The sequence below is a fragment of the Embiotoca jacksoni genome, unplaced genomic scaffold (assembly GCF_022577435.1).
Source record: "Embiotoca jacksoni isolate LCO1_2020_lvr unplaced genomic scaffold, fEmbJac1.0.p SCAF_7, whole genome shotgun sequence".
NCBI classification, from domain to species: Eukaryota; Metazoa; Chordata; class Actinopteri; family Embiotocidae; genus Embiotoca; species Embiotoca jacksoni.
Genome location: NW_027185425.1, coordinates 9,349,696 through 9,410,944, shown reverse-complemented (window position 1 = coordinate 9,410,944; position 61,249 = coordinate 9,349,696). Strand labels below are relative to the sequence as shown.

Genomic DNA, 61,249 nt, shown 5'->3' with positions numbered 1-61,249 from the left:
AAGCATCTCCTTGATGTTGCTACCGTTTTGTTTTTTGCCATAATGGTGATTTTTCAATAGCTTTAATCATAATATCTTGTGCTTGTATAGGTGGAAGAGATCATTTTTAAAACATTAGCACTAAAGAAATGTTGTCACTGAACTTAATCTGAGGTTTTTTTTTTAAGGTTAAGGAAGGTCCAACATCTTACATTTGTGCTGGCTGCTATAATATAATGTGTTGTAATATACATTTACAAGTTTTCTTGTCACTAAATCAAATTCAAAATACAAAAAGTAGCCAAACACAGACTTCAAAGGAAAGTAAATTCATCAACTTGAACTTACAAGTTTGCTGCTTTAAACTGTGGTACTGAGAGTTGACTAAAATTGTGCCGACATGAGCGGAATTCTTCGCTGCCTTTAAGTTAGGAAAAATGCATTTGTCGCCAAGCAAAACATCACTTTGCTTTAGAAAATGGTTAGAGGTAATGGTCACAATTAGCACTTAATGGCCTAAAACATGAACACACAGAAAACACTGTTGTAGCTCCTTGAGGTGGTGTGGAGCTACTGGAGGCGGATGTCTCTACTGCACCTAGAAAAAAACTCTGAAAATGTGTGCAGCCACATCGAGAGCCGAGCGCTGAGGGCTGTGGCACAGATTGTACCTCCAAATGCCCCCTGTCACAGCGTGTGACATGGGAACGACCAGAGTTGTTTTAAATCATGGGCCTAACCACTGGCCTGCTCAGCCGGGGGTGGAGGGGGGTTCCTGGATACTTAGCATTCCTACAGCGACTGAGGACTGTGAGAACCAAAAGACACGGACAGAAATATTCTTAGGTCTTAAACGGCTGGAAAGAACGATCCTGTGTGTGTGTGTGTGTGTGTGTGTGTGTGTGTGTGTGTGTGTGCTCTAATTAGAGAACATATTACTATCTTGTTTATTGTTGACTGGAGTTGATGATGTGTAAACATCCCCAAAGCCAATAAAGAGCATTACAGAGCTGCTAACATCAGCCTAAACTCTGAAAGCCTCCCAGACAGTTTTCCTCACATTGGGCAAATAATACCAAGCGGATAATATAATGCTGAACTGCCCTTTTTGTCCCGTTACGTTGTAGAAAATTACAGTTGCTAGGCAACGATTGGTCCATAACTGTTCAGGGGGACGGGCTTTTAACAAACATTCAATTAGACTAATGAGTAGAGTTGTTTTTTTTTTAAATTCTTTTCCCTTTCGTCATGTTAAATGTTAACTCATCATTACAGCGGCGGTCAGGACAATGATCTGATGAAACGAGTGAACATATGTGTGTGTGTTTGTCTTTGTGCCCGTGTGCGCATCAAATGCTCAGATGTTTCTTTTATGAACGGTACGTTTGTGTAATCTTTTTTGTGCGTTGAGCGTTGTGGGTGTCTTCCCATTGACGTCTCATCATCATTTAACTATTACCTAAGGGGTAACTGACCTACCGTGGTCTGGACAGCTGAGTGCACCCACTTTCCCATGCTGTCAGGGGTTAAAGGTCGCCATGCAGCACCTGCCGCAGTTGTTCCAACCCCTCGCACACAAGGCCTACGCTGTTAGTGGTTGCATGTGGTTTAGGGAGAAGAAGCATCGAGCGGGCCTTGGCATTTTGGCGTGTGTGTGTGCCCGCGTGCGTGTGTGTGTGTGTGTGTGAATGTGAATGTAATACAACAATGACTCTCTCAAAGTGGGTTTTGCAATCTCTTGAACATCTATGTGTGTGTGCAAGGCAACTGGTAGCCTCAGTAAGCATGAAAATGGCCTTGTGAGGCCTCCTGTTTGTTTGAATTGAATGAATGTGTATAAGTGTGCATGTGTGTGTACACGTACCCTCCCAACGTTCACTGCAGAGCTTTGAACTGTTGGCATTCGGCATTCAAAGCTTCCTCCTTTTCTTCCAGAAGAAAAATACGCCGACCTTCATTTGTTTTTCTTACCAGCCTTGTTTTAGGTGGCCACATCTGCACTCCTGGGGCGAAAAAATTATTTCAAACCCCCAGAGTTCAAAAACACGGCAAACTTGGTCTTGACACGGAGCTCTTGAACTCTTTTCACTTCTTTTCCTGTTCCGTTGGGGACGATTTTTTAATCGGCGCAGGTGCAGGTGAGGTTTCGTTACAGGCGCTGTGTTTCCTGCCAGGTGGACGGCAGCATGTTGGTGCTGCACAAGGTGAGCTTTAAGCTCGTCTGTGTGCTTTGTTAAGCGGCTTTGGCACCCGGGAAACTGTGGAGCTTTTGATGTTGCCACTCCACCCAAAGGGCAAACTATCGCGCCTCGGTAGCTCTCACCTTGACTACATTGTACCTGCATGTAGAATCTTGAAAGAGGCTGAAATTGTTTTCTTTGAAACTGCCAATACGCTGAAAGTCAGAGCTTTGATGAAAAACCATGTATCGCTGCAGGCTGTATTTAGATCATTAAATCAACTATGGTTTATTACCCAAGGATACAACACCCTTTGATAAAATATTAAATAATAAATCTTGGGCGTGAATGGTAAAATGGATGCTTTATCACATTATCAAAAGCTGACTTTGAACGACAGGTGGCTTTTGCAACTAAGCCACACCGCACGTCAAATCGAACGAGTGCAGAAGGACTTGATTGTTAAGTTGTTGGAAGGCAGCTTCAGACAGGCATTCATGCCTGAATCTCAATGCTTCAGCGTTAAACTGTGTTGTAATCCCACAGCGTTTAACTCTGATCCGGCTGGATTTACTCTGCTAAAGCTGAGCAGCAGCGCAGGTGCTGGCTGATAAGACCTGGGATTCACACAGATGATGAGAACGTGAAGGGGTCGGAGGGCCGGGGTAATTATGCCAAACCACTTTTCCTTTCTTCTTCTGTTTTGCAGTTATCAGGACACAAATAGATGTGGCTTTCATTCTGTTTTGCAATTAATTTAGGATTACTGTAGCACCAAATCATGGTTCCTCTGATGTACCACGTTGTTGTAAACAGATATTGGTACATTTTTCACATTTATTATTGTCGTTGTTAATTCATAAATGGTATGTAAACCTTTTATACCACAGTTTAAAACCTAAAAGGGGATGAAGGAGTTAAATATATAGTTACTTATAAAATCAAGTTTTTATGGAGTGAAAAGTATTTTAGTCATAGATATGGGCTATATATTTGTCGAAAAGAATCAAGCACATGGTAGACACAGAGAAAGCCCTCGTTTCTGACCGTGACTTCTGTTCTGTGATTATTCATGTGATCACTGAGTTGCTTTTAAAGATTATTGTTACACCTCACTGTAAGTATGTACTGTACCGTAGCTACAGGTACCTTAATCAAATGCGAGCTAGCTGAAGGTATTTGTAATAGCAGAAACCCAAAGCAGGGTCTCAGTGAGATTTTAGAACATCACTGTGTGCAAAGTTCAACATTACACATCACAAAGAGAGCTCAAAACAGTCATAAACTCTTTGAGTTAGTGACCTAATCTGAACACGCCATAAAATTCCTGCAGAGAATTCGAAGACAGTATGATTTTGTCTTTCAGTGTTATTAACAGCTGTAATATTTTCCAGTTGTTAAATGCAATGAGAGGGAAAGTTGGATGAAAAACTGAGAGGGCATTCTTCTTTTTTGTGATTCAGGGAAAGAAATCTTCTTGGTTTAAACTGTGTAAAGTTAAAGGTTTCCCTCAGAATACATTTCCAAAGATACAAGTTGACTTGACATCACACGGTTTGGGTGATATTACTTGTTTATGCTAAAAAGATTTCAGAATAAACTTCAATTCCATTGTGTATAATTTAGACCATGAAATGTTCTGGAAATCAACGGAGAACACGGGAGACGGAGAAAACGAATAAGAGACAATAAGTGATAAACAAAAAGTGCAATCTTGAGAAAAGTGAAAGGACAAAGGCAGAAGAGGAGACAGAAACTCCAGGGCATCTTTCCCATCCCTTTGAGAAAGTGTACTGCAGACAGTAAGCCCATGTTATGACAGTGACATAGTCCGTCCCTCCCTCCTTCCCACAGGTTGGAGGGATGAGTCAGACAGGGAGGAAAACAAAGTAGCAGGCAGGAACCTGCAAGGATTACACTCTCATCATGTGGAAACTAGACACTGCCACCGGAGCTACTGCAGCCCGCTCACTGACAACATGTCCTGAACTACTGTCTGGCTCAATCTGAGTGTCTCTGTGGATGTGTGTGTGTGTGTGTGTGTGTGTGTAGTGTGTAGTGTGTGTGTGTGTGTAAATGAGTGGCACAGATTATTTGACTGCCAGACGTGCATTTCTCTCCTTTTAATGTGCTTATAAAGTAAGGGAACCTAATGCAACCTGCTGTATTTTAGTACATGTGAACACTCTTCTACCTTTCACATGCAGTAAAGGCTGAACTTTGAATCCTTCCAAACGCTGAAAGTTTTTTCATTATTGCAAACATGGAGGCTGCAGTTTATTTTGAATCAATCGCCCAGACTGCAACTGACTGTTGTAAATACTCAATAGAGCCCCATGTGTATTCATCAGCTGCTAAAAATAGTTCTTCAAAACTACATTACGTTTTCCTTGAAGAGAAAACCAAAGGTTCCACTTTCCTAATCAGAGTCATTAAAGGCCGCGTTGCACGGACCGATTTTAGGCTGTCTGAGACAATCAAGAGAGAAATGCTGTAAAATCTTTGATCATCAGTCCAAAACTGCAGTCCTAGATCACACTGTGAGAGATGCCAGCCTGCGTCAGTGTCACAAATTTAGGATCAAATTTTCACTGTGACTTGTGCTCAGACCCACCAGCCAATTTCATAAGTGCTGTTTTTGAATGACGTTTGAGATTTTCCGCTGAATACAAGTGTTTTTTCTGGCTGCTGGTACTAGATTTTTTTTTTAGGACTGTAGGTAAAAGTCATTCCCACATTATTGAACATTTGAAAATGTTTGTTTTCATTTTTGACTATTATTATTACTATTATTGTTTTATCTCAAACAATGACACACAGTTCTCTCTCAGATATCTGTTATTATATTTTATCAAAGTAACTGACATAATTGATGCCTTTTTCTCTGTCCAAATTTTGGGTTCATGATCTTGGTCTCTATAGCAGACAACAGTACCAAAAACACCAACATCCAATTTTCCTGAACCTCCCTGTGAGAGAATAAACCACCACACAAACTCTCTCAGGTTTCTTTCTTTCTGAAATATTCTGGGCTCCCAGAAATAACTGAATAAACTATGAGACAGCAGCTCTGCAGGGCTTGCAGACCCACATGGCTTTTAAGGAGCGGGGCTTTCCAAGGTGGTTTGCAAAGTGGACACACACACATACACATTCTCCATGGTGCATTAGGGTCACGCTTGTCTTATGTAAAACACAGCTACCCGCAGAGAACTTCATGGCCTGAGGCCAACTTGCTCTGATGTTCACATGTGCTGCAGTAGTGTTTTGTGTGTGTTTTCAGATGTTTTTGTAACAGCTATAAAGTGTGTGTTGCTTTGTGAGTGTCTGTTTTGTTTTGGTATAATGTGCTTGGCCAGTGAGAGATGTGGCGACAGTAATTAGACGGTGACGGTTTATCGAGGTTTCCACATCACCTCAGTCCAAAACTCTCCTCGTGTCTTCCTGGAGTCCTTCACAGTGTGGACCGTCTCTGCGGTCGGTGTGTGTGTGTTGGAGAGAGACTACACGCACTCCTCTGTCCCCCTGTCTCCTCCTCTCAGCCAGTGAGTCTGGGACCCGAAGGAAAAGGCCAATTATAAAAAAAAAAAAAAAAAAAAAAAAAAAAAAACCCTCTCTCCATCTTTGTTCTGTGGGCACAAACCACTTCTTTGCTTTTTTGTTTTCATTCTTTCCCCTTCTTTGGCTTTCTGACATTCCTCGTCCATTCCCACCGTCCCCGAAACCCCCACTCCACCCTGTTACTCACGCTCACGCACACATGCAAGCTCACTCTTTTGGCCCACGCCAACATTTCTTCTTTTCTTTTTTTACTTCGCAAGCGACAGTTCCCAACGTCTTAAAATAGCCACCATGCTTCCTGGTCCTTCATCAGCACCATATCTTATCATATTTGAAAGAAAAGCTGGGTGGGGCTGCTCGTTAAACTGGCTGTTGTTATGGTAACAGCTTTATCCCATGGTTAATTTGATGTTGACGTGATGTTATTTTTGTTTCAAAATAAATATTGCTCTCGTGTTTTTAAGTACTCCTGCCTGGAAAGCTCATAGGACAGTAAAAGTGTAGGATGGTTACAATCATATGTTGTTTTTCAGTTGTTAGATACAATTGAGATATTACAAAGTAACACAGGAAAACAGAGTTAATTTGACAAACTTTCCTGAGCAACTGGTGGCATTTTTTTTTTTTTAATTTTTACATTTAATTGTCCATTTGAAAACTTATGTGTCACTAAAAAACAACATTTTAACACATTGTTCAGTTTTGGTGATTTTTGCAAATTGCTTAAGTCAAGCTATGTTCATGCTATTGACTTCTGAGAAAACAAAAAGATCCCAAACTTATTCATGAAATAAAACAAAAAGTAAAAGCTAAATGTGCACAACACCAAGTTAGAACAATAAATTACAATCAGGTAACACCAATTAATTCCAATAGATGGAACAAAACAGGGCCTTCATCAATTTACTCCAACTTTAGACTAAAAACCTGCGACAAAAAAGGCTGTTGTCAAATACTGTTTCAAGTCAGTGAGCCAAGAAAAACAAGGGATAGAGATCAGTGTGATTAATATCTCTCAATGCTTCTTAAGCATCAATGGCAGATTTTTCTTCACAAATAGAAGCATCTCTGGATTTCTGGCAGACAGCTTGTTTCTCTTCTCATCTACAATATTCCCAGCTGTACTAAAAAGTCACTCGCTATCTACACTTGTGTACGTCGCAGAGGAAGGCTCGTGCAGCTTGTACTAATATTGTCTTACTAAAAAATACAAAAAACAAAAAAAACATGTCCGCTTTGTGGGATAACTGGCTCGGATAGGTGGAGGTTCATCTACGATGATGCTGGGCTGCTGATGTCGCCGCCGCAATGTTCCCCATCTGCATCTAACAATCCGGCACACATGGCATGCAAGCAGCCATGTGCTGGCACTTTCTCTGTGGTTCGCCACTGCTTGCTGCCAAACTTGCCTCACTATTCTGTTGCTCCGGTTCAGTGGACAGGAAATCAGGAAGCAGCCCATGTAAATGGGGCTTGATTATTTCGTGGAAATGTCTTCATCCCTTTTCTAATAACAAGATAAAAAAAAACAAAAAAATGTGCTAGACACGCGGTCGAGCTCCCAGAACAGTGAAGCCACTATAGCTGCGCGTCGAGAAATCGTCTTGGGAGTTATGCTTCTTCTGATCGGCCTTCATAGAGACCATAATCAAACTAGAATGAACATCGGATGATAACGATTGGTGACTGATGGTTTGGCCAACCCTTGGCGGAGACAGAAGTTGATTTAAATGTGTCATTTGAATAAAATGCGTAGACTTCTCCGATTAACAACAAAACCAATGTGCTTGCTTAGTCACAGTTGACTCTTGGCTAACACACAGTTAAGCTAAAGTTTGATAGTTCAGAGAGCTTTTGCCCCCATTTAAGTCTTTTTTTGAATGAAATGATGCACTGAAAACGTGCCAGAATGAGGGAGTCAAGAATACAAAGAAATAGAAAGCAGCTTGAAGAGCGACCAGTGCCAGCTCCCAGCAAGTTAGCAGCGAGCTCACAAACTACAGTATTTTGTCAACTAGCCTGGAAAACAGCCCCTTTCTCACCGAGCCTCTAGAAATACATATTTCAGGAAGACACCCAGCTGAGCTGCGGTGCTGCACTTTCTGGTGCGTTTGGATGATAACGCTGAGCTCGCACTGATGACACCCTAAAGAGAAAAATTGTGGGCCACTCTGATGTTGTCCTTCCGGCTGCTCTCTCACCTTCACGGACAGACTTTCACACACACCCTTCTCTCTGTGTTATGTGTGAGGACACGCTCTCTCTTTCTCCCACACTCTGACTCACTCCTTGTCTCTCACTCTCATAAACACACACACACACACACACACACACACACACACACACACACAAACACACACAGAAAGCTAGAATCGCTGCTCAGTGTCCAGCTCTGGGCGGTGTTCCCATCCCCATGGCCTTTCCCAGCACAGACAATGCTTTGTGTCCCACAAAGGAAGCTCTCATCCAGGCTCTGGGGCCCCGTTTGGCCCTTAGTGGCCCCCCAGACCTCAAAAAGGCCCCGTGAGCCACCCCACCACAACCTGCTGAGGTGCCAAGAGGAACATCTGTGTGACTCGGCTGAAGCGACCTCGCTGAAGTTCTCACACTGAGAGGAAGAGTGTTGCTTATATTCCTCTGTGTGTGAGTTTCTGTCTCAGCCTGTGTGTGCGTGTGCGTGTGCGTGTGTGTGTGTGTGTGTGTGCGCGTACGCACGCACGCATCAGTGTTCATGTGAGCACCAGTTCCTGGGTCCTGGGACTCTCCCGGTGCAGATAATAAATGGTGTGAGAGGAAAGACAGAGTGTGTTGCCAGACCTTTCCAGTCAATGAACCACGTGTCCCAGCCGCCGCGCTGCCAACCATAGACTCTGAAATGGGGTCACACAACAAGAACGAATAGATGAGGGGAGAAGTGGAGCAAAGGTACACGAGAACAGTGATTGGAGGGACGGATGGATCGATGGAGTGATTGTAAACATGTAGAGGTGATGATTAACAATGAAGGCTTGGCAGGAAATATATAAAGAATAAATGAACCACAGCGTCATGTGAAACAAATTGCCAAAGGTAGCCAACGTACTGTGCCGGCCTTCTTCGTCTAAAGACGCCTGTGTTTTTTGTACTTTTAAAAACTTTACACAGCAAATTGTTCTATCGGGGTCTGATGCTTAACTGAGACTTAAGACGAAAGTTTTCACACCATTTTCTTGAAAAATCCTAATTATAATTTTGGAAATTCTCAGAGAATTACTGTGACACATATTTCATAACATTTGGAGTCCAATTTGTTATGCTTATTTATTTGATCAAGGCCTAGCTTAAGTGAACGATGCAAGGAAAATAAAGTGCACCAATCATAGATAGTGAGCAGCTAATAACTATAGTAATATTTGTTTATTATACAGAAAATAAAGCCATCTAAATTCAGCTGAGAGGGAGGAGAGTCTTGTATTTGTCGTAAATTTGACAATTGATTACCAATTCGCCTCAGAATACTTTTGCGTAATATTATGTGTTTAACTTTGAGTTGTTATGAATATTTGAATGCCTGCTGGAAGATTTTAAACTCTGCAGTTTTAGTGTCATTATGGGAAATAACAAAGAATTTTAACAAAAGATGTAACAAAAGTCTTTTCAGCTGAATGTAGTTATGGTTTACCAGATTCGGTGGCCTTTATAATTGTTGTTTTGATTTCTTTCAGGAATCAGCTGATTGAGTACGAATTACAGGTTTTATGTTTGTATCTCTAGAAAACTGACATGTAACTACTTAAGGAAACATTGAACTTCCACTGATCTGTATACTCGATCTATGTGCAGTGACTTCTTGGTGCGCTGCTATAATTCCTCTCAGATGCACATCCTATGTACCTCCACATTTTCTTTGCAACAACCTTCAAAATATATATTTCTAATTTAACATATTGTACAGATGATGTAAACTTGTAAGGACGGACAAGTCATAATCTGACAGTGACTTCCATCTTTTTTGATTTCAACCATATTGTGGTTGTCAAGCAAAGATGTTTTTCTTGTGGCCTTTATTAGCTTCTGCTGTCTTTAACTACGAATATTTAAAACAGGGAGATGTTTCTGTCAATGCCGCATACAAGTTATTAAAAATGTTTTCTCAGGCTGAAAAAACAGACTCAGTGCGTAAAAAATTTACCTTCAGACATATTCATATTTCTGTAATGATGCCTTGTCTTTTGTTTGCGTTATTTAAATTGATTGGGACACACAGACAGTCCGGTGCAGCTGGTTTCCAGGACGGCCCACGCCCTCCAATGCACAAGCGCATACACTATCCAGCACAGGAAGTGACATCATACACTCCTGGCCAAAATACAGGAAGCATGACGACAGCTTCAGAAGGACATGAGGGACACATCAGATCTGTATAATCCACCAGCTGCTGCTGCAGATCCCACACCCATGAATACACACACACACATAAATGCCCACACACTTAGAGGAATTACTGTAAATCAGTGTGAGAACTCAGACCACTTTGTTAAAATAACATATTCTGTAAATCAAGCAAAATTTCTTTCAATAGCTTAAAATGGTCATTCAGGGCCAGGTGTCAGCATGAGAACAAGCTTGTTGGTTTTATATCATCCGAAATGTGGGAAAATATGTGCTTACTGACTCATGGTGTGAGCAGGGACATGTGTATGGGCTAATCTATTTTTTTTATATACACTCATATTGCTTTATATTATTTGAAATTTCACTTAAGTCATCGACTAGTTTTGCATTTAATGAAGTTTTGTTGCCATGTGGCCCAAAGTAAACTGGAATGTGTGAGTGGTTTCCATCGCATCTCTCTCGCATAGCCAAACCCTCTGTATCTCTATCCCGCTGTGCCAACGCCGGAGAATAGTTTGGATGTGCATATGTAATTCTGGCTTATTTGTATTTCTTTAAATCAATCTCAATCAACTTGGGTGGCACTAAACCCAAGATGAAGTAACACTTCCCTTGCAAAATAGTGTCAGGGGGAAGCTTTTCACATGGGAAAAGATTGAAAAGAACCAAGCAGGCCTGCCCTCAAAACATAACATTTTAAGCATATAGATCACAAGCCTGGAGGTTGTTGTTGTTGTTGTTGTTGTTGTTTTTGTTGTTTTCAGTTACAATGAGAATTTTGAAAACACAAACATAGAGTTTAGTAGTATAGCATCAAGACTGTTTGTTACATATTTCCACCCTTATCAACCCCATCTCTGAGACATTACATTTGTATGTCTTTTCTTAATCATGAGGATAAATGTGTTTGAAATATGCTCACATGCAATGTTTATTTGAAGAGATAGATGTACTAATCTCACAGAGTTTAGTTTTTTGAGATATAAGTTTCTGAGTCCTGTCTGCAGTCATGTTTTGGCAGCAAAAACACTTTGGTTAAGGTTTTAGTCTTTTTTTTTTTTGCTGCCATCGTAGAACCATGAAAAAGTTTAATAATGCTGTGGTTTGGCCTGTCACAATTATTACATAATCATAATACAATTATTTGAGCTGATTGCCGTCATTTTGCATGGCCTTTACAATTGTTCCCATTCATCTTTATAAAAACAGCTTAACAGAGATGTTATATGTCCATCACTGTTTCCACATGTTTTTTCTTGTCATCTTGTTGTGCCTGCTTCTTCTTCTGGGATTTAATGGCACGAGTACAGAATTTGCGCCACCAACGGTTTAACTTGAGGCATTGAACTCGTATTTAACTGACATTAACATTATGGATTTAGTTGCGATGCCAAACACCAGACCATAATGGCTCTTACAGTATGATAGTGGCATTAAATGAACAGAAAAAGACAATTAAATCGTTAATCACGATTATTTGAATGACAATTAAATTGTCAACTAAAAGAACCCTAGCTGTAGTTGCTTATTGTATTGCAAGATCTCATGGTTTGGCAGAAAACCGATGAAATACACTGCCAGTGAATATTTTACTGATGCGTTCAGTATCAACAAACAGATAATCCTGGTAGCATCACGTTCCCTCAAAAACATATTTGATATTGCGATTCAGCTGTATCCAGCATAAACATAATTTCTAGGAGAAAATGATACCAAGTGATGATCACGTGTAACAATGGATGTATACACTAAATATATATATATATGTATCTTAGATATCTTAGTTACACTTATGTATGTGTTATCAGATCAGAACGGTTTTAGTTCAGACCATGATTGTGCTCAGGCTTTCCTGTTGTGTTTATGGCTCCGTGCGGCCCATGTTCACCCCACGTTCCCACTGGATCAGGTTGCCACTGTATCACACGTACACACATGCTCTTCTCGCTTTTATCCCTACTTTCACAAACATTTGAGGGCCCCCCTTTCCCTCTTAATCACACTCATTCTCACTCTGTTTATCGTTTCTGTTCCCCTTTTAATGTTGCTCTGTGCATTTCTTGCTTCCTTCTTTTCCTTCTGTGTCAGTGTATTTGTCTCTCCTCTGTCTCGCTCCCACACTCCCAACACACACAACAAACACACCACCACCCTCTCAACTTCTGCCCAGCTCATAATGTTGAAGAATGCATCAATAACCACAATAGTACTCACGCACACCACACACACGCAAACATACACTGAGTGGAGCCCGCTGTCGCCTAAACAACATGCTCCCAAATATTCATGAGAATTGCTAAAAAGCTACAAAGCAAATATGTGCGGTGAACACCAAGCTTTAAATCTGGGGTCTGGAATCATTGCAGGGATGTCACAACTTTGATTTTCCTCATCCTCTCAAGTCAATTTAATTCTTTTTCTCTGTCTTTCTTTTTTTTTCTTTGTTTCCTACAGTAGTCTTTCATTAAAACCCACATGGAAACATACAATACCTCTTCACTGAACTTGATCACCATCAAGGCAACAGTATATCAGTGGAGATTTCCAGAGCCTAACGCCTGCAGTGACAGCGCTGAGGCTCTGGTTGCCAACAAAGCCTTTCCTGTGCCTGTGAAACTCCAACGTCTGTCTATTTCCATCAGCAGGGATAACAAACACAGTGTAAAGCGCCTGATAGAAACATAAACATGGGGTATATTCCTGAGTCCACTGCATGTTTTCACATGGCACGTCCAAAATACCACAGAGCCTTCAACAAATAACTAAAATAGCACAGTTTCTTCAATCAAAACATTTCCAGAAGTGAAACCTACACTCTCAGAACGGACGTGAGCATTTATGTAACAAATCTGTTTGTGTGTTTTAGTACACATTTTTGAATGAAAGTACATTTAACACGGCACAATGTGGCCGTTTGATACGCCTCTATAGCTGTTAAAAAAGTGTAAAATTGACACCTCTGTTTGATCCATAAGCACTCGAGAGGTTTGGTTTCACCGTAGTGGCTGCCCATTGCTTCCTGTTGAGACTGTGGTCCTGTTTCCTGTTAACTATGAACAATTTCCTAGTGACAGAGTGGAGATCCCCCTCACACTCTGACCTGACATGTACTGCGCTGTTATTGAAGTTTTATGGTATTTATGAGGAAATGTTTTCCTTCAGCGATATTAGCCTCGACCACTAGTGGTTAACTCAACATGGATAACCAATTACAGGCATGGCTGACCTCGTGTCTATGATAGCTGCTGTTGTGAGGTTGAATTTTACTACTATTACTAGTTACTACTTCCTACAGGATAATATTCTAGTGACAATTGTGGTGTCCAGCTGCTTAATCAGCCCTGCATGGAGTGCCGGTGTTGCACCTGATTTGGTGACCAACCAGATTCAGTGTGTGTACTTGGCATACTCAGTGTACGTGAACGATCATGTGATATATATTTTCAGGCATGTTAGTCTGGACTGAGATGAGCTCTGAAATGGTGCAAAATGATTGAGTGGCTGAAGATAGTTTTTATTTTTAAGTGAAAATATAATAGTGTATAGAGATAACTTCAGCGATAGGAGAAGCTAGTTGAAGGATTATCATGTTAGTAGTTCTCCTGATCAGATCTTTATGCGAGAGTGGCCAGTGGTTAGAATATTTTGGGCAAGAGGAATTTCTGGTCTGATGAGTCCACACACCAGTCATTGGTCATCACCTGCTGAAGCGTGGTAGTGCTTTGGAGATGCTTCTCAGATGCAAACACAGAGAGCCTGGTTAGAACTGAGTCAAGGATGAATACAAACAAATACAGAGAGGTCCAGAGTGCAGAGGCCCGAGACTGGAATTCAACTCCCAGAGCGACAGTGACCCAAAGCACACAGCCAAGACAATGACTGTCCTTCAGCCCAGACTCAAACCCCAGCAAACATCTGTGGAGAGAGCTAAAGATGGAAGGTCACAGACACTTCCCGTCCAGTCTGACAGAGTTTAAGAAGATCTGCCAGGAAGAGCAGGATAAACTCTCCAAATCCAGGTGTGCAAAGTTTGTACTCTTACTCAAGAAGACTTAAAGCTGTAATTGCAGCCAAAGGGTCTTCCTGAATGTATTCATTTCTTCTTGAATTAGCAACTGAATACTTTCTGAGTTTACTGCATATGCATAATATTTGGTTGTCGGTGGGCAAGTGTGGGATTATGTGTGTAATCCTTTCCAGCCGTTTCCCCTCCTTTCCTCTCTCTCAGTCACAGGCCTGGGAAGCAGTCGTGGGGGGGATCTCTCACAGCCGCTCAGTGTGTGTGCGTGCGTTTGTGTGTGAGTGTGTTTAGCAGACAGCTGTGTGGACGGCCGGGAGCAGCCGTTACAGCAGGGACACACACTCACGCAGCCGTCTCATCTCGGCATCCTGCCCCACCCTCTCCTCCCTAGTACTCTATACTTCTTTTCAGTAAAAGAAGATGTCAGCTGGACCAAGGGAGATCTGTGTGGTGTGTGTGTGTGTGTGTGTGTGTGTGTGTGTGTGTGTGTGTGTGTGCGCGCGCGCGTGTGTGTGTGTGTGTGTTTGTGTGTGTGTCAGTGTTACAGGGTCAGTGATTAGGTTGGGTAAAGAGAAACGGTTGTGCAGGTTATTATACCATTATGTGTGTGTGTGTGTGTGTGTGTGTGTGTGTGTGTGTGTGTGTGTGTGTGTGTAGTGGGGACATGACCAGCAGACGGCAAAGCGGTGACCTCTTTACAAGTGTGTGTGTGTGTGTGTGTGTGTGTGTGTGTGTGTGTGTGTGTGTGTGTGAGTGCGTTGGCTGAGACAAGGTCACATTACATGGTTGACTAAGTGTTCATGTAGCATATACCATCTTGTGCATGTCCGCATGTGTGTGTGCGTTTATCTTGCATCTGTGTGGGCAGGAGTTCGACCATGAAACATCATGACCCGCAGGAGGTCCGGTTAGAAAATCCAGTAACTGGTTGGCTCAATTCAATTATTTGAAAAACTTAGTGTTAAAGGAAAATTAATTTCTGTTTTAATCTGAGTTTCTGCCATTTTTTATATTGGTTGTAGTTCAACAGTTTATGTTGGCTGGCAACACAATTACAAAAATTGTGTAAGAAGTAAGAATTGAACACTTTGAACACTTGATTCTTTGCTTATTATTTAAAATATGTACCCTTGTAATAAATACATGTGCCTATGTTGTATGCTACATATGGAAAGTTGAATCATTTAAGTTGCCCAGCAAAATCAACTATTTGACCAACCAATCAACTATTAAAAGATAGTTTGAGTATAATCACTTAAGTTTTGCCTGTATTGTCTTCTTCCAGAAATCTGAAATGATGTCAGATCTGAGTAAACATGTAAAGAAAATATAGATAGAAACAACTTGAAATGTTGCCCAAAACTCTGAAAGACTTTAAGATACAGCTCATAGAAAAGAAAAGATAAAAGTTATCAATTTAACTAATGAAAATGATGTAGGAACTGTCAGTCTGTTTAAAATATTTTTAAAGGAATAGTTCAACTGTTATGATAAATGCTCGTTTATTTTCCCACAGTTTAATAAGATGGCCAATGTCAGATCCAAGATACTTAAAAAGAGTCTTAAAATGTCAGACTGTGCCATGACTAAGTGTTGTAGACTCTTTCATAGACAGATATACAACAATGATACCTCACATTCAAAATCCGGCACACAATCATGCAACTGTGACTCAGTTGTATATCCTTTTGAAAGTAACATTTTTTTTTAATGTCTCTTTTTCTCATCTACAATTTAGAAAATATCTTGTTGCAATCATAAGGATTTACTGTATGTTTTTTCGAAACACAGACAGGAAGCTCGGTGTGGGATTCTTCGGGTGTGGGGGACAGAGGGAAGAGCGCGACCCCAGTGTTAGTGTTGCTGCTGCCACAGGGACCCAATGAAAACAGAGCTGTCAGTGGTGCTCCTGACTGCTAGGCTCTGTGTCAACCCACAGACCAAATAAACAGCAATCAGCGGTGCGCTAACCACTCTGTGACAAACACACACACACACACAAACACACACTCACACACACTCACACACAGAGCAAGCCCTAAAGCTTGGAGAGTAAACCCGTGCTTAAGTCGCAGCCACCGCACACAATGCACAGAAGTACATGCATGTGTGCGCACAGACAGATACACACTCACGCACACACGTCACTCACAAGTCCAAAAGCAAACAAGCCGGGGAAGTCTGTCTAATTAATGTTTTGAATCTCCTCTCTGAGTGATGTCATGACAACACGTAAGTCATGCAGACTCTTAGCCGGGTTAGTGTGTGACTTCTCAAAAACCTGGAGTTGAGTACAAAGCACCAGCGTCTCACCTGCACATTTCACAGCATTTTATGTCACACTGTTTTATGTCATCATATCATGCAGTACAGCATTTTGGATTGGATTGTTTCATAAAGCAATGCCGTTCAGTTACTGGGGGCTGAGAGATGAATTATGGTTTTAATAGCAATTCCAAGTGCACAAATGGAACCTAAGAAATTGAGGTGTCTTTTGAAAAAGGTGTCTTTTTTCCTTCCTTGTACTTTCCTGTAATCTTCTGCAGATGCATACAAATGTATAGCATTCCCTGCATCCACGAGGGATCTCTGGTCGTGTGGTCGGTTGTTATAAATGTTCCACCTCTGTAAGGACAAGAAGAGGAGGGAAGGGAGCGTGAGGTGGAAGAAAACGTGACACCATGATGAAATGTGCTGTAAACCAGTCTGATCCGAGGAAAACATTACATCATGACATTCAATTACAAAATATGCTCATACCCGCCCCCTTTCCTAACATGGCACAGATCCTTTGTAGAGGTCATCAAGAAATGGGCCGAGTGAGGAATTGATGCATTTTGTTTGACTAAGTTGTAGTCTAATTTGCAGCAATTTTGGTTAAGGTTTTATATTTGTATGAAAAACAATCAAACGTGATCCACAGTCTGGTTCATAATAACTTTTATTGTGATGATTGTGTGATGCGTCTGAAAAAGGTGAACTCCGTATTTAGAAATGTGTGTTATCAGTTGTAAAAAAAAACTGTACAGATTTGTTTTCCCTTTTACCAATAGAATGGATTATACTGACTAATAATTCTTCTGCCTCTTTGCATACTACCAGATTGTATTGTCTAGTTCATTGTGTACAGTATATTATTTTATATAGTACATTAGAAATTAACTGCGCTTATTTAGCACTTCTTTAACAGTGTAAAAAACCTTTTACAATTTTTTTAAGAGGTTGTATTATTTATGAATTTGTCCTCCATTTCATTGGTTCTTTTTAAAGAATGTGTACAAATCTTTTAGTGTTAGCTTGGTTGATGCGTAACCTACCATCACCATCACTTACATCACAATACAGTTGATATCAATTCATAAAGACATTCATGGCATTACTTCAAGGGTATGGTAAATTTCGGTTGGACTCTTGACAAACGTTCTTTTAAGCAGACTTCAAGGAATTTGTGAACGGGGTGTGCCACATTTTCACGCAGGCCCCATGTACAGTAAAAGGATCAGACATCACAAGTCCCAACTAATAGATGTGATTGTTTCAAAATGTCTGTACAAAGCCTCTGAGAGGGAGCAGACAGACAAAAGAGCTCCCGAGATCCCTCTGTGATTGAATAAGCACAAGGAGGGATTGGTTTTGTAGCTGCTATAACAAGCCTGCAGATATGACTGAAGTGGTCGCATCTAAATAGGCAGAGCAGACAGACAGTGGAGGCTCGGCCTGAGAGAGAGCTCTAAGAAGAATAGCAGATGCTGTAGATGAAAGAGTGGCCGGGCCCTCACTGGAGGGTTCTGTCTCACAGACACACACATATATGCAAAAACAACCTCTCTTCATGTGTCTTTCTCCCTTTGACATACACTAAATGTACGACACTGGTGTGTGTGGATTCGACAATGTGTTAACACTGCTCAAACACGAGTATTTTTCTGAACTTTTTCTTTGGCAATTTTGGCTAAAAACTTGAGACTGAAAAAAGAATTCTTGCAAATAAACCAAAATGCTGAAGACATGAATGTTGTTAAGGTGAAAATATGTAAATACCAATGGAAAAATATATTAAAATCCACTCCCATACCATTCACTAATAGCCAGTCAATATTTTGACATTGTAGGCTATTATTACCTCTGTGTAGGAGTATTCCTTGGTGGTGGTAAGTCTGCTTTTCCCATGCTGGATTTTAATTATGAACAACAACAACAACCAGGAAAGCATGTATAAAGCTGATAAGAGCCTCAATGCTCACTGTGAATAGATCTTTGCCAACTGAACATTTTATCATGTTATCCTGTTAGACATTTCTTGAATTATGGACACAAATGTATTTTGGGATTTCAGTTACCTTGTCCTTTGACAAAAACACCAAAATCTAAATTCAAGTGGTCATTTGTGCCAAATGAAAAAAAAAAAAAAAAAAACTAAAATAACCCAATGGAGGGTTTCCAGACCCATATATTGTGGGTCCTACCAGCCTAAGGATAACTATGGTCCATTGAAATTAACCAAGCCTCCAATCTTAAGGATTACTACTTTAAAGTATTAACAAAAACGTTTTTATATCCAGAAATGCCTCTCTCAAAGATGCACATTTCCCTAATCCATATAATATTGATTTATATGTTTGATCTGCAAGACCACGTCACGTTGACGAATCCTGTTGCGATGTGTTTGCTTTAGGAAGTCGATGTCCCTGCACTACATAAAAATACTGTAATTCAGCTCAGAGAAATGCTCAATTGCGGGTATTGTATGTGTCTCCTTTTTATCTTAAGAGGACGGTAAAGTCATCGCAGCTGAATCTTTTCCCTCCACAGTCTCCTGCTGTTGACAGGCAGGCAGACAGGGGACCCTGGTCACAGCACAAAGGGCCAACCACTGGGCTCTACCATTTCCGCTGGTGTGTCTCCTGTCGCGGTCGCTCACCCCCTCACAGACACACACAGACACGCACAGACACACACAGACACACACACACACACACACACACTCAACCACCACACATAAATATAAATACACACCACTGCTCTCCTCTGGAGAGATCAATTTCACAGGATCACACGGCGAGCTTTGGTTCCCAGGCGCTCCTCACGCGCTCTGCAGACGTAGACGGTTCCTTCACACACCCTGACTCTTGACCCTCCATCATTACCAGGGTCAAAGAACCAGCAACCCCTCGCTGCAGCAGCAGGGGGGGGCTACACTCTTACCCGAGACTGCACGGATACTGAGGGGAGGCTCGTTTCGTTCTCCCTCTTTTTCTTCTGGAGGCCAAATGTCAAACGTTAAAACATGTTTCAACTGTTCAGGCTTGTTATCAAATTAGTGAGTAAAGATGAGTGATTAGAAGTTTGTGTGCACTAGGAGTGTGTGCGTGCATGCATATTTGACAAATGCGTGTAACCGATGTTGTTTTTTGCCTCACATTTCAACATGCCTTCATGTCAGGCCCACAGATCACGCTGCAGCCATATCAAAGGATCAGATGTGAAGCGTTCTGAGACCGCTTTCTGGCTCAAACCATGAACTTATGCCACTCGTGACTTGTGTCAGCAGGTTCTCCTTTCTTCAACCTCAACGGCCACTCTTGTCCTATGCTCTTATGTCAAAACAGGACGAAATTCACTGTTTTACCAAAGGTACAAGGCCAGTTTGAAAGTGTGACCAGGTCAAACTCAAAGCGAATAATTACCTCAGGCTGAGATGAAAGTTAAATAAATGCCTTTGTTCTCTGTGACTTTCTCTCTCCTCTCACAGTGACCACCCACCAGGAGTTTCAGTGACTGCAGACATGAGTCACACCCAAACCCCCACAAAAAAACAGCCGCTCTGCGTCCCACTTTACTTCCACATTAAAGTCAGACAGCGCTGATCATGACCAGCAGGTACTTTCTGATTGGACTTGACAGGATGCAACAAATGGGAGTTAAATGCCGAGTTCTGCATCCACCTGTTAAATTTAGATATCAAATTTACCAGACTGAGGATTAGAGGACCATTTAGAAGATCAGAGAGCTGTAGTTTAAGGGGTGTGATCAGGTTGTCTGCGTTTCCTCTTGGAAAAAAAAATTCACACACACAATCTTTGTAACATCTGTCCATCAACTCTGCTGTCTGGCGGGTGCTACATGTGCCACAAAGCCTTCACATCCAGACTCAAGAACAACTTTTTTTTCCCTAAAACTTTGGTTGAGATCACAATCTGATCCCTGTGCATATAATGTTTTAGGGTTTTCTAGTTTTTAAAAGAACTGATGCTGCAGTATGTCAACAAATTCTGCAATGTCTTAATTTACTTCCTGATTCAAAACAGATAAGTGAGCCACATCATTACATGGGTAACACGTTTTGTTATGATGGACATGGGCACTGAGGTCTTTACAGTGTGACGTCTCGCTGGTGTAAATATCCACTTGAGCAACAAACATGTATTCATCTGCTGCTGAAAATAGTCCCCAACAAAATGCACCAACTGCAGTGACCTGCTGGTTTATGAAATAACAGATTATTTAATAGAGTATAAGTATAACATTTAAGTTGTACATCTCCAGCAAGAGTGGCTGGTTTCAGGGCAAAGGGTCTTATTTATTTTAGAACTCTTTCTTGACTTTCTAGTTTTTCATTTTAGCACGTGTTATCGAGAAGTCAAAAGTTGTTTTATTGTATGCAAATGTAAGGACAGTTAAACTGAATCAAAGGTAGCTGTCAGCGTGCTTTTGAACAATAGTAATAGTGGCAGAGCACACAAAGTTAAAGTCGGAAGAACTTTATTGATAAACTTTTTGCCTACAAACGTAATTACAGTAATAATAAATGTAATTCAGATGGTATTATGTTACTCTAAAAATAAATTTGCAGTTAAGTATTAGTAGTCTATATATATACTTTCTAAAACACAAGTTGGCACAGCACGGAGGATTTAGCAAGTTATAGCTACCAAAGAAACCAAACTTTGTGCCACTTAGAGAGATTTTGTTTTAATATCCAACTATCTAACATTAAACGAAAGCTAAAAAAAAAAACTCATACTTTGTACTGCTTCTAGGAATTGTCATGTGGATCTTTAATTCCACTTTAATCTGGAGAAATATAAGATCCTGGTAAAACAGTCAAAGAAAGATCTAAAGAAAAAAACAAAACACGGATATAGAAAATATAATCATCTTCAAAAAGGCGTCTATCCGGTTGTCTTTCTCCCCCTCTGTGTTTGGGTTTCTGTGTGTGCGACAGAGAGACGGGGGGAGGACCTCGAACACTTCCCAGGGGGAAGACAAGACAGAGATGAGTGTCAGTGGGTCAACTTTAACACATCCTTCACTTCCTCAATACGCACAGGCTCTCGTGACTGATGTCTTCAGTGTGTAGCCAATGTGGAAAGGGGAGAAGAATACGAATCAAGACGGGTGAAGGAGAGGACCCCGTCAACAAAACTCCCAGGGGAACTAACAATGATTGACAAGGGCAAACAATGCAACCACGTTCAAACCCCCACCCTCCTGAAGGACAATACCAGGGTGTCGCACACACACACACACACACACACACCGACCATCTTAACCCCTGCCTCACAAGCAGCGCACCCTCTTAAAGACATATTCATTAACAATGTCTCTCTCTCGCGCTCACCCCCTCTCTCGCTGAAGGACAATGGTCGGGTGTCATACATGTCTGGAGCAGAATTAGCCGTTGCTTCCTCTCCCTGTCGGGGGAAACAAAGTTAGCCTTCCTCAGTGCTGCACACAGCTCTATTTATAACCAATAACAAGGCTCACCCTCCGCAGGGTTTCACCAGAGAGCAGCTCCACGTATTGTTTGGAACGGATGAACATCTGTCTGTGGCGAACCTGCAGACGCCACAGCTCCCAGCGTCTACTGACTCAGTGAGGGTCACGCCATCACTAAGTCAGTCACTTGGTTTTTTAGCAAACCCAAAGACAGGCATGTAACAGGAGGGCAGTTATTTCACCGGGATGTTCGACCTTCACCGTACGGCGAAGGTCGAACATCGCCGTACGGCGAAGGTCGAAGGGGGGGGGGAAGGTTTTTCTGTGCTCGAGAAAATTCAGAGTTTACGATGTGCAGGCGGGATTTGTGACGTCACAAACATTTTTAGACCAGACGTAAATCATTGTTCAAAGCAGAGGGTATTTTTGTGCCTTCTAACATTTCTGGAAGGAGTCTTCAAAGAAGTCTGGAAAACTTGTCTGCAGTTTTTGTGTGACTTCTCTCCCTAGTTTCCATTTCTTCAGTCAGTTGGCAGCAGCACTATACGTGTATGTATGTGTGCATTTGTAATTGTATGTTTTTGCCCGTTCTGGACAAACGAAGGCTAAAATTAGCAAATCAAAGGACAGAAATCTATTTGACAATGAAGTTTATTAGGCAACATGTGTTATGAGATTGTTTCCCGTTCATGTATTTATATCTTACATATCTTACGTTTTGTGCAAAGAAACAAAACTGAAACTGATGATACAAAATTTGGGATTTTAGTTCACTCTCAAAGTGATTCAAGTCAAGACAAATTTGAGTTTTACAAATCGAGGGACGATGTAAACGGGAGAGGCAGATTAGATTACAAACCTTTAAAAAAACCTCCATCTTTATCCTTTAATATCAGTCATCAGAAACTGATTCATTTGACCAAAGGAGAGGAAGTGGTGAGACGGTTTAAAAGATACTTTAATTTTTGGAGGCAGTTCACATTTTGTATTTTCATATTTATTTCTCAAAACCTGACATGACATTATTTGTTTAATTACAGTTTAACCTCAGTTTGCTCTTTTCAAACAGCACAATTTTGTCGCAGTAAATTATTATCTGCCTTATTATTGGGTAATATTTTCAACTTTGATATTATTGATATTAATATTATTCACGTGAAGTAGATCTCTCTAAATGACACAGCTGACGTGAATTTGATGCAACAATGAAAATTGTCACGGGTTGATAAATCATGTGAAGTCACCCCACAACGTAAACTTCAAAAGGGAAAGAAAAAAAAATAACGCTGCTGTTTTTCGGCTGTAAAAAGTTTTGCATGACCGAGTTTTGTTAAGAAGTAACCGAGAGTTCCTGAATGTGATATCAACATCGTTCATCAACGTCACTCCGTCAGCGCCGCCGCCGAGCTTGATTTACACTCCCTGAAGTCAGCTACGTAAGCCGGCTGCAGGAAATCACATCTAAACAAACCGACCCGACCAAACACCTGATGACATGTGGACCACTGAGTAAATATGTACAGCAGAAGTAATCACACTGAATGAAAAAAATATGGACTGCGTTCAGCAACCAGGCTAATTTATTGGTGAAATCCCCCTTTAAGACAACTTCAAAGCCTGAATGTGAACACATACTTCAGCCATTTCCTTCTGGTAAGACAGTCTAGACTCAATTTATGTCGGCACTGATGACATGCAATTGCTGCGAAGGCGCACTTGTGGCTTTTTGATAAACTGGAATTCCGAAGCCTTTTTGATTGTACAGCACAGGAGGGCAGAAAACATGGAAATGAATGCTTGAGAAGGAAACTTCAGGAGGACACAACATTTAATATCTAAATTCATGTCTCCCATTTGAACTGATCTAAACTATGTGTATCAATATTCAGTGTCCGAGAGGCTTTGGCAGCCAGAGAGAGAGTTCAGACACACAAAATTACCTTTGAGCTCCGTCTTCAAGCTAAAGTGCTGATCGAGCGAGAGGAAAGGCAGAGTGAGGATGTGTTTCAAGAAAACAAGACGGGGGAATTTCTGCGAAAACGGGAAATCGGACATGAGGGAAAAGAAGAAAGAAATACATTGCAGAGGGAGTAACGGAGGTGAGCCGTCACTGAGTTTCTGCCCTGAGTTTGATTCGATTTGGTGGCCTGATTTGCAGAGGGAGAAGAAGAGGAGGAGGAGGAGGAGGGTGGGGATTTTGATGATGTGGCGTTGCGGGCCCTCACCTTCAAAGGGCGGCCCCTGAAAGGCCCGACTAATCACAACATGTGATGAGACCGCTAGAACAAAGACAGCCGGGCAGAAAATAACAGCGTGGGAACTCTGGGTGAACTTGAAATACAACAAGAGGGCTCACCCCCGTCCCCACACCCCCTCACCCCGTCCCCCTCCCCGTCCCCCTCCCGCTCACACTGGTCACACACACACACACACACACACACAGTCAGAAACTAATGTGGACGCACACCTGTGTTTATTGTGACAAAAGCCTCAGGTTGCATGAACTCGGACGTGTGTGAACGCAGCTCCCCAACACACACATATATGCGCACACACACACACACACACACACACACACACACACACTAGGATAGCTGACCAGTGATCAGATGGATGGATGTTACATCTGTGTGTCTGTCCTGCTATGAGCGCAGCCTTGTCCAACAACAATAAGATGAAAACAGCCCTAAGTGCTTCCTCTCATTCATATAAACCAAACAAGGCAGCGTCCTCTCTCTGTGATGACTATTACGCCTTCGGTTGCTTTGAGCTCCCACTGATAAGGATCCCCATATTGTGTGTGTGTGTGTGTGTGTGTGTGTGTAGAGGTCAGTAATAACTTATAATGTTTTCGGTTGATCTTTATTAGCCAGATAAAAATCACGCCCGGCACTTTGGTCACTTTGGAGAATGAATGGAGTCGTGCTGTATGACTGTTTTCACGTCTGATAAATGCAGGTTTTATGTTTCCTCATTACATGCTCATAGTGCAGATTTCCTCGCTTCATTCACAGCCGTTCATTGTTGTTGTCCAGTGTGGATATTTCACAGGAGTCAGAATCTATTAAAACAAATGACCTTCACTGACATTTTGAAAGCATATAGTTTTCCTTTTCAGGAGCTTTGTGTGAGCTAGGATAAAATGTCAGCGTGATGCCAGTGTACCAACTGGTAATGTGCAAACAGTAATAACACAGCTCACAAGTCTTTGTAACTTCAAGATCTTTCTTTTGGTTTATTTAGCCACTTTTTAATTGTGGTTTCTAATTACGTTAGAGATTAACTGCAGTTTAGGTTGAATCAATTTCTTGGTGGTTCATCTGTTGTCATTACCGATAGGATCCATGTGTAAAGAAAAAAATCATGCATGGGAATTAAACTGTGGGAATTCTCACATAAACACACCTGAAACACACAGCAGAAATAAAAAAAACAACAACTAAATCAATAAATACACAAAATTACCCTCAATTATTTACAATATTATACTTTAATGGCGGACTGATTAGGATGGACTTAATTTTAACTGCTTTGGGTTGTCTAATGTTAGCCTAGTTAATACTTTTTTTTTTTATTACTTTTTTTTTTTTTTTAATATAAAACCATAATCACAAAAGTATGTGTATGATAATAAAATTATAGTCTTTGTCTCCAGTGACGAAGAAGAAAAAAAAAAAGGAATACCTCAAAATTGTCTTTAAAAACTGATCTGGGTAATTGCTATCATTGCAGTCTACGTGATAATTGCTGCAATAACACAATCTTCTCACGTGTTTATATAAAAATCATTACGTAATAGTCCGTTCAATTTGATGTCCATTATTCTATTCAGCAGCGTGGCAGACTGTTATCTAAATATGCCATACAATGCAGTCCCTGTAGGAGACCCTCGACTGAAGAGCTGCAGCTCCACATTCAGTAACATGAGTCCTCCATGTATACAAACACACACCAGCAGCTCTGTCAAATTATTTGGGGAGTGTGACCATTATGGGAGCCACCGGTCGTGCGGTGGTGATGATGTGGACACTCCAGGGAGAAAGGACCGGGGGGGGGGGGGGGACGGCTTTGATTGCATTATGAACTTTTGTTGACTGCTTTCACAAAGTCCTTGAAGTGCCCACGGACTCTTTACCGTGCATGAGGTCTCTCTGTGGGGTAAGATTAGACTTGGTGGCTTCCTCTGGTTGCGGCGGTGCTCTCCCTGTCTCTCCTCCCGGGCTGAGTTAGTATTGGATTACAGGTTCACACGCTCGCTCGCAGACCGCCCGTCGCCCCGACCAATTGCTCCATTCATTCCAGCGCCGGAGACGGCCGTCGGCCTCTGATTGGTTATCAGCGCCGGTTAGGGAACTTTCCCACGGCCAGCGCGTGCTGACAGCCGGCCAGCCACTCCTCATCACCACCGGGACACACACGGGGGAGGAGGGGGCGGCCGAAGGGTGGGGGTGGGGTGAGGTGGAGGGGGGGGGGGGGGGGGACAGTCACGGACCGAAAGTCCATTGGACCGCTGTCAAAGTTTGTCCCAAAGATGCTCTATGTTTGGGAAGATCACTCACTCGCAGCTTATGTCTTGTGTCACAAAAACTTTTCAGCAAAGGCCAAGCTCTCGAGATGCCACTGACGATGAGGGACCAAGATTTAGAAGAGCTATGGATATAACTTATAAGGTTTTAAAAAAATCAAATCAAATACTTATTAAAAGATTTTGTTCTGTATAGCGAGAATAATTTTGCCGTGTTGTCTCTACTGACAAATGCATTTTTTTTTTTTTTTTTTTTTTTTATATCACATTCAGGGCATTGAAATAGCCAACGGAGTGAGACGTCTGCACTGTTAACTCCCTCTCAGATCAGTCCCAGGCGCAATAGGACATGCTCGGGCCAACTGTGCTGTCGCTCAAACAGAACACCGCTCCCCGATTGGTTGGTTCTGGGCCGGGCCCCGCCCCCATTGGCCGGCAGCAGCGTTGAAATGACACCGTGGGAAAGCCGAGCGCTTCAAACAGAGGCGCTACGGGCAAACCTGGGCAGACGCACGTCTGGGCAGACACAACCGACAAACACGGAAGGACTACCGCGGACGAATTCAGCAAAAATGAAAAGGAATCACGATTTTAGCTCCTCGGACAGCGAGCTGGACGAAACTATTGAAGTGGAGAAGGAAAGCGCAGATGAGAACGGGTAAGTCATTTTGCCCCCAAAGTATATTCTCAGTAATATTCCTCTCACAAAAGTGATCCTGGTTTGTTGATCGTTTTTAACCTTCGTGGACGTTGTCTGAACCTCCCCTTTCAGGAATATGAGCTCTCCTCTCGGCTCCATGTCTCCCACAACATCAACTCAGGTGCAGGCGAGGAAAAGACGTCGAGGAGTAAGAAAGTCTATATTTATTGATCCGCGCGCGTGTGTGTGTGTGTGTGTGTGTGCGCGCTTGCAGACACTTTGCAGTATTTCACCAGATGGTGTCGTGTTTTCCAGACAGTCGTGTAACCGTGGTGTTGTTGTCTCTCCGCAGATTATTGAGAAACGGCGCCGTGACAGGATCAATAACAGCCTGAGCGAGCTGCGCAGGCTGGTTCCCAGCGCCTACGAGAAACAGGTAAGAAAAGACGCACAACCCGAAGGAGTGTTTTAAAGTCCTCACGTGTGAAAGCAGTTCGTTCATTTGGGCTCTTTTTTTTAATTTTTATTATTATTATTGTTATTATTATTTATACCTAATCGATTTGTTCCCTCCCGCACCGAAGGGCTCAGCCAAACTGGAGAAAGCGGAGATTTTGCAGATGACTGTTGATCATCTGAAGATGCTCCACGCTGCTGGAGGCAAAGGTACACGTTCATGACAGATGCACGTATCACTCTCGATTACACGTTTAACGGGTCCGATCAAAAATGTGTTTTTTTTTATTTTTATTATTGATCTGTCATAGTCCCAAAGTCAAGGACAGAATTATTCAACCGGAGCCCCTTAAATTTATTTTTTTTGACTCACTTGTTTTGTACTATTTGATCTAATCTGTTGTTTCCCCTCACGTCCTCCACTCAGGTTACTTCGATGCTCACGCCCTGGCGATGGACTACCGCGGTTTGGGTTTCAGGGAGTGCCTGGCGGAGACGGCCCGCTATCTGAGCATAATCGAAGGCTTAGACAGCACGGATCCTCTGCGGATCCGTCTGGTCTCCCACCTCAACAACTACGCCAGCCAGCGCGAGGCTCACTCGGGCCTCAGTCACCTGGCGTGGGGCTCTGCTTTTGGATCCCCTCCGGCCCACCTGACACACCCTCTCCTCCTGCAGCACCAGCAGGGCGCACCGATGGCACCCGTACCCCGCAGCACCTCCAGCAGCCCGCAGACCCCTCTGTCGTCCACGTCTACATCTTCCCCCTCCTCCTCCTCCTCCTCCTCTTCCTCATCCTCGCTGGTCGCAGAGACTCACGGTCCGGGCAGGCGCAGCGGCAGCGCCACCCCCCCACTCGGATCAGGGCCCGATCCGGGTCCCCTCCACCACCGCTGCGCCCACCACCGTCCTGCATCCCGCCTTGATCCCGTCGTCAGCGTCCAAGCTCTCCCCTCCGCTGCTCTCCTCTTTGTCGGCGTTCCCCTTCGCCTTCGGCACCTTCCCCATCATCTCACACACCGCTGCCATCAGCCCCCCGACCCAAACCGCCAGTGTGGGCAAACCCTACAGACCCTGGGGCATGGAGATAGGAGCTTTCTGACTGAGATGAAAAACTCAAACACAATCTGCAAATAGACTCGACTCACTTCCCAGCTGAGCTGGACTCGAGGACAAGACTTTATTTTCCCTGCTAAGAAAGTGCTATTTTTTCTATGATGATGGCATCCCACAGAGGATTTACCTAGATATAGGCTTTTATTGTCTTTGTAACGTTTAATTTTTTTTTTTTTTGTATAGAGGAAAGACGCAGTGAAGGAGGGAGACCACGACTAAAACGCAAGAGTGATTTATTGTGTTGATTGATCTCTGTTCCTGCCCACCCCTTTAGAAGTTTCACCCACTGTAGTCGGCCTATCAGGAATGGCTTTTCCAGATGGTCAAGCAGTCGCTGCCTGTCAAGTTCCTGGGCGAAAGTGTCCCCCCTCCCTTTGTTTTGCTGAGCCGCAACACAAAGTGTTGGAGCCCTGGTTACAGGGCGGGTGAGGGGGTTGAGAGTCACCCCCTTTTTACAGCATTTTATGGGGTGGAATAACTGAAACCAGGTGTTTGTTTGACTAAATACTGGGAACAGAAGTTAGCTACCAGCCTGGTTGAAATAAATTTCGATTTACCCACAACCTCGAACTGTCATACGGTGCTCTTTTGTTTAAGCTTGCTTCCCCAGTAAGTTATGTTTCCTCCTCCGATTGTCTTTAACAATCGACGCTTCACTTGTTTTACCAGCTTTTTTTTTTTTTAACCAGCGTTCCCACCTTTCTTCTGATGTAAATGATGTTAGGTTGATTTTTTTTTTATCACCTTGTCTCCCAACTTATATTCTTGCCTTTGTTCAACATAGCAACACTGTCAGTCAGTAGTTACACCCCAAGAGGGAGTTTATCTCTGTCGCAGTTAAATTAGGCAATACAATTCAGACACATTTAGAAATACCAGTGAACCATTTCTGCCTGATATGTTGGTGTCTCCGAGAAAAACCTCATTGTGAGTTTGTATATTTTGGTGGTTTTACAGAGCACAAACATGCACTGACAAATCAGACTTCTCAGCTTTTCAAAGTTGTTGATGGTGGTAATGGCAACTTCCCTGCAATAAAAGAGTTCTGATAAATTACCTGTGGTTTTATCAGCATGTTTGTTCAAGTGTGTCGGAGTGTGTATGAATGTGGTGTTGGTACGGTACGTGTGTTTGCTTGTTGATGCCTGCACTTGTTTGTTTGTGTGTGTGTGTGTGTGTGTGTGTGTGTGTTTGTTTGTATGCGTGTGCGCAGTGCATGACGACGCCTGGTATCAGATGAGGCTGTTGGTTTCTCTCAGTAGCCCTCTTGTGTGTGCACAGGAAACCATTAACAAGGAGGGGATATCCTGGACAATAGCAGCCTGCCTGGCCCCATGCGCTCCGTGGGAACTGGAGGAGGGAAGACGGAGGGAGGGAAGGTTGGAAGAGGATGAAGATGGAAAGGAAGGAGGAATGGAGCATAAGGCAGGAGATGGAAAGAGGGAAGAAAGAAATGGGACGGGTAGGGGGGGGGGGATGAAAGGAGAAAGGGATTGAGAAACTGTGAGAAAGGAAGTGTGCGGCACAGAGTTTTGTCTCTTTGCCATCGTTTCAGCCGGCACCAGCTGCACCTTCTGTTCTCGGCACACCGTCACACCCTCTTCTGCTGGACCAACAGTTTGCTCACTCGCCAACGTTTCCCTCAGTCTTTCTCCAAAATATGCACTCTCTCTTTCTCCTTTGATCTTTCGTCATCCTCCTTAATCTTTCCCTCTGTTTCTGTGGGTGATGCAGGGCCAGGCAGGTAGTGATGTCAGCTCCACGCCAGCTGTAAACCACAGGGTCAATGAGCTCTTTACTGAACACAGCTTGTCTTGTGTCTCCCCCTACTGGTCATAAGTTGTTCTTCATCTGGAGATAATGGAACAGGTAGACTCCTGGTGACGGAGGACAGTAGTAGTAGTGGTGAGAATTAGAGCAAAAATACTGTTTTACATGTAAAATATCTGTATGCAAAGTAAAATACAATATATTATAAGCTAAAAGTTAAGAAATTAATAATGCAAAATGAGATATATATTCCATATTATGTCATTATTATTCATGGTGGATCTGTTTTTTTCTTTACATGGTGTTAGGATGTTTAATCAATAACAATGCATCATATTTTAGATGACTGATTATGTGTTGTTTTGTATGAAATGTGTACATACAAAGAGACTCTCCAAACAGTAATTTTTAACTAACGGCTACTTTGATGTACTGACAAAAAAAAAAAGTGCAAAGTTTTCCTTTAAAATGTTGTAGAGTACAAATATAACCAGTCTTTATACTTCTATACTTTATACTACACAATTGTAGGTTTCTCTATTTTGTTTCTCATTAAATGGATGTAAAATGAAAACAGTCTGGTACTCGTATTTTACTAAAGTACTGTAAAATCTGCTGTTTTATATCTTTGCTAAAAGTTTTACAATTACTGTGTCTCCTAACGAACAGATTGCCTCCCTGTAAATGTGACTAAACAGCTTCATAATATAAAAATCAAGATGATTTAAAAAAAAAAAAAATTATTCATAGTGAAAAACATTCAAGAAAAAAAGGACAAACAGTCATCAGTTAAAGCTGGAGAGTATTTACGGCCTCTTTCATACCAGATATGCTGTCATAGAAGGAGAAGCACAGGTGTGATTTTTTTTTTTTTTTAAGTATAATGTCTTTCTTCCTGGTAAAAAACTAAATGGATTGTAGCTCTTATCAATAATGCTAATAGAAACAGCAACAAATGTCAGTTGAATCTTTGTATTTTGGAGAAAGTTATAAATTTAAACATGTGAACTTGTCCCCTGAGAAATTATGAGGGGTGGTTTTCCATTGCATACCGATTTAACAGGCTTTCACAGACCAAATGAAGACGTGATTAAATGTGAAACAGGTTAACCTGCCATTAAAACAATCATTAGTTGGATACTTAAAAAGAGATGGTAACGTGGTGTCCAAACATTGTTGTAATCTGACGTTTTGTTTCAGGTGTTTTAAGGTTGTCGAGGAAATGAAGTGGCTTTACCTAAATGCTACTCCGGAAAGTGCTTATGGTATCTGAAAGAAGTCACTCTTAAAGACAGTTTCATTCACTGAACCCCAAATCTTTATTAACCACTGCTTGCTCACAAAGATATATGTGGAGAGGGGGAAACACACAAATGGATCGAGGAGAGAGAGAGAGAGAGAGAGAGAGAGTGAGAGAGAGAGAGAGAGAGAGAGAGAGAGAGAGAGAGAGCTAGAGAGGCAGATAGGATATTCACTGTCTGTGTTGAACTTCTGACAGTTGTTACACACACTGTAATGGTGTTGGTTTATATTTAACCAGATCAATATCACTTGGCACAAACACTAGGTGATCTACCCGCCCTTTCTGAAGTACACACTCACACACACACACACTCACACACATCTATGGGCCAACTGTGCGAGCGTGACCAACAGGGTTCAACCTCAGGCTTCAACACCCCCTGGTTACAAACTGTTCGGATGCTTTAATACACTCATATACACCTTTACAGATGGAAATACTGTGTATATGGATCATCGTTGCAGTGATTGACCTGTTATGGCTTAAAATCTTTCCCGCGCCGACCTTACAAGGGCATTTACAGTGTCTTCGAGTGACGTGCAATGATTCCAGTAGGCGCTGATGAGATTGAGCACTACTCTAGCCTTTATGAAGTGGAGAAAGCTGGGACTTATATTTCCTCCGATGTAAGATTCACAGTAGGAAGTGAAGTATTTTGTTGCACTCTGGTATTCGTAGGATGCATTTTAAACCTCAGCTGTGTTGTATACTACGGTAACACGTGACTGAAATGTGACTGGAAGCTTGGTTCTGAGGAAGTGAAGAGGCCCGCCGTTTGTCAGATGTTAGGTTTCCGGTGCTAGATGGACAGAATTTTAGCGAGCTCCTCCCGAGCTCTGTGCTAGGACTGCCTGTGTGGAGAGCGTGTCAGTGAGTGCTTAAACGGTATATATGCATGTGGAGACATGAAGAGTTTGCAGACGGAGGGGCGGAGGATGAGGATGGGCTCATTAAATGCTATAGTGTTCTCCTGTGGCACAGTCACTATCTACCTCACAGGAGTGGATGTGCAGCGACGGCCTGCAGTCCCCACAGAAAGCAAACTGTCCCCTTTCCCTCTGCCAAATTTCCTGCACATGTCCCTCACTAATTGGAACATTGGCCTAAAACTGGATGGAAAATCTCCGACCAAACACAGATCCAAATTTTGCTTCCAGATCGGCTGGGTCAAATGACTAAGTGCCCACTTGAAAGGACGAGGGAAAGGAGCCAGGATGTGGGGCCTTGTGAGGACGCAGCGAGTCACAGCACAACATCAGCTAGCTGGCAAACTCACAACAAACACCTAAGCCTGTTACCGCACGAGAGAAACCTAAAAAACCAAAATATTCTCAGGCTGAAATAAACAAAAACAACATGAAAATGAACAGAATATTACAACCATATATAAGCAGGGAGAGGAAACTTATATATAAAAATGGCACACTGCAATCAATACTTTTGCTGCTTGTATCATACTGTATATAACAAAAAAAAGAAGTATTTACAAAAACCACTGTCACTTGTCAATTTGATGTTTTCTTTTCTTCTCAATTGAAACAGAGCAAAAACTTTTTTTTTTTTTTTTTTTGGAAGAGTGGGCAGGAGACATTAATTTTTCTTTTTCTTTTTTTTAAATCATTTTTGCAAATTATTCCACCCCCAACCCCGCTTGAACCTCCCGCTGTCTCGGGGTGGCGTCTCAGGCTGTGGTAGTTTCATAGTAGTATGACGGGTGGGGAGTATGTCAGGGGTGGTGTGGAGAGGTGGGGACATGTAGGAGAAGGTGGGGAGGGGGTTGGGGGAGGAGGGAGAGGGGGTGTTCCTCAGGGTTGGGGGCGGTGGTATAGAGAGTGTTGCGGAGGTGGGACATAGAACCTGTTGGGGCTTTTCACGCTGTCACTTCTTCTTTCAACTCCTTGTTCCTGCGCACCTCCTGAGCATGCTTCTCCTAGATGCAACACAAACAGATAGAGGATGTCACGTTTCCTCACATTTGTTTTCTTAATCACTTTAACATTTCTCCTTTTTGACCTTTGCCCTTCTGATTCCCCTCTCTGTCGCCTCTTCTCGTATAATTCTCAAGAGTCATATAATCTCCCACCAACCGGACATCCTCGTCTTTGCGATTGTCTTTGCCTATTTGCTATTGCCTCATCTATGCCGCATTAACCAGCTGCTTCTTACCAAGTTAAATCCACCCAGTGACTACAAGGTGTAGCTGTTATGTATATAGTCACGTATATGAAGTAAATAATAGCCTGCTAATATATTATATGCTCAGCATGAAGAGCAAAAGTTATTATGAAAAATGGTCGACATATCTGACCTCACACTTGATTAAAAGGCTGCAACAAACAAAAGCAACAGTGCTAAATAACTTTTCACAAACATTGTGAAGACAAATGGCCCATCTAAATAGTGTTGATTACCCTAGTTTAATAATATATTTCAAATTTATTCTTGCCTTTATGAAAGCATGAATATTATTCTATATTATATAACCCTGAAACATGTATTTCTCCTTGATGCTTGTTTTGTTTTTAGATGTATCATTTAGATAAAACATTTATGGAAATTAAGCTTGATATGCTGCAGTGACTTTAGTTTTTTTAATAGCTGTTTGATTTTAATTGCAGGCTGCTAAAGTATTGTCAATTTTTAATGGTAAACACTATTTGTAAATCCTTAGTTTGAAAATAGCGATTTAAGTGATGGATTTACAATTTGCCGATGTAACACAATCAAAGCCTGTCGCTGTCATTTAGGACACTGAGGTCATGTCCTTTTTATCTTTATTTGGGGAATTTAGTGGGTTTTAGCTGAATGGCAAGGTTTAAAATCTACAAATAAAATCAAACACCTCTGTTATAGGCTGACACCAGTGTTTTTTAGATTCAACATAAAGGCTCTCACCCTCTCCTGCAGGCGATCCATAATGGCGGCCAGGTAAGCCAGCCGGTTCTCCTCGATTTGCTCCATCTTCAGCTGGAGCTTCTCCTCGGCCATGCGGCTGAAGTTGCTGTTCTCCTCCATGGCCTTCACCAGCACGTCGCGCTCATGCTCCCGCTTCTCAGCCAGAGACTGAAGTACCAGCGCCTCCTGGGACTGGAGGAGGAGGAAGAGGGGGAGGGGGAGGAGGAGGAATAGAGGAGGAGGAGGAGGAGGAGAAAGAGAAAGAGTGGTGAGCAGCAGGGACAATGAGTCAGGAAAAAAAGGTCAATATCAGGAATGTGATTTACTGAATACCACTCAGGTTTTTCTTAAAGTTTAGGCATCAGCATGAGTCAGAGGTGGTGCAGTGAATCACATTAAATGTCAGGCACAAAAAAAAATATCTCTGCTTGCCAGCTTTATTTTCTCTCATCTTTTACTTTAACTTGATGTAATATATTGAATGTTTTCTTCACCTAATTGGGCATCTGGCTCAAAAACAAATCAGTCAAACTGTGCTATTGATTGGTCAATGATTGTTTAATTGATTTGTTGGCAGGTTGATGGATTTGTCCAGTGCGGGAGTGACTGTATTGACATTCGAATCAATGGAATACAGAAATTAGCCAGTGTCCGATTCGATTTTTCATGGCAGTTCTGCGGTCGCAGTCATCAAAGTGATGCATAAATTATGTGAAATTAAATACCAGAGGAAGTAGTTATTACAGCGTACCAGCATTATTGTGTAAACTTAGTCTGGTTGAATTCCTCCTTTTGTTTTGTGTACTATTGCTGTAGTTTTGGCATCATAAGAAGTTTTATTAGACTTGATGTTTTTGTGTCTCTCGGGGATTGTTGAGGCAAACTGATACACGGCAGCGGGCTGCAGTGAGAATAATGGAAAACATCCTTACTCTCCTTCGGTCCTCAGCTGCCTCCAGTTTCTTCTGGATGTCCTCCAGGGAAATGTCCCTCTTTGGGGGGCTGGTGATGCAGTGGCCCGCATCAGACACGGGGGAGGACGGCTTCAGGATGACCTCAAAGGCCTGGCCTGAGGCTCGCTTGTTAATGGGCTTGATGTCCATGTCTGTGCATTAACAAGAAGGAAAAAAAAAAAGACAAAAACTCTCAGTGGTTTCCATATGATTTTTCATTCATGTTTGATAAACAAACAAACAAAAAAATCCTACCACCTACCTTCAAAGTCCCCCATGATGTTTTTGCGGCTCTCGGGGTACAGACAAGAGCAGATGAGTGAGAGAACTGAAATCTCCTTCATCTTCTCTTTGTAAGCTGTGGATGTAAATAGATGGTGTGTTACTTTGTTGTGCACACTTACAGCTGCACTGCAAACACATAAAGACAAAATATTAACCTAGTAACACAGAAAAAGATGAAACATCATTAACCTACTTCTTCCTCCACAGGAGGTCCTTTATGTAAATATCAAGATTTTTAGAGGAATAATTATTCATCATCTCCTCCAAAATAAAAATCTCATCAAAGGATACCGGCTGCAGATGAACTGCCTTGGGTTTTGTAGAGATTTCGTGGTTTTTGTTTACCACCAGCTGCGAAGGGAGCGTGATGGATGTGTCCTTGCTTGGCCTAAATTCCCCAACAGCCACGATGTTTTCATCCCCACAGGATTCTCCACACATCATTAGCTATGCATTTTATTTTGGTCTATTATTTATTAACGTTACCGGACCAATGCCCTTGTGGCTCCAAGATATTCTATAGGTAAAGCCACAAAACCTCACGGATTGATTTCATCTTTTCAGGTAATTTAAGAAGCAAAGACGGCAGGATTTACATCACATATTCAGATCATCTTTGGGTTTCGTATCTTTTGGTAGGTTTAGCTTATAAGCATCACAGAGTGTTATGATTGGCCATCCAACGGCAGCTTTATGGTCCAAAAGGTTAATAAAACTGAGGCAAAGCTGGCATCAAATTATATAGGCTGTGTTTGGCAATCGTCTCAATAAGGAGTGACAAAGTGCTCCAAAGGGTAGACAGAAAAAAAACAAATGAAAAGAACAACCAACCTTGTCTAACCTTGTTTGTTTTTTTTTTTTTTTTTTTATTCTTGTGTCTTTGGCACCTACTGCTTTGTAATGTGAACCTCAAGTTCAGCAGCAGTCCCCGCAGGGAGAGAGGCAAAAATATCCGCAACACTGCAGGTTGTGAAATACTCTCCATCTGCACATATAGCTGCAGCGCTCCGTCAGGGTACACTGCCTCACGGTGAACATTTGCATGCCAACTGTCATAGTATGGCATAATCCATCACCCTCAGCACCGAGCCTGCAGGACTGAAATGTGGCACATTGATTCATGATTTGCAGTGGGCTACAGTAGCAAAGCCAGAAATGAGATTTACTTTGAAAGAGCTTCTCTACGGCAGGGTACGGTGTACAGTATGATTAATCCAAATCCTCCTCCTCCTCACTCTTATTCCCTGCTCGCTCTCTCTCTCTCTCTCCTCTCTCCGTGTCTCGCTCTCTGCCCTGCAGACTGGCAGACGCCACAGTAATGTGATAAACTCTCAGATGTAGCTCTCACTTCTCTCTGATGGCCTTGTTAACCTCTTCCCTGAGGAGGAAGTGGGAGAGTAAGAGCATTGTAGGGGGGAATGATACAAATAAAATGAAGAAAGGAGAGAGGGATGAATAGGAGTGGAGATAAAAGTGGAGTTTGTTCGAGACACGGAAAGGAGTGCAGTTTCTCTGAGATGAAAGAAAAGAGTGGAAGAAGAGAGAGGGAGATGGGGTGGGGCTTCATAACAATGCTAACACCTTTCTGATATAAACAGAAATATCAGACAGGAGGATTAGAAACAAGCAACGGGGGCATCTCCCGGTGGAATCACTGCCGCCACCAGCTGCCCCCCCAGGACAGCCCAATGGAAGCAGCCACCTCAGGTGGAGAGCACTTTAATTTGTAATTAGCGGACTGCACCATTTCTGCTGATGAGAGGGTGGGGTGAGGTTGGGATGGGGGGGGGGGGGTTCGCATTTGGAGGGTTGTCACTTGACAAAGCTGTGTATACGTCAAGACCCCAGCAGCCATTTTCTCATACAGACAATCCCACTTGACAGCTCCAGGCTCAGACAGTTAACAATTCACTGGAGCAGGTAATTTGGGTTAAGTACTAATGGAGCAGAGCAGCAGAGATTCTTGTTCAGTGGCTGCCAAGTTCTGCATGGGTGGAGCCTTTTCTGGGCTTGGTGATGTTTTCAAACTTCAGGTCTCGTGTCAGTGGGATGTCATCAGAAGTCTTGTTTTGTCCGATCAAGACTAAAAGATATTCCACTTACAATGTTATTATCCAGAGAAATGCAGGAAATCACATTTTAGGAGCTAATATAATCATATGGAATTATCAAAATACTTTCTGGTTTATTTTCTGTTGATAGACTAGTCGACAAATTCGCCAATAATTGCAGCTCTATTGTAGATTGTTTAGTATTATCGGCGTTATAGTATTATTTGACATAGATAGGCCGGTGCTTTTACTGTGACTGCATCTGGGTAAATTACATTTTGTTCTTATCTCGAAGAATACCCACCCACTCAGTTGAAACCACTCTCTAACTCAAAGCCACAGATGTTTTCCTTTTATATACCTAATCAAAAATATATGAGATTGTGAAAAAATATTAAAGTGCCACTGTTTTTCTCTTGAGGTAAAAGATCTTTTCCTTGCACTCTAATATACGCTCTGTCCCCGAGGATCAGATGTATAGAGATGAAAAATGATCCAGGATGACACTCTGGACACCTCAGCAAGTGTCCAAACAGGTATCTGTTTAAAGTTTAGAGCTGAGTTTCAGACATACTGCGTTCTTATGTCACTCTGAGTTGAGACAAAATAATGTCAGGCTGCGATGACACCACTTTAATGCTCCCACTCCACTCCTACAGGCTGGTTTTGACCAGTCAGGTCTTTATCCTCCCTCTCGGAGAGCTGCTCCTCCTGTCCCAACCACAGACACAGTCATCAAACTGCAATTCCTCTTCCAATCCATCAGCCGGCGAGCACGGATCATCAAAATCGACTGCACCTCCTCCCCCGCAGGCATCCTTCTTCCCCAGCGCCTTCTGCATCCTCGAGCCTCCGTTTCATCTGTTGCTGGTGTATTCTCCCTCTCAATCCCTCCCTCCTCTTCCTCACACTCTCTCCCTATATCTTCACCCACACTCTCTGCATTTCCCAGAGCTTCAGTTCTGTGTCAGCACAAACCACCACACCTCTATTGGGTAGTTATTTTCCCCGGCCACACCTTCCTTCATCTCGTCTTAAAGACCCAACCCCCGCTATTATGAGAATTTAATAGGTAGTCACCTTACCTATGCGGTAAAAGCCACGCAGGGTGAAAAACAAATGAAAGATACTGTTTGCAGGGCTATTAAAGTCGTCGCACAAAATGTGACCAAAGCCCTACTGCCCTCCCGGGTGCAATAGCCTCACAGCAGCACAGGCTCTGCGTACGTGTTTGGCCCTTCACGGTCAAGCCACACGGCAACAATATCATCACAGAATTATGACGGTATCACAAGAGCAAAATTGGCTGTTAAATGAAACATTATGGCACCCAGACGATGAAAGGCAGGTCTGGTCGTTTGAAAGCAGGCGTGGTGGCGAGATTTCTCATACCGCACCCTGTGTCCGTTCAAGGAGATCAATGTAGGGCTAAGAGTAAAAAATCATTTTCAATTAAACGCTTCGTATTTTGGTTTTAGAAATGTCAGTGATATCTTAAAGGAAAAATGCCTTGTTTTGTTTTACTATCAGAGAAAAATAAAAAAAATTCAGTTGATCATCAAGAAAGCAGCAAATTCTCACATCTGTAACAAAAGAATCTTTGGGCTTCTGATGACTGAATAATCAATTATTTGACCGACTGCTTCAGATCACTGCATTGACTTTGCAGAATAATACTGTGCCGCAAAATATTAAGGAGCAACTGAGCCTCTGCCCATAAGACAAAGGTTATATTGCTACGTCCATAATCTTCTGGGTGTTAAAATGTCTGAACTACTGATGTCTATATTTACATGTGAATCAGGTGATGAGCACAGAACATACCATCACCACCAGATTGATGTCACTACTTCCCCCTAAAGAGCAACAGTCATCTGAAACAGTAATGGGAGTGTGCGGCAAAGATCGATGAGACTCACCGATAAATCAGGATGAATTATGAGTCCATGAGACTTCATGCAGATGCCCCATAGCAACAATAGTGATGGAGATGATATCTGAATGTAATATAGCAGAATTTGGACACGGATCATTGCTCAAAACTGGTGTAACTATTGTCCGAGTTGCTTCTGTTTCTGTGTACAAAGGCATTGATTTTAGGGCCCCGGCTGAATGACCACACCTAAATGGATGTGACGAGTGTGCATGATAAGGATCAGGGAAAGTGCTTTGAAGCCTTAATGTACAGGGGAGCGGCTCTGAGTTTATTTGTAGGATAGTATTTTAGTATTCAGGATATCTCAGGTCAATCTTAAAGAAAAAATAAAACATTTGCATAAATGCAGTGGTATTTATCACGCGTTGTAGTTCTTATATGTAATAGTAAAAATTCATCGACCCATGAAACCTGAAGAATTTTTGCTCCAATATCTCCGAACTATGAAAACAAGGATTACGTTTCCTATTCGGTTTTAAAAGTGCTGCTGTGTTTCTGTAAATAGACTAAAGTCTAAATGAACTCAACGACCTGGCGAGTGCTGACTGGCATGATGGCGCTTTTCTCCCAGAGTGTCTGCTCTGTGCCCATCCCATTCTGCTGTCCACACTCAAATGATGGAGAAAAAAAAAGAGGAGGCGTAGGAGGAGGAAGAGGAGGAAGAGGAGGAGGAGGAGGGGGGGAGGGGGATGAGGAAGCGAGGGGGGGGGTGGGGGGGGAATAATTATAACAGTGAGGGTTTAGCTGCTGGTGTCTCTGAGCGCAGACACCGGGACCCTTACCACTGTCCCTCCGCATGCCCCTCCATCCATCAAGTGCTTTGTCAAGCAGGAGACAAACAGACTATCCCCAAGACTGTCCACACACACACACACACACACATACATCGCACTTCTTCTACAAGAGCACACACACTTGCCTTAATACCTGCAGATCACATCCTGTGTCTATAGTCCTGAGATGGCTCACAAATCGAGTGAAATGTTCAAACAATCAAATCCAGACAACTGCTAATAAATCACGTCTTAATATGGAAATTCACGTTGGCACAAATACAAGGCCTTCCACCTGCCACAACATGCAATCCCATTTTATTTCTCCATTTATATAGGCTGCAAATAGCTGCAAATCATAGTACCCTCAAGCATCAATAATAACACAATTATTGAACATAATAGCCCACAGTTAGTCAATATAACCTTCCTAACCGGATTGGCGTCTGATATTTCTGAGACGACATTCATTTTCATCGCCAGTCCTAAATTCTTCCCTCGACTGCAAAACAGGTCTGTATAAGGATGCTCTCCTCTCTCCTCTCTTCTCTCCTTATTTCATTCATGTCTTTAGCGGTCACCCACAAAATTGGTTCAGCAGGCTTTTACACTTACAGCTACATAGGATGGCCTAATTTTATTAAGGAGATTTGTCACGGTGAAATCTCTCCCGCCCCGGAGAGCGGCTGCTTTGCTTTGAAGGGACCGGAGATGTTGGGTGGGGTCGCTGGCGCTGCATTATGCTGCACGGCTCTGAGTCAGGCGGTGAGGGGCAGGTGCGGCAGGCATCGACTAAATACTGCTGTGAGGGGATAAAAAAAAATCGCCCTGCTTTTATTTATATTGATTCGTTTTTTGTTTTTTGTTTGTAATTTGCAGTGAATGAAAGAAAAATAAAATATGCGTCACCAATATGGCAAGCTGAAGCCCAAACTAAGCCGTATTGATCTGCAGTAATTTGGATTTAAGATCAGACAAAACCCACAAAAATGACCGTTAACAGACAAAACGAAACATTCAGATGGAAAAAAATGTGGCTTTAGAGTCACAACTTCATTAAATAGAAGTGACATGCAGAGGAGTTTGGCCGCTCCCTCTTATCAGCCCTCAGCATCCTTTTGTGCCATGGGTGTCGCCACTGCCTCTCATCATCATCAAACCTGCGAAGCTGCTGCAATCTCAGATACAAAAAAAAAATACAAAAAAAAAATAGAGGTTATATGTTTAAAGTGCAAAACTCACCGATTGCGGTCTTAGCCATTTCTGTACGGTGGTGCCGGGGCGAGTTGACCGGAGGAGTGAGCGTCAGTAGCTGGATGCTGTATCTCGGGGTGAAGGGACTGCTGTTAAGGCACTGAGTCAGCAGAGACGGGGGCTGCCGGTGCGCCTGGTGGTCTGTAATGAGCTGCGTCGAGTCCGCGGGAAATAACTAGAACAAGACCGGAAGTGAGCACACTCATCCTGCAGAATAAAAGCATAAACCTGTCCAGTCATGAATACACGGAGTGACACAATTATGCAGATTATATCATACCCGTTCCATGATGCAGCTGCACCGATTAGTCAATAACTTGTTTGATAGTTCATCAATCTAATTAATCACTAATCAAAAATTGCAAACCAATACCCCAGAGCTTCTTCACGATTTGACCTTGTGATATTTTTTAATGTTGTGGGATGACTTGCTGGAGGAGATCAGCAACGTCCCTTTTAAAAACTCACTATTTTAGACTTGCTTTTTATTGATGTCATTGTACCAGTGTTTTAGTTATCTTAAAGTTTGTTTTCTTATTTTTTTATTGTATTTTATCATAATATTCTATGAGATGTTACTTTTAAAAAATGTATGCAAAGTGCTTTTTAACTTGTTTAAAAAAAACAAGCTATATAAATAAAGGTAATATTATTATTACAGACAAAAGTAAATTGAAAATATGTCAGTTTTGGACATGCTGTTCTTGAATCAAACAAATTAGGCCATATTAATAAATACAATCACCTATTTAAAAAATTAAAACCAGGATACTCACTGTCCTCTGACACTTTATTGTCAATGCCAAACAATCAATCAATAACTAAAGAAGTAAAACTTAGAATATTAGGTTAGGTTTTTTGATATTAACTCTTATTGTACCAGCAGGAGTGAGAATATTTTCAAGGTGTTCTCGTTTTACTCTGTTTTATTTGTTCATTATCTTTTTTTTTATCACAGCCCACTTAGTAATCTGTATCTTATTTATTTTTAAAAACATGTCCTTGATTTTAATGTGCAACATTATGTATACAATGTTTTTTTTTCGCATAACATCACAAACTAGAGGTGGCTGTGTGCTGAGTACTTATTGTTTAGTAATTGTAAAGCCATCCTAAAAACGGTCTGGAAGCCCCCAAAACATGACATTGAAGATGTAGCCTTAGTGTGGTTTAAAATGTTTTATTTTGAAATGAATATCCGGAACTGTCCTCTTATGATCGATACGTCTTGACACTGGGCCGGTAACGTGTGTTCAGGAGCATGTAGTGCATTCTGCCTCACTCCCCTCTCCTCCAGCCAAAGCCCTGACAAACCTAATGTCCTCTTGTGTTTCAGAGCTGGGCCTCTGCTGTGACAGCTGACACTGTGGGTGTGTTCTCCTTTGTTTCTCTGGTGATGCAGGTTTCTCTGGCTCTAGGGCTGAGTGAGGAAAAATAACTTCAAAAGGGTAATGTTTGGTTTTAACATACTTCATTAATTATTACTGCTATTATTATTTTACATTTTCACAGCATATAGGGTTTGAGGCGAATACCTGCAAGAAAACAGAATTACAAGGTTCCCAGTCTTCACTTTGCCTATTTGATCAAATTAGAAACTTAAAATCATCTCTGTGGTTGCAGATAATCTTCTGATGGTCAATCACAGATCATCAAATGGATGGAATCATTGGAAAAAAAAAAACAATCACTAGGTGGCAGCAAATTTCAAATCACGTAAGCTTGAGGAACTCATGACTTCAGGAAAACTATTACCAACACATGGCCCACGTAGACCAAGGTTTATTCAGACACATACTCAGCAAGACAGGTTTTAACCGTTGTGCACGTTTTAGTCCATTTCATTACAACTAAATCTATAGTTTTCTGCTGCATGAATGGAACTACTGAGAATCATAATTCAAGTTCCTGTATTTACAGTGCATCCGGAAAGTATTCACAGCGCTTCACTTTTTCCACATTTTGTTATGTTACAGACTTATTCCAAAATGGATTAAATTCATTTTTTTCCCTCAAAATTCTACATGCAATATCCCATAATGACAAAGTGAAAATAGTTTGTTTAAATTTTTTTCAAATCTATTAAAAATAAAGAACGAAAATATAACATGTACATAAGTATTCACAGCCTTTGCTCAATACTTTGTTGAAGCACCTTTGGCAGAAATTACAGCCTCAAGTATTTTTGAGTATGATGCTACAAGCTTGACACACCTATTCTTGGGCAGTTTCTCCCATTCTTCTTTGCAGGACCTCTCAAGCGCCATCAGGTTGGATGGGGAGCGTCGGTGCACAGCCATTTTCAGATCTCTCCAGAGATGTTCAATCGGGTTCAAGTCTTGGCTCTGGCTGGGCCACTCAAAGACATTCACAGAGATGTCCCGAAGACACTCCTTTGTTATCTTGGCTGTGTGCTTCGAGTCGTTGTCCTGTTGGAAGATGAACCTTCGCCCCAGTCTGAGGTCCAGAGCGCTCTGGAGCAGGTTTTCATCAAGGATGTCTCTGTACATTGCTGCATTAATCTTTCCCTCCATCCTGACTAGTCTCCCAGTTCCTGCTGCTGAAAAACATCCCCACAGCATGATGCTGCCACCACCATGCTTCACCGTAGAGATGGTATTGGCCAGGTGATGAGCGGTGCCTGGTTTCCTCCAAACATGACGCTTGGCATTCAGGCCAAAGAGTTCAATCTTTGTTTCATCAGACCAGAGAATTTAGTTTCTCATGGTCTGACAGTCCTTCAGGTGCCTTTTGGTAAACTCCAGGTGGGCTGTCATGAGCCTTTTACTGAGGAGTGGCTTCCGTCTGGCCACTCTACCATACAGGCCTGCTTGGTGGAGTGCTGCGGAGATGGTTGTCCTTCTGGAAGGTTCTCCTCTCTTCACAGAGCAACGTTGGAGCTCTGTCAGAGTGACCATCAGGTTCTTGGTCACCTCCCTGACTAAGGCCCTTCTCCCCCGATCGCTCAGTTTGGCCGGGCGGCCAACTCTAGGAAGAGTCCTGGTGGTTCCAAACTTCTTCCATTTACGGATGATGGAGGCCACTGTGCTCATTGGGACCTTCGATGCTGCAGAAATGTTTCTGTACCCTTCCCCAGATCTGTGCCTCGATACAATCCTGTCTCAGAGGTATATATACAATTCTTTGGACTTCATGTCTTGGTTTGTGCTCTGACATGCACTGTCAACTGTGGGACCTTATATAGACGGTGTGTGTCTTTCCAAATCATGTCCAATCAACTGAATTTACCACAGGTGGACTCCAATCAAGTTGTAGAAACATCTCAAGGATGATCAGTGGAAACAGGATGCACCTGAGCTCAATTTTGAATGTAATGGCAAAGGCTGTGAATACTTATGTACATGTGATTTTTTTTCATTTTTGATTTTTAATAGATTTGCAAAAATTTAAATTTTTTTTATTTCACATTGTCATTATGGGGTATTGTGTGTAGAATTTTGAGGGAAAAAAATGAATTTAATCCATTTTGGAATAAGGCTGTAACATAACAAAATGTGGAAAAAGTGAAGCGCTGTGAATACTTTCCGGATGCACTGTATGTGGCAATCATTAAAAAACTAAATTAAAAGGATACATAGGCAACGACGATCAGAGTGGTGTGAAATAACAATAAATAGTTTCACAAATAAAAAAATAAAGAATAATATGATAGCCTGATAAAATCCATTTAAGAAAAAGCAAGTTTAAAATATAATGATTCAAGGGGATCTTTAAATTAATGCACTGTGTGTGCAATTCACCCTGAAGTAGGGAGGATGACACTTCAGGACTATACGCACAAGTCACAGGACACATCACAGCGGCATGCACAACAATGTTGAATAAACTAGGAAAAAATGCTTTGTAACATGTTTAATTGACATAGACACATGCCGACATATATTGTGGCACAAATGGAAATCCATACATCAGTGCACCAAAACATTCCTGGAGTTTGAAAATACATTTGATTTAACATAGATAGTCTTAAGTCATCGTAATAAGGACATGGATGTATTCAAATCTGCCAACTTCAAGGGCCAGAGGAAAAATTTGAGATTTTTCTAGACTTTAATTTGTACTAAAATAATAAAAAAAACAACCTTGATATATTGATTTTATACAAATTAACAACATTATCATATAAAGTGACTGCTAATTTGGAAAAAAATCCTAATCCGACAAACTAAATGCTCATATTTAAAAAAAAAAAAAAAAAAAATCAAATATAGCCTCGGTCCCGTCTTCCGCCCGGGTCCGGCGGTGGGCGGTGTCGCTATCCTTAGATGCTTCGGTAATAAGGAGGAGCCAGCTGCAGATGTTGACTCGCTAACTAAACGTGGACTGCTGGCTGAAGTTGCTCCGATCGAAGAAGGAAGACACCAAAGTGAGGTAACTAGTGCATCCTATGCTTTTATTTTTGAACACACATCAACTGACTTTTTTTATTTAAAAAAAAATTAAACTGTCAGGCGTTTATTGAGTGACGTGTAGAGGAATGGTTTACGCCAACATGTACATCGACAGCATCTTTTGTATGTTCATCAAGTTGCGTCAGTCGGCTAGCTTTGTTAGCTGCGCGCCACATGTGGAGCCGCGGTGCTAGCGAGGCTATCGGTTCATATGACGGGAATCATTCTCCCAGAAAGCGGGCGTGTGTTTTGGGGGAAGCGGTGTGACACAACTGGATTGATTCGTGTGGAGACTTTTTCACGTTCGGTTAAACATCGGGAGGAAAGAAAGAAAGAGAGAGAGGAGAGAGGAAAAAAAAAAAAAAAGTGACCGCAGACTCCACGTTTCATGCTCCCATCCTCTGAGCGCTGTGACCGGTGTTACGTCGCACGCTGCTCCCCTGCATAAAACGACCAGCCGGCGTTGTAATGAGGTAAAGTCACGTATCTAATTTTCGTCGGCCTCATTATTAATACGCCAGATAAACTATCTGATAGTTTATGAGCGTTTACAGTCAGTTTTATTAGGCTCAAAGAAAGTAGTTCTTCCTTGATTCGATTGATCTGATATTTGCAAGTGGTTTTTTTTTTTAATTTAATTTTTTTAATTTTTTTTTTTACTTATCTCTAAATATTTCTTAACACGAAGTCGTTGGTTCTCCTTTATCAAAGTGCTATTTTAACAGGAAGTGTTGGTTTAAAATGCGGGAAATTCACAAGCGGTATTTCATCGTCACAGTCCTCTTCCGATCATTTCGGGGTCAAATTATTAGTGCATGCTTTTGTCATGCCGGTGTTCATGTCATCGATGCAACTCTTCCCTGATCTAAGAGAGGAGTGAAAGCAATGTTTAGCAGGCATCAGCCTTGTAACTTTATTTCTGGAGGTCCATGAATCACGTGTTTTTATCAGCACATGCTGTATTATGGGCCTACTTGGTTTGACACTGTAAATTATATAATAGTAATGATTATTATTATTATAATGACCTAAGATGAACTAGATGGCACGTGAATTACTGGGTAGCCACAAACACCTCTTCCAAATATTGTATACCCCTCTTGACCCTCAGTAAGGACACTTCAAATGATCAACACATTTTTATTTGATCAACATTCACTTGACAGAGTGATTTTGACACTTTAGTAAATCTGTCTGAAATACTACAACATGGACAAATACTCAGAGATTAATCAAGAGAACTTTGACAATTTTTGGACAAATAGTGTCAAAAAGTATTCTTGCCTGCTGCGTCTTACAAAACAGTGGTGGCTTAAAAGTTCATGAACTCTTGATTTAAGGTCATTAATCGCCTAATTTTTACCGACTTTAAACACTACTTTGTCTCAAAAGTTATTACAGCATGTTGTATTATGCATGCTCTCGCGAGGGGTGGGGGGTGTTAAGGTGATGCCCCCTCAGACTGGAGTATATTTGAGAAAGTTTAAAACCTGTGATTTGATTTCAATAATTGATTACATAAATTTTGACAGACCATGAGATGGAGTCATTGGGGTGGCGATGCCTGCACTGACTGCTTGCATGATTTGTATTGCACTTTTTTCCATGGGATGTTATGTTTTGTAATTCAGTTGTTTATACCTGTTTGACTTGTTCTTAATTGCTGCGGCCTGTCTTGGCCAGGAATCCCTTTTAAAAAAAAAAGACATCAGTGGGACTTTTCCTGGTTAAATCAAAATTTTCAGTAAGGTAGGGACATATGGAGAGGGAGCGGCATCTTTGTGTAGACTTACTTGTTGTGTTGACAATAAAGTTTAATTGCTCGTTGATAATTAATTTACTGAACTCATCCATCTGTTTTTTTTTTTTTCCTAATGAACATGGGGTAAATCAACAGTAAATGTAGTTGTTATTGTGGAGAATGTAATCATTTCCTCCACAGATGTCTTTTGACATTGTGAACAGGAGCACATTAGCTGCAGCAGCCATGCTGGTTGATGGCTGCAGAACAGATGCAACCATAATTTCATTGGTCCAATAATGGGACACATGGCGCCTGTCTTTCAGACCAGTTACTATTATGTTTCAGTAGTGATGGCCAATGAAGTTAATGTTTTCCTATAAATTATGGTTTAGCTGAAAATACCAATGTTGTCATTTTGTCTAAAAGTCGCAATAATAATAATTCACTTCTCCAGCATCATATGCAAGAGATAATCTGTGGCTCTTTTAAATAATTTCATTTAGTTATTTACTTTATTAATATTAAGTGGGTAAAATAGAATGAAATGTCTCATTTAGTACACAGATCTTTCACTAGTATTTGAGGCAATTATACCACAATAATTCTTCGGGGGAAAAAAAAATAACTTCATTTGATCTGTTCAATGACTGTTGTGCATGTTTATGTGAAAGACTCATTGTACAGCTGTGACATTTAAAGTCAAACTACTCTGAAAGGTGACAAGTGGGGTGCACATGCTTATAGTCATGCTCAGTTTGGTCTTTCAATCAAAACATTAAATCTACCCTTGATTTGTCAATGAATTCTAGTTAAGTATAAAAAAAAAATCCTCATCACCTGACTTAAGAAAACTGGGTGATGGTGGTGAACTTGGCAGTCAGAGACTTTACATGGATTTAATGTGCCACTGACTCTCCAAACACAGTGTCAGTATTAGAACTATTCATAAACTGTTAAAGACAAAGTTAGGCCTACGCCCTAAGCAGCCAACAATGCAAGCCGTTCACATTGTTTGCAAAAGAAAGCTCCTGCCTGGCAGCAGTTTAGTTAGGCAGGTTTGTTTGCCACATAACTGCCTCTTCCTGCTGTCTTAAAGGAGAATATCAACCCGGTGCGATCCACATAGATGTGGCTATTTAAAAAAAAATTATTATTATTATTATTTTTTTTTTTTTTACAAATCAGCTAATTTATCCAGTTATATATGGTTAGGGTTTTCCCTGGTTTCTAGGTTGTAGGTGCTGTGCTTGCAGTGGGGTTTTATTTGTCATTTTCAAGTAATTTTGGACTATTATCATGACAATGTTTTACATAGAGGCTTCAATGCTGTGAAGAAACTCTTAGGTGCTGCAACTATCCGTTATAGTGGAAGGGAACACCGATTATGTCATAATACAAGGTCATCAAAGAGTCATTCTACCGTCTGTGTTTATTTATTTATTTATTTTTTTCAGACTAAAGACAAAGGAGACTTTTATAAACGTGCACTATGCCAGCCATGTGTTTCCATTGCTGCACCTGCGCATAACCACATTGTACAATGAACATATTTAGGTACGCATTTGTCTCAAACTATCTAAAGATGCCTTCGACTTAATGTCTCTCTATCCCGAATATGGGAAAACTATCACTGTCGTGTGTCTTTTTGAACTTTATTTCTCCTGTTCAGACCACGTGACCTTACTCTTACAGCGGTTTACAAGAATGGCATGTTTGGACAGTAAAGGTTGAGTTCAGATTGGCTCGGCGTGAGGGCCGCTCAGCATGAACCGTCCTATCAGGTTAGAGGACGCGGGACGTGTGCTTTGTTTAACATTATTTTAAGTTTCGTTTGCTCCACAGGTGTCTGTAGTAGTCATTTTGTCTTTCTTATTTAATAACACCGCCCTCAACCTTTTGGCATGGCATGCAGTTGGTTGTTGAACCCTATCTCATTTGGGAATCCATAAACCAGGGGAGACCCTGCTAGTACCTGTTTGCATTGTTTTCAATTATTCTGCGTTTTTCTTTTTTCTTTTTTTTTAAAGAGGCTTCTGTCAAACTGCAGTTCAGGCTGGTTTGTAGTCTGTTTGTTTCTTCTGTAGCAGGCCTGTCCCTTGCCTACAGCTTCTTTAGACGCAAAGCACCTCATGAATCTGGAACGGCATTAATTTAATCCATCCCCACGCTTCTTCATTCATTTACTCATTTGCTGTTACTCTGTTGGACTCTTCAGTGTTCATTTAGGTGACACGGGGGTGTCTACTAATGACGCACTGAATTAGGATCACTTGCGTCTTCTCAGGAGGGGCGGGGAGGGGGGGGGAACTACTGAAATGTCTAAAACACCTCCGTGAGACTGCGTGTCCTTGTTCTTCTTACAGACTGTCCCAGTGGAGGAGCACACCTTGAATTCAATGGCTGTTTGAGACTCAGCCTTCCCGTGACACCCGAACACACCCCCCTCCCCCCCTCGCCTCTCTCTTTTGCTCGTCCCCCCACATCTCTCTGCTGTGTTCTCTCACCCAGTTCTCAGTCTGTCCTCTTCGTCTCTCCCCGTCATCTCCCTGTTGCCTCATTTGAGTCGAGGCTGAAGACTGTAAACTCCTCAGAATGGTCGCTGATGTAGACACAGCGTCTCAGGGGAGTGGTGTGCGGCTGAAGCAGGAGATTTCCCTCCTTCATGGCGTCTGTCTCATTGTGGGAAATATGATCGGCTCTGGCATCTTTGTCTCGCCTAAGGTAGGAGTCTTCGCTTTTTCAAGGCCACCGAGTTTATTTGCCCCAGTTTACATTTATTTTCAGATCCACAAAATCAAAATGTGGCTTTTGATTGTTAAATGATACTTATTCAATTTATTCAACCAAATCTGGAATAATTTTGTATTTAGTGTTGTTAAGGTTGTTGTTGTTGTTGTTTTTCCCCTGTATTCTATGTGCAGTATACTGATTGTCTTTTCTCCTTTTGTTATCCTGCAGGGAGTCCTGAAGTACACGGGCTCGTTTGGCCTGTCTCTGGTAGTGTGGGCCATCGGAGGGATATTTTCAGTGCTTGGAGCGTTGTGCTATGCCGAGCTTGGTACCACCATCCGTAAATCTGGAGCCTCCTATGCCTACATCCTGGAAGCCTTTGGAGGTTTCCTGGCTTTTATTCGGTATGCAGACACTTTTCTTTTAACACATTATCCCAGAAAACGGCACACAACGGGCGTTCTCCTTCAGTTGACCAAACATCAAGTATTGTCTCTTCTTCAGTGGAGAACTGGTTTTTACTGTCGGTTACCAATCAAGCCTGTGCTGTACTGGGATTAAATTTTTAGAAGAACGTGAAGTTTGATTTCAATTAAACTAGAAATGTATCCATGTTATGCCCTGCAATAATGTCGACGTTTTAATTGCGCTGTAGACTGTGGACGTCCTTGATGATAGTAGAGCCGGCCTGCCAGGCAGTGATCGCCCTGACTTTCTCCACCTACCTGGTCCAGCCCTTCTACCCCACCTGTTCTGCTCCCTACGCCGCTGTCCGCCTCATCGCCGCTGCCATCATATGTAAGGCTCACTCTGCTAAAAACTGTTGTGTATATATTTTTACATGAATGGTGAACAGACTGGGATGAGCTGGAATCAGTTTACAACAGTATACTTGTTTTATTGTTTCACATACAGTCATTCACGATGCATTCCGGTTACACCCGTGGACTAAATTACCACTTAATTAATTTGATTTACAACATGCCCTCGTGAGCCGCTTTGTTTACAGCGACAGTTTGGTTTAAGAGGAAGTTTTAAAGTTTTTAATCCATGCCTGCGCCCTGTGCAAACAGGAAGATTGGTTACAGGCAGGTGGACAATTGGCAAACAGGGTAGGAGAAAGTATTGCAGCAGCTGAAGCTTAAAGCCATTCGTGACAAGCCACATGTAATTTCAGGGAACAATGTGTTGAAATGGTGTCGTTATTGTGCGCAGCGCTACCAAAACATATTAAGCCATGCGTGTCAATATCTTGTGGACTTTTTGGAAACAAAACGGCTTAATCTAGTTTTTGGTTCATTACATTATTAAAAGGATCTTGTTTAACAATTTTCAACACCGACACCTTGACAGAAAAGCGAAGCTTTGTGACGCTACTAAATCAAGGAATTTGAAGAAGGTTAAAGGCAGTGCAAATACAGCTGTTCAACCATTGTTGCTCAGACTGATCACCAAGGAAGGAACTGTGTGTCATTATCAACATGACAATCTGATCGCTTAAAGATGTGAATACTTGAATCCCTGCTTGTCTCCTCCTCCGTGTACGTGTCCATTATTCTGACTGTTCATCTGGTGTGTTTCTTTCTGTCCTTCAGGTCTGCTCACTTGTGTGAACTGTATGAAAGTGAAATGGGGTGCTATTCTTCAGGTCGTCTCCACTGTAGCCAAGGTCCTCGCTCTCATTGTCATCATCATTACTGGCCTGGTTAAGCTGGCACAAGGTAGGATGTCCAAGGAACTCTTATCCAACGTCATTCATCTGTTCTTGCTTACAGTGGTAAGGTTGGTGCACTGCGGCAGTATATAGGATTAAAATAGGAACGCAGCTCTTTGTCGTTCAACTTTGAACTGGAAATATTTTACGTAAATATTGGCCGGATTGTGGACGTCTACTACTGATTGGCCAGGAAGCATAATATGTTGAACTAGACGGATCAAAAGATGAATCTTGTATAATATGTTCATTATTAGTGTATTAATACGTGCATGCATCTTGAATACAAATAAGTTATTCACATTCCTATTTTGTTAGTAGTTGGATTGTGTTTGGCACTTGTTGATAGTTTAATAGTTACTACGGCCAGCCCAGCAGTACCTTTTTTTAAAACTATATATTTATACATACAGCACTGGGCGTCAAAATATCTAAATTAAATTGCAGCTGCATCAAACATCTTGAGTTTTGACGAGCGCTTGTTTGGATTTTGTGTTGGTGAATAACGTTACTCGGTAATACAGTATTCTTCATTCTGCCTGGCATCATTAAAGCCTAAGAAGTTGTTATTTGTTAATGTGTCTACCGTGTATCGGTGCAGGTTTTGACCAGAACTTTGAGGACTCCTTCAAAGGCTCCAAGCTGAACCCAGGTGATATGGCCTTGGCCTTGTATTCAGCACTCTACTCCTACTCTGGCTGGGATACACTCAACTTCATCACAGAGGAGATCAAGAACCCACAGAGGTATTTCAGAAGGATTTTGCAATAAGCATAATTGATTTTCATTCCTGGTCTTGCTTTACTTGACCACATATGAAATTGACTACTGTAAATGTAGCATTGCATAAATCTTGCATATAAAACAGAACTTTAAACCCCATTTTCTTCCCCCCCATCGTAGGAATCTGCCCTTATCCATTGCTATTTCCATGCCTATTGTCACAGTGATCTACATCTTGACCAATGTAGCGTACTACGTCGTCATGGACGCAGACAAAGTGCTTAGCAGTGAAGCTGTTGCTGTGGTGAGTGTCTGAAGTTAGTCTACTTAGTGCAGTCTTCTTGGCTGTGTATGGGCAGTAACCCCCACTGTGTGCATACTCATGTCTGCTGATGAATTTAACCAGATTTACAGTTTCTGTTGAGCCTCATAGGGGCAGCAGGTACTGATCAACCCTTCCCATCTTTTACTGTCATCTCTTTTAGTCTGACCGGCAGCCGCGGGCAGCAGCATCTGCTCTCGGTACTCCCATTACGTTATCTTTGACTGTAGGAGTTGAGATGATAGGAACATAATTTAGCTAAAGAGGTTAGCGCTCCACACAGGAACAGGGGGAAGTTGATGATGCGATTAGTGCATTGGAAGAGGAAGAGTTGTACTTAAGCTTGTTGTCAATGGTCATTGATCATCTTTTTTTTTTATTGGAATATTAATTCTAATGGTTTACTAATGTTCTGTCAAGAAGCCAGGGCCTGTGTGCTCTTTTGAAATTAAACTGAGACGCAGCAAATACGACTGGATTGTCAGGATTTGGGTGAGTGATTATGTCCAGCCTTGTGTTTTAGGACATTTGTGCACTGCTTAGACTTTATATTTCAGCAGTGCACAAAAAGTTGATATTAGCTAAACTGCAGCATGAACCCTCTTTGATACAGACATTTTAAAATGTGTCCTTGCTAAAGGCGTACATGTTGTTCTCAGAGATAATTTAAAGTACATCTGAGTGTGTTGCTCTTAGTTGTTTATTAAACTTAACATTCACTTGGCTGTTTCTCAGCTAAGACACTCAGGGGAAAAAAATAATTATGATTCCCAAATGTTACCTTAAGTCATAACTGTTGTAGATTAAACACAGAATTAACAGGTGGCTTGTAGAAGGTTATTGAAATGTTCTTCAAAAGGAAGGAAAAGGAGTGTCGGCAGGTTTTTTTTAGGTTCCATACCGACTATTTGTAATAGTCAGAATTATTCAGTAACAAGAGAAACTGCAGGAAACCTTGGCTGTTTACATATTGAGATTAGCCTCTTACTGAGATTAGTTAGAAGATGTTGTAATTACTGACCCACACCTGCACTTACAAACCACTTTATTACTAAACCTATAATGTGTGACTGATCTTACCTTTTTAATGAATGAGAGCGGTAAGCACTTTTGTTGAATGTCTCCTCAGACGTTTGCAGATGAGGTGCTGGGCTGGGCTCGATGGCTGATCCCTCTGTCTGTGGCCATTTCTTGCTATGGAGGCCTCAACTCCTCAATCATTGCTGCCTCAAGGTCAGTGAACACGCGTCGAGCTCGTGTGCTCTGTTTCAGGTCCAGTTTGTATGTCGTTCCCATTTAATGTTGCGACAATGCCAGCAAACCGATAAGCGACATTTTCTTTCTCCTGCAGGTTGTTTTTTGTTGGTTCCAGAGAAGGACACCTACCTAACATCCTGTGTATGATACACATTAAGCGTTTCACCCCAATTCCCGCCCTGCTGTTCAACGTTAGTATCACTAGTATCTTTTCGTCGTGTTGAAATGAAGCCGTGTATTTGGTTGTTTGGTCACGGTTGCATTTGTCTTTGATACAGGTTTGTTACCAAGCTTAATGTTTTTTTTTTTTTTTCTTGTGTGTGTTTGTTGTTCTTCTTCCAGGGTGCCATGTCTCTGGTTTACCTGTCTGTGCCCGACGTGTTCCAGCTGATCAACTACTTCAGTTTTAACTACTGGTTGTTCATTGGCCTGTCAATAGCCAGCCTGATCTACCTTCGCTTCAAAGCTCCTGATCTGCACCGACCTGTTAAGGTAGCACAATTTATGCAGAATGAGGGTCGGCTGGTATACGTCTGCCTTCCGGGGCGATCCTGTTTAGATCAGTATGGCGTGAAACGTGCACAGATGTGAAATTTAGTTCCGACGAGAGGGAAAAAAAAGTTTCAACCATATTAATCATTGAATCATTGAAACTTTTTTTTTTTTGTCAACAGCAAGACTTTGTGTGTGTCAATTATCTCTACGCTGTTTTTCTTCAACAGTCAGTCGCCAGTCTGTTTTCTTGCCTTTGTGAAAAAGTTGGACTTGGCTTTGTCTGATTAGCTGTATTGTACCGGTGTTGCCTGACTGGCCCTTTGAATGAAAGCATGCACAACGAACAAATTATACAAATGCCTGAAAGTCAAGTAAGCGTGAGGTCTTATCAGCAGCCACAATCACTGTGCTTTAGACAGAAAAAAATGTACCGGGTTAATAGTGTTCAACAACTGGTATCGAGCCAATCAGTGGTTCAGTCACAACCACTACGTTGGCGACAGTCTCATTGCTGTTGACCATAGATTGTGATTAAAAAAAATTATCAGATTATTATTTATTATGGGTAATTTTTTCACCTTTGAATCTGTACTGTTTGCACAAAATATGATCAGAAATTAAACGCACACCGACATTGTAGAAACAAATATAATGCAGTGCATCCTTTCCCTTGTCCTTATTGTGCATTGTAGAGATGCATGCTGGGTAAACAAGTCAAGGGGGTTGTATCATCACATCTTTTTGTTCTGCAAGTACTTTCATCATATCGTGCAGTTCACAACCTTCATAAGGTGGTTGAACAGAAAACAGAAACGGAGCATAAAAACAATCGGGACACAAACAAGCTGCTGTTTGTCCAGTAAACAGATAAAGTGCTGGATGTACTCTCCGAAGCATTTCGGACCTTTTATTTATGTTTGTTTACCCATCAACAGTACCAACGCTGAAGGCCTGAGTGCCTTCAGGCTGGCCAACTGGCTTTAGTTTTGAGTTAAGCCCCTGGAGTTTTGAATGTGATCGTGAGTGCACTGCATTCTGGCTGAGGGAATTATGGGTAATTCGAGTCACGAGTAAATCATCAGAGTGATTAGATTAAACTAATATTTTCATTTGCCAGTGTAATTCTTTTAAATTTTAATCTCCCTCTGTTTTTTTTTGTTTTTTCCCCTCCCCTCCAACTTTTTGCCTCATTTTTCTTTTCTACTTCCCCTACCTTTTCCCCGTTCTCCTCCTGCAGCTCTCCTTGTTCTTCCCCATAGTCTACTGCATGTGTAGTATATTCCTGGTGGTGGTGCCCCTCTACAGCGACACCATCAACTCTCTAGTGGGAATTGCTGTTGCGCTGTCCGGCGTGCCCGTCTACTTCATTTGTGTCCACCTGCCGCCCAGCTCCAGACCCACCTTCCTCGGCAAAATTCTTGGTAAGAGACGCAGTGCGCATGTCCGAGGCGGGGATTCACGTCGGTTTCTTTGAATATCGTTGATGGGTTGCATTTCAAAACGCTCTTTTACTTTTAGTGGATCCTTTTCACTTTTCATTTGTAGATGCATACTATATAACTCGTGATTCATTTATCCATAGATTCGGTACCAGGTGCCAAAATGTCAGATTTTCTATAGATAATAATTCACTTGATGCACAAAGAACAAACCATTTTTCACAGATTTATCAGCCTATGTGAAATATGGGGCCTAATTCTTAAGTGAAATTCCTGAAGAGACTGCAAAAGGAGGCTTCACCGCGCGTTATTTTCTTGAAACATACATGCGAGTACAAAGATTGATTCCAGCACTCGCAGTAAAACAATGAACAGTAATGCTTTAAAGTCTTGGGATGTGGCTGGAGAATTTCTCTGAATAAATGTGTGATGTTAATACTGGTAGCTTTTTAAAGTAGCTTACTAGTCCACACTTTATATAAACCAGCTACTGCAGACACGAGTAAACGATGCCTTGTATTGGCGTTTAAGAGCGGAAGAGGGATTTAGATTAGCGGTTCAAAGTTCAGTTCACTATAGAACCCGTGGTAAATGGTTCTACAGTGCAAAAATATGTGTAAGTGTAAACTCCTTTTCAGTTGAGGATACCCCCTCTTGATACTATGACCGTTATGCTGAAAGGGTTTAACAAGTCATGGTTTGGGCTCTTTGTTCTCAAACTAACACCAGTGTTTCTCCTTTTGAAAATACAGCAAATTAAAGCTTTTAACAATCTTTTTGAGAGCCAAGCCCAATTTTTTTTCTTTTCTTTTCTTTGTTTCTGCAGATCAGTTCTCTCTGTACTCCCAAAAACTGTGCATGTGTTGTGTGGCCTCGCCGGATATTGATCTGGACAACATAGACCCACAAAAGATCGAATGATAGCGCGTCGCAGGACTCTGGGTGAGATACTTTACAGACGGACAAAAGAGGACGAACGGAGAGATGAAAGGAAGCCGAGAGCTGCAGACAATCATGAATTGCGTGAACGTTTAGAAGGAGAAGCTGAAGAGACGAGCACAGCACACCCTCGTGCCCTCCTCTTCTCTCACGGGTGCCATTATGGAGCAGGATTTTAAGCGTGTACATTACAGCCCTCCAACACGGTGCACTCCACAGGTGAACACCGTCGTCTTTGTGCAAATTCACGTGTTCACATGGTCGTACACGCCACAGTGTTGGTTGTGCAATTCCCTCCACACATGCCCACACACTGCAACTCGGGTACACATACATTCGCTTATTTACAGCTACGAGATTGTTTTTGTTTCATTTTAAGAGTTGAAACATTATCTGTAATGGATTGGCAGCAGGATAGCAGAACACCTCAAAGAACAGCAACAGTTTTGCACATCTTGCATTTTCTGTTCATCTTTATGTCTTTCCGTGTTTTAGAGAGCTTTACACTGCTGTTGCTGAACCGAAGGACCAAATGAACAGACGTAGAGTTTTTTTTTTAAAATAATTTGCTAGTTTTGAAAATTATTTACAAAAGTGCTGTCATTTCATTGTTTTTTTTGTATGAAATGTTGGTCTAAGCTTGTTGTGATGTGTCAGTTGACTCTGAATAGCTGTAATATCATCACAAATCTGTCATCACGTGGATCCTGTTTTTCTTCCACCCCACTGCACCTGAAATGTTTTCTTCTTGCAGCTAAATCCCTTGACTTTTATGTTCAGGGCTGATTTGGATTTCAGGTGCCTCCTAGCGGTAGCTAATAATAATGTCCATCGACAAAGCTTTAGGATTGTCATTCAAGAATCTGTCCACAACAAATTGCTGTCTCTCTTAAATTTCATTCCTCTTAACACGTGTGTTTGTAAGAGGATGAAAAGTTGTACGTATTGAAACGGTTATAAATACCTGTAGTTGTTCCTGGATCAAGAAAAGGTACCCGAAGGACACGTCTGGCTCACATTTTTCAGACCTCAGGATCAAACCTCACACATTGTTGCTGATGAATATTTTTGTTCTTTTACCCACTTTTGTCTTAAGAATTTGTATCACGGATAGGAAACTTATAATGCATTGTTGCCTTCTTAATACAATACCAACTTGGACTGTTCAATCAGACTGTTTGTCTCTTAAACCGGCTGACTGTTGGACCATTTGTCTACTCACAGGGGTGAGCATGTAGCAAAGTGTCTCTGCTTTCCAATGAGAAACTGTGGTGTTAAACTACAGGTACAAACGTTGGGTGTTTTTTTTTTTTTTTTCTTGTACTGTTGTCCTCATGACCTGTGCCTTCTGTGAGTGTGGTCAAAAGGCCCGGCCCATTTTTGATATTGTAACTTTTGTGTCGAGCATCTTTAGCACAATCGTTGACACATTTTTGTGGTGTTTGGCGATCTTTTTTCTTTTTTTTAAGGCTTTTGTTGGTGCTTTCTTCACAATGAAGTAGCCTCAGCAGGCAGGTTGCAGTTGAGCTGGAAATAATCTGGCTTTTGGTTTAAAGATCCTATCGAGTGTCTTGACACGAGCACGTCCACAACACCAGCTAACAGAAGCACAGTAATCTTGGTTGTTTTTGTGTCCTCATTTGCTTTCTCTGGGATCCAAATGATCATTTAAACCAAACTGGTGAGTTCTGTGTTTGTTGAGAAGTAAAGACTATTTTCTGTACATTTCCATAAACTCGTTATAAATGTATTATACTCATAAAATACATAATGTGAATGTTGAAATATGACATATTTATTGTGTTCCAAATATGCGTTTTCTGGTCGGTTGTGTGTAGTGTAATTGTAGGATTGTCTTGAGTGCTTCCTTTGCTTGTTGTTTGTATTTATTATATTATGGACAAACCAAACAGTAAGATATACTCTTCAGTGGATGAAGGCGTGGGAGTGTGCTGTATGTTTTATTTTAATAAAGTCAGTCACAGACTGCATTGTACACCCTTCAATGACTTTGACTGTTCTTATCCACTGCCCTTCAGTTTGACCTGAAATGTCTCTGGTTACCGTGGGCAGCACACTGCCACTAGAGGTCACGGTCTCGTAACCCTTCATCCAGCACAACTGCAGCTTCGTGTTTTCCAGTTTATTTCACCTCGGGTACATTTTATTTTTTTGACGAGGTTCTTGCAAACTGCGATGAAGGCTTCAACCAAATTTCCATCTGCTGTTTCAGGAAAGTTTTAAACAGTTTGACAATTGATCAATGATTTTTTTTTTTTATATATATATATAATCATCTTGGCATTGTTGCAGTAAATAACTTGCTATGTAAAACTGAGGATGTTTTGTGTGTGTGTGTTTTATATCAGAACACTAAATATTTTGGGGTTTTTTTGTGCGTCGAGACAAAATAATGTATTTGAATATTTCACTATCTGCTCAGGAAATTATTTTGATATTCTAAAGTGATTCATCTGTTAATCAAGAACATAATCTGCAGATTAATACAAATAAAAATTAAGTTGACTTGCAAGACTCAAATGAAAAGAAGTTCTCGTGTCACCATCTTATCTAGAGGACCAATTTTATTAAAGCTTCGGAGAAATTGTATGATGAAAATGTCGATACTGCAGCCCTTCAAGGATTTCCTGTTATTTCAGTTTCCCCTTGAAAACCAACGATTAATGCAGAGCCCAGTCAAAGAGCTTTTTTTTTTTATCTGCACTTCATTCTGTGTGAACGTTTTTAAGCATGGCAAGATTATCCTTCAGAAACATTAGTGTCCTGAGTCACTGCTACGAGACTCTTAGCTTAGACACATCAGGGTGGAGAGGAGGTACTAGAATAATCAAGTCGAAATAAGCCTCCTTCAACTTTTCCCTGGATGACCTTCTACTACTGCTCATTTCTGTTTTGTTTTTTTGGTCAAATAAAAGCAGTGAGGAAAAAAAGTTATGGAAATCTTTAATTTAAACACCGTTTGCGTTTATTTGTATTACCTGGCAGTGCCTTGATGAATTCCTGTTTTTGAATGTCTGTCTGAACACACTAAGCTATGGGTGTCTTGAACTGTCTGTCTACCTTCCAGCCTCCTCAGGTGGCCGGCCAAGCCCCTCCTCCTCCTGTCCATCCAACCACCTTGCCTCCGCAGAGGCTCGGTGCAGAGGCGTCACATTTCACCGGCGTGTGCACGCTGCACCTCGAATGCCGCCGCCGATAGGTGCTCTTTCCTGGGGAGAGGCCTGACTGTGTTCCTACCCAGAACCGAAGGAGTTGGGTTCCACTGACTCATGCATTAAAGATAAAGTAGTGGAGGGGAAATGTAGCCGAGCACCTCAGCAGCCACTGTACCTGCTCTCTCTCCCACAGAGAAGGCTCCAGCTGAAGTGAATTATCAGTTGTAATAAAGGCTGCAGAGGTCGCCGCTGATGCTTTGGAGGGAGTATCTGTCCTGGGGATGGGCAGAAGAACCAGGGTGCTGTTCTTTGATGGATGACTGGTCTGCACACGCTGGCACCTGCTTGGCATCATGGAGCTGCCTCGACGCCTGAACTGGATACGAAACCGACCCTGGAGGCCTCATGTCTGCCGCAAGGAGTTCAACCGTAAGTGTAAATGAGGGGCTTCCTGGGAGTTTGATTTGATATTTATCTTGTATTTGTGAACAACTCTTGATTTGTATT

The 61,249-nt window shown here is 41.8% G+C and overlaps 3 protein-coding genes across 5 annotated transcripts; 2 read left to right on the top strand and 1 right to left on the bottom strand.

Moving 5' to 3' along the window:
• The first annotated feature begins 26,820 nt into the window (after positions 1-26,820).
• Positions 26,821-29,627, top strand: hey1 (hes-related family bHLH transcription factor with YRPW motif 1). The gene is given in 6 exon segments (XM_069176697.1): positions 26,821-27,017; positions 27,132-27,207; positions 27,352-27,435; positions 27,584-27,665; positions 27,883-28,306; positions 28,308-29,627. Coding segments are annotated over 6 exon segments (1,002 nt in total). The 5' UTR covers positions 26,821-26,931; the 3' UTR covers positions 28,558-29,627.
• A 2,009-nt stretch (positions 29,628-31,636) lies between these two features.
• On the bottom strand, positions 31,637-41,931 carry stmn2b (stathmin 2b). Its single transcript, XM_069175839.1, has 5 exons — positions 41,780-41,931; positions 35,755-35,850; positions 35,472-35,644; positions 34,540-34,731; positions 31,637-33,574 (listed from the first exon to the last, which is right to left on the bottom strand). The coding sequence occupies exons 1-5, from the start codon at positions 41,796-41,798 to the stop codon at positions 33,515-33,517; spliced, it is 540 nt and encodes a 179-aa protein (XP_069031940.1). The 5' UTR covers positions 41,799-41,931; the 3' UTR covers positions 31,637-33,514.
• A 4,097-nt stretch (positions 41,932-46,028) lies between these two features.
• Positions 46,029-59,572, top strand: LOC138214680 (Y+L amino acid transporter 2). 3 transcript variants are annotated; one of them, XM_069176449.1, is made up of 12 exons: positions 46,029-46,183; positions 50,311-50,668; positions 50,906-51,081; positions 51,333-51,475; positions 52,273-52,398; positions 52,993-53,137; positions 53,295-53,418; positions 54,566-54,669; positions 54,788-54,884; positions 55,036-55,185; positions 56,426-56,609; positions 57,454-59,572. In XM_069176449.1, the coding sequence occupies exons 2-12, from the start codon at positions 50,540-50,542 to the stop codon at positions 57,546-57,548; spliced, it is 1,473 nt and encodes a 490-aa protein (XP_069032550.1). In that variant the 5' UTR covers positions 46,029-46,183; positions 50,311-50,539; the 3' UTR covers positions 57,549-59,572. The 3 variants fall into 3 exon arrangements, with proteins under 3 accessions (XP_069032550.1, XP_069032551.1, XP_069032552.1); XM_069176450.1 differs by lacking the exon at positions 46,029-46,183 and adding an exon at positions 46,316-46,676; XM_069176451.1 differs by lacking the exon at positions 46,029-46,183 and adding an exon at positions 49,709-49,728.
• The last annotated feature ends 1,677 nt before the right edge of the window (positions 59,573-61,249 follow it).

What these genes read in the sequence shown, in the direction of transcription:
- stmn2b (XM_069175839.1), bottom strand. An exon ending in CAGCTGAGGACCGAAGGAGA is followed by an intron (nt 34,732 to 35,471) that starts GTAAGGATGTTT and finishes CTCCTCCTCCAG; the next exon opens with TCCCAGGAGGCGCTGGTACT. An exon ending in TGGATCGCCTGCAGGAGAGG is followed by an intron (nt 33,575 to 34,539) that starts GTGAGAGCCTTT and finishes TGTTGCATCTAG; the next exon opens with GAGAAGCATGCTCAGGAGGT.
- LOC138214680 (XM_069176449.1), top strand. Translation starts at nt 50,540, where the DNA reads ATGGTCGCTGATGTAGACACAGCGTCTCAGGGGAGTGGTGTGCGGCTG. An exon ending in CATCGCCGCTGCCATCATAT is followed by an intron (nt 51,476 to 52,272) that starts GTAAGGCTCACT and finishes TCTGTCCTTCAG; the next exon opens with GTCTGCTCACTTGTGTGAAC. An exon ending in TCAATCATTGCTGCCTCAAG is followed by an intron (nt 54,670 to 54,787) that starts GTCAGTGAACAC and finishes TTTCTCCTGCAG; the next exon opens with GTTGTTTTTTGTTGGTTCCA.